At 54.0% G+C, this 69939-nt stretch overlaps 1 protein-coding gene across 3 annotated transcripts; it reads right to left on the bottom strand.

Annotated features, from left to right (window-relative positions):
* Positions 1-22079: 22079 nt before the first annotated feature.
* Positions 22080-45331, bottom strand: LOC120386620 (maestro heat-like repeat family member 5). Of its 3 annotated transcripts, none has more exons than XM_039506074.1 (17): positions 45183-45331; positions 43744-44084; positions 42934-43049; positions 41230-41379; positions 39082-39236; positions 37143-37269; positions 35893-36083; positions 35335-35472; positions 35058-35175; positions 34384-34527; positions 33821-33997; positions 27598-27753; positions 26393-26515; positions 25902-26004; positions 24993-25067; positions 24011-24164; positions 22080-22816 (listed from the first exon to the last, which is right to left on the bottom strand). In XM_039506074.1, the coding sequence occupies exons 1-16, from the start codon at positions 45197-45199 to the stop codon at positions 24052-24054; spliced, it is 2244 nt and encodes a 747-aa protein (XP_039362008.1). In that variant the 5' UTR covers positions 45200-45331; the 3' UTR covers positions 22080-22816; positions 24011-24051. The 3 variants fall into 3 exon arrangements, with proteins under 3 accessions (XP_039362008.1, XP_039362009.1, XP_039362010.1); XM_039506075.1 differs by having other exon boundaries at positions 43744-44089; positions 45183-45310; XM_039506076.1 differs by lacking the exons at positions 26393-26515; positions 27598-27753 and having other exon boundaries at positions 45183-45330.
* Positions 45332-69939: the final 24608 nt, after the last annotated feature.

Raw genomic sequence — 69939 nt, 5'->3', positions numbered from 1 at the left:
ACAAGACCGGCACCATTCCCCGGTACCGTCCGGACACACCGGCCGGACACACCGGCTGGATTGGCGGCACCGTCGCACAGCTTCTCGGCACTGCCCTGGCCTTTGAGACAACCATCCGTCTCCTCCCACGCCGACAGTGCTGCTTACCAGCAGATCGAGCCTCAAGGCCAAGAGCAAGGCCCTCCTCAATGGGCTTTCTGGACTCCGTGGGCGTACCACGAGGCTCAAGGTGCCCCGTTTGCAGCTCAGCGCTCGAGGCCCTCCGACCATCGAGATCCAGAAGCCACTGTTAGCAGGCCTCCTCCCACTGACGTGGAAGAGGCACCACTGGCATCTGAGGAACCTGAAGCTCCTCTCGCACCAGAGGCTCCTCCGCCGCTCACTGATCCACCACAGGACCCTCTGGTACCGGGCCTTTCCTCCTCCTCCTCCTCCTCCCCTGATGAGGCAGTCTCAGGAACATCCTCCTCGGGCCCTCCTCCTGTTGACCTTTGGGCACATCAGGACTTATTGAGGAGGGTAGCCCAAAATATGAACCTGCCGGTTGAGGAGGTAGCGGAAGTTGAGGACCCGGTGGTGGACATATTGACGGCGGATGCCCCCCTTCGTGTGGCCCTGCCGTTTATTCAGACTATTCAAAACAATGCAGATACCATATGGCAGTCACCGGCCTCCATCCCACCGACTGCTCAGGGAGTGGAAAGAAAGTACATGGTCCCGTCAAAGGGCTATGAGTATCTGTACGCTCACCCTGCTCCCTGATCGCTGGTAGTCCAGTCCATCAACGAGCGTGAATGGCATGGCCAGCAGGCGCCGGTGCCTAAGTCAAAGGAGGCGAGGCACATGGACCTTTTAGGCCATAAGATTTACTCGGCTGGCGGCCTTCAATTGAGGGTGGCCAACCAGCAGGCCCTTTTAAGCAGATACAGCTTTAATACATGGGTGGCTGTAGCCAAGTTCACCGAGCTTTTGCCACAGGACTCCCATCCAGAGTTCTCGGCCCTCTTGGAAGAGGGTAAGAAAGTGGCTAGAACGGCCCTCCAGGCCTCCTTGGACTCCACGGACTCGGCAGCTAGAACCTTGGCCTCTGGTATAACAATGAGGCGCATATCGTGGCTCCAAGCCTCGACTCTCCCACCTGAATTGCAACAAACAATTCAGGACCTGCCCTTCGATGGTCAAGGTCTTTTTTCGGAGAAAACTGACGCAAGGCTGCAGAGTCTCAAGGTCAACCGCATTACGATGCGCTCGTTGGGCATGCACACCCCGGTGACCCAACGTAGGTCCTTCGGGCCCCAGCAGTACCGCCCCTACAATCAGCCCAGACCGCTACCAGACACCAGGCATCGGGGCAGGGTGAACTGGCGGAGACAGTCGGGCAACCAGGGGAACCAATCCCAGCTGCCCCCGAAACCTGCTTTGGGATCGAAGCAGAACATTTGATGGGACGCCCAAGGACGGCCCACCAGTTTCGCTACCGGATCCCTCCCCACTTTTTTCCAACCGTCTCTCCCATTTCCTCCCGGCTTGGTCCCAGATAACACCCGACAGCTGGGTCCTCCACACGGTGGAAGCGGGATACCACCTCCAATTTGTTTTGCCCCCTCCCACCCACCCTACGCGTCCCTCTTCAGGGACCCCTCTCATGAGCAATTCCTCTTGCAAGAGGTCGAGACTCTCTTGAGTTTGGGTGCCATAGAGGAGGTGCCAGAAGGCATGAGGGACAGGGTTTTTTGTTCCCGCTATTTCCTAATCCCCAGGCGAAGGGAGGTCTACAACCAATCCTAGACCTGTGAGAGCTCAACAGATTTATGGTAAAGCTCAAGTTCCGCATGGTGACCCTGGGGACCATTATCCCTTCCCTGGATCCAGGAGACTGGTATGCCACCCTCGATATGAAGGACGCGTACTTCCATATCGCCATTTACCCGCCTCACCGACGCTACCTTTGCTTCGTCGTCAATCACCAGCACTACCAATTCACGGTGCTTCCCTTCGGCCTTTCTACGGCACCGAGGGTCTTCACCAAGTGCATGTCTGTGGTCGCTGCAATCCTCCACCGTCGTCGGATACATGTCTACCCGTATCTCGATGACTGGCTGGTTCGCGGGACTTCCCAACAGCAGGTGTCTCAGCACATGAGCGTGGTCACAGACCTCTTCCACAGGCTAGGCCTTATGGTCAATGCCGAAAAGTCCACATTGACTCCAACGCAGAGGATAGAATTCATCGGCGCAGTTCTGGACTCCAATCTGGCCAAAGCCTGCCTCCCTCTGCCCCGGTTCCACGCCATGGCTTCGATCATTCGAAGCTTCCAGTCCTTCCCGACAACGTCAGTGCGCACCTGCCTCAGCCTACTAGGTCACATGGACTCTTGCACTTTCGTGACCCTGTATGCAAAGCTCAGGCTTCAAAGTTTCCCAACATGGCTCGCGTCCATATACCGCCCACACAGGGACAGTATAGACACGGTGGTCACGATTCCGGGGTCAGTCCTCAACTCCCTCAACTGGTGGTTAGACCCAGCGGTAGTGTGCACCGGAGTCCCATTCCACCCTCCCCAACCCTCCATTGCGCTGACCACAGACGCCTTGGCCTTGGGGTGGGGTGCACACCTTGGCAACTTACACACTCAGGGCCTCTGGTCACCCCACGAGCTGGCCCTACATATCAACGTCAGGGAACTGCGGGCAGTCCACCTGGCGTGCCAGATGTTCCGAGCCCATCTACAAGGGCGCTGTGTGTCTGTCTTCACGGACAACACGACAACAATGTTCTATGTAAACAAGCAGGGTGGGGCACGTTCCTCCCTGCTTTGCCAAGAAGCCATTCGTCTGTGGGACTTCTGCATAGCCCACTCTATACATCTGGTAGCGTCTTTTCTCCCGGGAGTACAGAACACACTGGCAGACCGTCTCAGCAGGTCATTCCTGTCTCACAAATGGTCGATCCGTCCCAATGTCATTTGCACAGTTTTCCAGAGGTGGGGCTTTCCCCAAGTAGACCTCTTTGCCTCCAAGGAGAACAGGAAATGCCACAGGTTCTGCTCCTACCAGGGACGCTCCCCGGGCTCCCTTTCAGACGCGTTTCTCCTCCCCTGGACGAGTCATCTGTATGCTGTATGCCTTCCCACCTTTTCCCCTCATTCACAGAGTGCTGCTCAAGCTTCGGAGGGACAGAGCCAACCTTATTCTCATTGCTCCGGCATGGCCGAGACAGCACTGGTACACCCTGCTGTTCGACCTATCAGTGGCGGATCCCATTCCCCTGCCACTATGGCCGGATCTCATAATGCAGGATTTCGGCAGGCTTCACCACCCGGACCTGCAGTCCCTTCACCTCACGGCTTGGCTCCTGCGTGGTTGACCCAGGCGGAGCGGAGTTGCTCAGCTGCGGTACAGCAGATACTTCTGGGGAGTAGGAAACCTTCCACTAGGTCGACTTACCTCGCCAAGTGGAAGCGTTTCGCCCACTGGTGCGATCAGAGCGGCCTCGATCCTTACCTGGTGTCTATTCCAAACATATTGGACTACCTTTGGTCCCTCAAGGAGCAGGACCTCGCGGTCTCCTCCTTAAAGGTGCACCTGGCAGCCATTTCAGCCTTCCGACCCTCCGAGGGGGGCCGTTCTATTTTTTCTAACCAGATGGTTTCCCGGTTCTTTAAGGGGCTAGAACGGTTGTACCCACAGATCCGGCGTCCGGCCCCTACCTGGGACTTAAACCTGGTCTTAGCCAAACGTATGGGGCCCCCTTTCGAGCCTATGGCCACGTGTTCCCTTTTATACCTTTCCTGGAAGACGGCCTTCCTCGTCGCTGTCACTTCGGCGAGGCGAGTCTCTGAACTTCGCACCCTGACGGCTGACCCGCTGTATACGGTCTTCCACAAAGACAAGGTGCACCTTCGGCCACACCCCTCCTTCCTCCCCACGGTGGTGTCTGCTTTTCAGGTAAACCAGGACATCTTCCTCCCTGTTTTTTCCCCGAAACTGCACGCATCGCGCCGGGAACAACAGCTTCATACCCTGGACGTCAGTAGGGCTCTAGCTTTTTATATAGAGCGGACGAAACCCTTTTGGCGTTCGCCCCAGCTCTTTGTGGCAGTAGCGGGGCGAAGGGCATGCCAGTCTCTTCTCAGCGGATCTCGTCTTGGGTGACTTCCTGTATAAAGACACGCTACAAGTTTGCTCAGATTCAGGCTAGCCATCTCACTGCTCACTCTACAAGAGCACAGGCCTCTTCTGCCGCCTTCCTGGCCCATGTCCCCATCCAGGAAATCTGTCAGGCGGCTACCTGGTCTTCCGTTCACACCTTTGCTTCCCACTACGCATTGGTACAACAATCCAGAGATGATGCAGCCTTCGGCTCAGCAGTCTTACATTCTGCCACGTCTCGCTCCAACCCCACCACCTAGGTGATTCCCAAGCCTTACCTAACTGGAATGGATATGAGCAATCACTCGAAGAAGAAAAGACGGTTACTCACCGTTGTAACTGTTGTTCTTCGAGATGTGTTGCTCATATCCATTCCAGACCCACCCTCCTTCCCCACTGTCGGAGTAGCCGGTAAGAAGGAACTGAGGGGCGGGTGGGTCAGCAGGGGTATATATCTGGCGCTATAGCGGCGCCACTCCAGGGGGCGCCCAGCCGACCCACCTTGTGTTGCTAGGGTAAAAATCGTCCAACGAGCGTGCACGCAGCGCGCACACACCTAACTGGAATGGATATGAGCAACACATCTCGAAGAACAACAGTTACAATGGTGAGTAACCGTCTTTTTGAACTTCCAGAGTGTATTAAACTAAACTCACTTAAGCTGTTTTAATTATGAATTAGTGTCTGCACAGGGATTTAATGTGGAGTAACCAATCTACTTCAAATTCACACCTTCAGTTAATTTGGATTAACTATCCTGGGTGTCCCTGTGTAGACAAATCCAAAAAAAAGCTTAAGGAGTGGCTTGATCACAAGTTAGAAGGAGAACAAAAATATGATAATGGGCTCCTTGATCTAGCAGAAGAATGTATAACAAGATCCAGTGGCTGGAAATTGAAACTAGAATCAATCATAGAATATCAGGGTTGGAAGGGACCTCAGGATGTGGGCTGAAGCTGTGGAGGAGCAGGGCTTGACAAGAGCTGAGCACAGGGAGGCAGAGAATCACTGAGCACCCAGCAAGCTACTGCTGCTGCTGAGTTTAAGAACCAGCCTGCTAACTTCTTCAGCCAATCAGGCAGGGTGGTCCATCAAGCTGCCTAGCTGGCTTGTTAGTGTGTCAGGAATATGGCGCAGCTGAGGGCCTTACTCCTGACACCAGATTGTTAGCAGTAAAAAGCACAGACAATCACCGTTGGCACTAACCTCCAAGTGTGGCAGTGATCATGAACTACTAGTGGGAAAGATTATAATTAAGTTTAAGTCTGAGAAAACGATGGTTGCAACTGGAGCCAAATTTGATCTTGATGAATTAAAGGATAACTTTGTGAGGGGGGCATACAAAGTAGTATTTGGGGGCATTTTAGGCCATTACTCTGCAATGAAAACATCTCACTACAGAACAGATGGGAACTATTCAAGGAAGCAATACAAAATGCAGTGGAGGAAGTAACTGGAAATTGTAAGCAAATAGGGGAAGCTGGTCAAGTCAAGGAAAGAAGAATATTATAGGAAAAATGTAAACAAGTTAAGACTGCTGAGAAAGTGGAAAAAGTAAAACCATTGCACAAAGCGGTGAAGAAATCACAAAAGCTCCCCAATCCTATTATTGTCAGTGGAATTAGAGAGCAATTTCCATGTGTGGGTGTGAGCACATGCGCGCAACACATTAATGAAATGGGTTGAAATTTGACCAGATTCTGATCTCACTTAGGCCATGATTCTGCAGCAGTCAAGCATGCACTCAAGGCACCCCTCCTCAGGACTTCAGGGGAACCCAAGCACTTTCCTGACTAGAAGTGCTTTTTGGAATCAGGTCCTTTAAATCCAGTGTAGCAGGGTGCAGTCTCTGAACATTCCCCCTTGTGGTGAAGCATGTTCCTGCGAACATCTTGCCTCAGTTCCTCTCCTTTGTCTTCACCATCCCACACATCTTTCAGCACACTCAGCTGCTGAGGTGACATTAGCCTTGTACTAAGTCACATAAGAGTCAACACTCCCAGGGGATTACAGTCCAAACTAAACCAAAAATAAAATCTTCTGCTTCTGTTGGGCTGAGAAATCTGCCCCTCTTGGGGGCTGTTCTGTTTCTGTCCTTTTATACTCTCCCTGGAATCCCTCCACAGCCTGGGTCCAACTTACAGAAAAAAAGAAAAAAGCAAAATAAAAGCCCTGTTGTGCAGACAGCTTGGTTCCCCCACCCCAGATCACCACAGGGTGTGCTATGGGAGGGGTGCCTAAAGTCCTTCAGGATCTATTAGTTCAGAGCTGTGGGGATTAAATTAACCTGCTAGCTACTATGCTGAAGTCTCTTTGAAACAATGGGCTAAGATGGTATAAAAACCTCAGGTCTGTTGGAGACTGTCCTTTTCAACAGAAACTTTCTTGAAAGGCTGCTGGACGGCAGACAGAGGTACGGCTTGCTGGCTTGAACTCTGAAACGATATATTGTATAATGCCACTCTTTGCCCAGGCTGTCTTAGGAAAATAATGGTGCCTATCTTTATTGCAGCGTGATCTGCTTAGCATGGAACCAGTAACTTTAAGCTGCAGTTCACCACCAGTCCAAGGTAAAAAACATTTTAATTATAGTTGTGCTTAATACTGTTTTAAAAAACTTTAAGTCTTGCACAGTTTGTATAGGGATTTGGTGGTAATAGTAACTAACATTTTTGCTTGTTCTTTAACCTGAAGGCCCAAACACACATTGGGGGAACAGAACAAGCATGTGCCTGCAACACATGATCCCTTAGTGAAAGGGAACGTTTTTGCAACTGACTTTTAAATGCATGGGGGGGGGGGGTTATTGAAAAGTATATGGCTGCAAACTTGGTTTGGTGTGTTTCTAAAGCTGCTGATTTGTGTGTGAGAGAGGTCTGGGCAAGGCATAGGTGTAGGGTTTTTAAAAAGTATTTGGTTTGTTTCAAACTAAAAAGTTTTTTATTTACTGTGCATAATGTGATGTGTTTTTAAAAATGGGTTTGAGGCAATTGTGGGGAATCATACTAACTAACCCAAAGGCCCAAGCACACACGGCTGGAGGACAGAACAAGCAGGGGCCTTTCAAATGCATGGGTTGGGGGCGGGGGGAGGGGGGGTTACTGAAAAGTATATGGCTGCAAACTTGGAAGCTCTTGAGCTGGAATTGTATTTTCCACAGGGCAGGATGAATGGCAGATGCCATTTGCTTAAAGAAACCAGCCAGTGCTCCAGGTAAAGCTCAAACTCACCACCGCAGCTTCCCTCCGCTGGGAAGGTGACTGGTTTAAACCACCTGGGTCTGGAGCTTCTCAAGGGTGAGCTTAAGGTGTCTGTTAAGAGGAGGAGGTGGAGGAGGAGGAAGTGTCTCTTCCATTCCTGTCTAGCCCCACCTGTCTCTTGTCCTCCTTCAGCCTCTCTCCTTCCCTGCTGGGGCGATGCACAGACAAGCCCCCAGCTGGGGGTGTCCCAGAGAGGCTGGAGCCAATGGAGTGTGTGTGGGACATGGAGAGGGCTATGACTCTGGGTGGGTGGAGGGGCTGTTAGGGAATGAGTGATGGAAAACAAAGGGGAAGTGAAAGTGAGGCCCCTGTCTGAGTATTATGACCCTGTGTGGCGCTGCCATTCCCCTTCCAGAACCTCCCCGACCTCCTCTGTCATTGAACCCAGCAGCTGTAACTTGTTGTCATGGTTTATTCCCCACTTTGAACTTTAGCGTTCACAAGATGGGGACCTGCATGGACTCCTCTAAACTAAAATTCTAGTTTAGATCTGGTTTTCGCTGCCACCAGTTACATTTAAAGTGGATAACACACTGCCTGTCCCCCAAACTTCCCCTGGGGAACCCAGATTCAAACCCTTTGAATCTCACCAGAGAGAGAGAAACAGCCAGTTCCCCTCCCCACCCCTTCCCTCTCTCCAGCCTGCTCCGGAGAGAGAGATACCTTGATTCAAACTCCTTGAATCAAACAAAGAGGGATTCACTTTCCCCCCTCCCCTTCCCTTAGTCCTTGGGAAAATACCTTGATTCAAACTCCTTGAATCAAACAAAGAGGGATTCACTTTCCCCCCTCCCCTTCCCTTAGTCCTTGGGAAAATACCTTGATTCAAACTCCTTGAATCAAACAAAGAGGGATTCACTTTTCCCCCTCCCCTTCCCTTAAAATCCAAACAAGGGAAGAAATCAATCAAGTTCTAAAAAGAAAAGATTTTATTAAAGAAAGAAAAAAGTACACTATCTCTGTATTACCAGGATTGAAAAATACAGGGTCTAACTTATAAAAACTGGAGAGACTTCCCCTCCCTCCTCCTCAGCATAATCAAAGTAACAGCAAACAGGAATAAAGAATTTCTCCAGCAAACACACAATTGCAAATGTAGAAATCAAATTATAAGACTAATCCGCCTTTCTAATTAATACTCACTATTGGATAGTAGAAACTACTCCAGGAAAACTTGGAGACATGTCTGGCCTCTCTTAGATCCAAAGAGAGAACGAACAATCCAACAAAGAACACAGACAAAGGCTTCCCTCCACAGAGATTTGAAATTATCCTGTCCCTCGATTGGTCCTCTGGTCAGGTGTTCCTCAGGTTACTGAGCTTGTTAACCCTTTCCAGGTAAAAGAGACCTTAACCCTGATCTGTTTATTTATGACACCTGTCCTCATCACAGATGTGCTGCGTAGCTCTGCCTCAGCTAGCAAGTGTCCCTCTCAGACAGCAGAAGCAGATCACAGACTCACATAGCAGCGAGGGGCAGATCCCCTCTCAGTGCCGCATTCACCTGGAAGGTGCTTTGCAAAACGCAACACTTCCCGTGTAAGAGAAACACCCTCCTCTCGCACACCCCTCGCTGCCACCACCTCACTTTGCTCTCCGTGGGGCTGTTTGTCCGGTGGGATCTGGCTCTTTCTGGGAGGTCCACGGTCAGTCTTAAAAGAGCATTTGGGGAACAGGAGTTATCCCCATGGAAATCGCTTCACTTCTTTCTCAGGGCCACCTTCTTAGCCCTGGCTTTGGGGTTGGGTTTAGCCTTGCTCTCCTCTGTCTTGCTGTCTGGTGGCCCCTCGACCACCTTTTGGAGTTTGGCAGCTTTGATCTTTTGGGTTTTTTTGTTTTTCCTTTTCTTGTCCCTGCTGCAGCCACCACTTTCTTAGGACTATTCCTGCACATGGGCATGGTGGCCTTTCTGGGGATCCTGGCAGCTCTAGCCAGCTTCTTGGGGGCTATTTTCCTGCTCAGAGCCATGGGCTGGATCTTGTGCCTTGACTGGGGCCCATCTCCTGCTGGCTGACTGGGAAGGAGCCAAGGTGCTGCTGATCTCTGCTAACTCCTGAGCCCCAGCTGGATGTGGTTCTTGTTCTTCTGCACAGCATCGCTCGTGGAGAACAAGGACCTGCAAATGCACAGTCATAGTCTATCTTTGTTTAAAGAATGAAAACAAACTAGCGCCTCAGAGGACCGGAACGGATTTCAGCTGATGGACAGGTTTGCTCAGTGTTTGTATGTTTTAACAGGAAAAATGTTGAATGATTAAATTCATTTCACATCCCCGTTCAGCGGAACTCCTGAACATACAGGAGATGGATATGAAAATATAGTTCAATTGAAAAAGAGGACATGTAAGAGAACAGGTCGATTTGAACCAGAAACCTCTTGATCCGCCATCAAATGCACCACCACTGAGTTCCCTGAGGCAGCTGAGTGTTGGAGCCAGTGATCTTGAAGAGTGTGAAGGGGACACTTATTTCAAAGAGCTTCTCTTCCATTCCCAGACATGGGTGGTTTTAAAAATGGGGTTTTATTACATTTTCTATGTGCATGTAAACACCACAGCTTGCACAATCCCCACAACTGCTCAGTCTCACCAGCGCACAATAACTTTGGAGGCCCCACGCCCAGCTCTGCGGCCTTTAACCTCTTCAGCAGTTCTCCAATGCCTTAAAGCCACAGGGCACATCATGTAATTTGACCCCATTAATCCCTATATCATTAATGACTGAATTCCCAAAGAATTCCCTTCTGACCAGAAGCAGAGAGCTCCTGGGAGTGTCAGCCACCCCCTGTGCCCTGGAGCAGAGGGGCTCTGGCAGCAGGCAGGGCCCATAGTGCACAGTCACTTTGTTATATTTTGCACACGTTCTGGGTCTGCGGGAGAATTCTTGTCTCCCGTACAGCAGGCCTGGGCTTAATTCGTGGCCAGTGCAGACCGGAGTTTCATGCTTAGGTGTAGAAATTGCACAATTTAAGCTTGAAAGACAGGCCAGTCCCCTCCCCTGCCCCCACAGCATTTCACATCTTTACATCCAAACTCAATGACTTTCTGAGTGATCTGTCCTAGTTCAACCGTACGGTGCTGGGGTCCATCTAGGACTCACTGGGTAAAATTCTCTGGACTTTTATGGCAGGTCAAGTAGGGAGAGGGAAGGGTCCAGTGGAGGCGCTTAGCCCCCTCCCTGGCAGTGCTTTTAAAATGCCTGCTATACTGCCGGTGGTGGCAATGGGGACATTTTCAATCACCCAGGGTTGGGGGTTGCATGGGTTGGCAGGTGGGGCCGGGGGAGAGACCTGGCCCCAAACTTTGCTGGAGCCAGGCCCCTGGTCCAGGAATATTCCTGGTGCCCCCCACCACAGGCCCATATAACTCACCACCTATGGCCTCACCCAATAGGCCCCTGGAAGAGGACGGGGAGTCTGCTCCCCGACTTGTGGTGGCACTGGGCAAACCCCATCCCCTTTTCTGGGACTCCAACAAGGATCTGCTCTGGCAATGGCTGGGTGTGTCCTGCCCACTCAACAACTCACCGGCTCCCCTCTCAGACACTCATGGGCCAGCCAGGGAGCCAGGGACAGGAGCTAGGTCTCCAGAGACAAAATCCTGCAGTAATTCACCCACTCGGGGAGTCTTTTCATGCCATGTAGCAGGGGATCCATGGAACACACGACCATTAGCAAGGCTCCAAGCCAGGACCTTGAAAGCCGTCCTCTCCCACTGGATGAACAAGGAAGTCTAGAAACTAAAAATAAGGAGCAGGATCTTGGCCGGCTTCAGGCTCCAGCTTTCCATATTAACCAAACCACCAGTGCACACGGGTCCACAAGCTGCCGATTTCTCCTGTGGCTGCTGGATGGCCCAGTCTGGGGCGCCCCACGACAGAGAGGATGGCCTGCCCTGCTCAAAGGCCATCAGGACTCAGTGGCCAGGAGGGGCTCCTGGGGACAGGAGCTCTCTGTTGCTGCAGCAGCAGGAGACCCACAGCCTGTTAAACTCCCAAAGCTGTCAGGGAAGCTGAAGGTGTCGAAAGGGGAGAGCTTTAGCCGCCAGCTCAGCCAATCACACGGAGACTCTGAGGGGTGGGAAACTGATATTTCCCCCCAGACGGCCCAGGGATGGCTCAGGTCACCTGTGGGGATCACTCTCCGAGCAGCCTTCCTGCCCCATCGCTCTGTGAGGGCTTCCCACAATGCAGCGAGGGCTAGAGAGCAGTGGAGGGAGGGAAGCAGAGAAAAGGGAAACCAAAACTGACGAACCCCAATGTCCCCAGGGATTTCTGAGGGACAATGGCTTAAGGTGCGTGCGGGGGAAATTCTCCCACCTTAACCTAGTGTTTTCCATGCCTTGAATTTGGCCAGCACCAGGTGGGTCAGGCTGCCCAGGTACTGAACCTCTCTGAGGCTCTTACCTGCTCCACAGGGACGTCTGTCTTCTCGCTCAATTAGCCGTGGGAAAGGGGAAAACTCCAAGGAGGCTCCTCCTCGTGCTCACAGGCATGGCCCAGAATCCTCTCACCGTCCTCAGGGAGAGACCTACAGAAGGAGACTCTCTGCAGCAAAGCCACGGGGGTCTCGGAGATCACCCCAGCCCTGCAGCCTGTCCTACCTGGCCGTTGTCATGGACGCTCTGTGAGATCACCGCCTCCCAACCGCCTTTGACCAATCAGCTGAGGTGCTGCAAAAGGCTACTGTGATGTCACTGCCCTGGCCAGCCCCTTTGCATGTTTGAGCTGCTCCTGCTGTGTCACCCCCCCCCACCCCCCCTCACTCAGTGTTAGTTCTGGAGATCAAGCAGGCGACACATGAAAACATCAGAGGCTGCCCAATGTGCCCCACTTAGTTTTGCAGAGATTTGTAGAAGTTAAGGCAAGAAGAGACCTTTGGATCATCCAATCATAGAATCATAGGACTGGAAGGACCCCAAGAGGTCATCGAGTCCAGTCGCCTGCACTCAAGGCAAGACTAAGTACTATATAGATCATCTCTGACAGGTGTTTGTCTAACCTGCTCTTAAAAATCTCCAATGATGGAGATTCCACAACCTCCCTAGGCAATTTATTCCAGTGCTGAACCATCCTGACTGTTAGGAAGTTTTTCCTAATGTCCAACCTAAATCTCCCTTGCTGCAATTTAAGACCATTGCTCCTTGTCCTAGCCTCAGAGGATAAGAAGAATAATTTTTCTTCATCCTCCTTGTAACAACCTTTTAGGTACTTGAAAACTGTTATGTCCCCTCTCAGTCTTCTCTTCTCTAGAATAAACAAATCCAATTCTTTCAATCTTTCCTCATAGGTCACATTTTTTAGACTTTTTGTTGCTCTTCTCTGGACTTTCTCCAATTTGTTCTCATCTTTCCAGAAATGTGATGCCCAGAACTGGACACAATAATCCAGCTGAGGCCTAATCAGTGTGGAGTAGAGTGGAAGAATGACTTCTCGTGTCTTGATTTCAACACTCCTACTAATACATCCCAGAATGATGTTGGCTTCTTTTCAACAGCATTACACTGTTGACTGTTATTTAGCTTGTGATCCACTATGACCCTTGGATCCTTTCCGCAGTGCTCCTTCCTAGGCAGTCATTTCCCATTCTGTATGTGTGCAACCGATTGTTCCTTCCTACGTGGAGCACTTTGCATTTGTCCTTATTGAATTTTATCCTATTTACCTCAGACCATTTCTCCAGTTTGTCCAGATCATTTTGAATGTTCATCCTATCCTCCTAAGCACTGGCAACCCCTCCCAGCTTTGTGTCATCTGAAACTTTGTAAGGTTACTCTCTATGCCACCATCTAAATCAGGGATGAAGATATTGAACAGAGCCGGACCCAGAGCTGAGCATCGTTATGCCCTTCCAGCCCGACTGTGAACCACTGATAACTACTCTCTAGGAACAGTTTTCCAACCAGTTATGCACCCACCTTAGAGTAGCTCTATCTAGGTTGTATTTCCCTAGTTTGTTAATGAGAAGGTCATGTGAGACTGTATTGAAAGCCTTACTAAAGTCTAGATATAGCATATCTGCCGCTTCTCCCCATCCACAAGGTATGTTACCCAGTCAAAGAAAGTTATCGGGGGCTGGTTTGACATGATTTGTTCTTGATAAATCCATGCTGGCTATTGCTTATCACCTTATTATCTTCTAGATGTTTTCAGATGGATTCCTTAATTGTTTGCTCCATTATCTTTCCTGGTGCAGAAGTTAAGCTGACTGGTCTGTAACTGCCTGGCTTGTCCTTATTTCCCTTTTTAGAGATGGGAACTACATTTGCCCTTTTCCAGTCTGCTGGAATCTCTCCAATCTTCCATGACTTTTCAGCTATAATAACCAAAGTAAAACTAGCCCATTGGGTCTGTGAGCAGGCGAATCGCCTCCCTCGCCCAGCAGCTCCCCCAGGGGAATGACCCAATGCCTCCCCCTCACCACAGTGATAGAGGCTGAAAGTCCATTGTACAAGAGTTGGCCGGGGCTCGACCCTCTCCAAGGTGGTGGGGAGCCACACCGGCTCACTACACACAGTTGGTCGCAAGGAATTAGTCCGTCCATGGGGTCTCCCTTGGTAGCCCTTGCTGTCACTGGCAGAAATGAGGTTAGCCCGGCCCTGGCTCAGGGCAGGGCAACACCGCTAAGGGAGGAACTCAGGCCCTCAGGCAGGGCTGAGCAGTAACCATAGTATTAAGCCCAGGCCCTAGGTTAGGACAGGACAGCAAACGCTGAGTCAGGGGCTCAGGCCCTCAGGCAGGGCTGAGCAGTAACCATAGGCTCCAGCCTCCTCAGGCCAGGGAGAGGGGGAGTCTGCCATCCAGGAGTTGGGTGGCAGGGGGACGCAGGCCCTCCCACTCCACTGCGTCCCAGCCCGGGGCCCTAGCAGCAGCCAAAGATCCCTGCACACAGAGAGAGATTGCTGAGCTCCTGGCTCTCAGCCTCCTCTCTAGGGCTAGCTGAGGCCTGATTGGGGCGTGGCCCAGCTGCGGCTGCTTCCCCAATCAGCCAAGTAGCTGCTTTCCCTGCCCCAGGCCTCTCCCAGGGCTGTTTGAAGCCCTTCAGGGCAGGAGTGGGGTAAGCACCCCCCTACAGTCCCCCTCCCCAACAGGGTGCACAGCTGCTTGGAGGGGTTATTCTGGCAGACTCTGGTGATGGGAGTTGTGGGTTCTGGCAAGCCGGGTCAATGGATATTTTGGATTAAGGGATACAGAAGAATCAGGGCCCATTCCAGTTAGGGGGTCAACCTGGGATGAGATTAAGAAGGAAATGGGGGCAGTGTTAGGGGACCCAGAGGGATGGGGGGTGGGTGAGGAGCCCACCCTCCCTGGTACATGGGGAACGGAAGAAGGTTCTATGGGGACAGGATGCCTTCCAGGGAAGGGAGGCACTTCAGTTTGGTGCTGCTCCAGCAGCTTGAGGGCTGCTGAAGGCTTGTGGATTGGAGTCGGGGGCGGTTAAGGACAAAGTGGTACAACAGGGTTTGGAGTCAGAAGCAGTTAAGAGGCCTCCTTAAGAGACAGGTGCTGGGGCTTGGTCCTCGGGGAGTGGAGAAAAAAAAGTTCAAAGATAAAACTGCTGAGTTTGAAGGAGCCGCACCGGGACAGCAGGTGGGGGACGGCCCTGGGTGTCGCAGACTCTGGTGAGGGGAGGATGCAGGGGGCTCCTGCACATTGGCAGGCCCTGTCTGGAGCTGTCTCCCAACCCCAGGGCTGCACATATTCAAGAAGCCCATCTCCTGTCTTGGGGTCAACCTGATGCCCTCACCCCCAGGACTGAGTCCTTCTCCAGCCCCCTTTCCTGAAGGGCTGTGACGTGGGTCTGGAGGTTAAGAAAATCCTCCCTCTGTCCAGGTGTCCCTGACCCCAGCAGCAATCTTTCCGCCGCTTCCTTTGTGCTGCCAGGCAAGGGGAAGACACCCCCCGTCCCCAGCCAGCCAGTTCATTTCCATCTTCACACACACGCATGTTCAGCCTGAAGGCTCCTTGGATTCAAATCCTTGCCTGCTACAGAGGTAGGGGTTGAATTTTGCCTTAAAGAGATACCGTCCTTTTCCACAAGTATGTCAAAATGGATGTCCTGGTGAATCCCAACTCCCACTCCCCCTGGGGATCAGATGTGCCTGAGCCCAGCAGGGTAAAACAGGACATATGCCCGGGGGCCTGGAGGGAGAGCCCGTCTCCCACCACCCCGTGTCCCCGAGGGGTGGGCTGTGTGACTGCTTTCCTCTGAAAGGGCAGCTGCACAGTTCACTCTCTGAGGCTGAGTCCCAGGCTGGTGGCCTGGGAGAGCGTTGGGGGCAGGGGCAGCTCTAGGCACCAGCAAAGCAAGCACCTGCTTGGGGCAGCCCGTTTGCAGGGGCGGCAGGGATCCAGCCTGGGAGCTGAGAACCAACAGGGGCCCCTGGGAGCTAGTTCCTTGGTTAGCTCCCTGCCTAGAGAGCCAGCCCTGGAGCAGGGAAAGAACTACATTTCCCAGCATTCCCTTGGCCACTGCCAACTGGAAAGGAAGGGGGGGGAGACCTCATGCTGCAGCTGTGAGTGGAGAGCTGCACTGTGAAGGGGAGGGAACCATATTTTAACATTCAAAAAACAGGACACTCCATGGGGAGGGAGGGAAGCTCCACCCTGCCACCATCCACTCCCTCCGACTGCCCCCCACAGAAACCCCAACCCCCCCCGCTCCCTGTCCCCTGCCTGCCCCCTCCTGGGACCCCTGCCCCCAACTGCCCCCCAGGACCTCACCCCCATCTAAGCGCCGCTGCTCCCTGCCCCTAACTGCCCCTTCCTGGGACCCCTGCCCCCAACTGCCCCAAGGGGCCCCACCCACTATCTAAGCGCCGCTGCTCCCTGCCCCGAACTGCCCCCTCCCGGGATCCCTGCCCCTAACTGCCCCCAGGACCTCACCCCTATTTAAGCGCCACTGCTCCCTGCCCCTAACTGCCCCTCCCGGGACCCCTGCCCCTAACTGCCGCCCAGGACCTCACCCCTATCTAAGCCTCCCTTCTCCTTGTCTCCAACTGCCCCCTCCTGAGACCCCCAACTTCCCCAGAGAACCCCACCCCTACCTGTCCCCTGACAAACCCCTGGGACTCCCATGCCTATCCAACTGCTGCCTGTCCCTGGCTGCCCCCGAACCTCCGCCCCATCCGGCCCCCCTGCTCCTTGTCCCTTGACTGCCCCCAAACTCCCTACCCTTTCTCCAACCCCCCAGCCCCCGTACTGTGCCACTCCGACCAGCGTGGCTGGCGCCATGCAGTGCTAGACAGGCTCAGTGATGCGCTGCCCAAATCATAACAACCCGGTCCCTCCACACCCCACGAGGGTCACGGCCCACCCCGGGACTCCTGCCCCATCCAACCCCTGCATTCCTTGACGCCCCCCCACCCCAGGGACCCCTGCACCATCCACCCCCCTTCCCTGTATCCTGACTGCCCCCCGCCACCCCATCCAACCCCTTCTCTCATTCCTGATGCCCCCCCGACCCCTGTCCCATCCAACCACCCCTTCTCTGTCCCCTGACTGCCCCTGGAACCCCTGCCCCTGACTGCCCCCCACCGCCCCATCCAACCCCTGCTCCTTTCTGACTGCCCCCCGGGACCCTTGCCCCCATTCAATCCCCCTGTTCCCTGACCTCTGACCCCCCCAACCCCTATCCACGGCCCCTACCCCCGAACTCCGCTACCCTCTCTCCAGCACCCCCTCCCTGCCCCCTTACCGCGCTGCCGGGACGTGGCTGGTGGCGCTACAGTCCGGCCGCGGCCAGAGCCGGGAGCCCGGGGACATGGGGCCGGGACAGGAGTCGCGTGGCTGGAGCCCAAGGACGTGGCTGGAGCCGGGAGCCCGGGGACGCAGGGCAGGGGCAAGAGTCGTGCAGCCAGAGCCTGGAGATGTGGGGCCGGAGGATGTGGCGGGAGCCAGGCGGCCGGACGGAGCCAGGTAGGGCCGTGGCCAGAGCCAGAGGGCCATGGCCAGAGCCACGCAGCTGGATCCGGAGCCGGGCATCCAGGGCTGCCGCCGCGGCCGGACCTGCGCTGCCGGAGCCTGGCCGCGTGGCACCACAGCAGGAGCCGGGCCGGAGTTGGGGGGCCGTGTCCGGAGCCGGGCATCTGGATAGGTGGGGTTGTGGCTGCCGCCATGCCCAGACCCACACTACTGGAGCCGGGCTGTGTCACACCACAGCAAGAGCCGGGCGTCCAGGGACGTGGGGCCGGGCAGGGCCACGGGCAGAGCCGGGCAGCCGGGGCTGGGTAGAACCACGGCCGGGGCGCACGGCCCTCCTCGTTCCCTCTACCCCTATCTCAGCTTCGTCTTCCTGGGCCTGAGCGGGAAGCCTGCTTGCTTTTCAGCCTTCCCGCGCGAACAGCTGATTCGCGGGAAGCAGGGGGGAAGGAGAAGCAGGGCGGAGCATTCATGGGAGGAGGTGGAGGCAGAGCTGAGGTGAGCTGGGGCTGCAGCAGGGAGCACTTGTTAAATTTAAATGCCCTTTTAGAACCAGTTGTCCCACACAGGACAACCGGTTCTAAAAGGGCTTCTAAATTTAACAACCGGTTCCCGCGAACCGGCTGCAGCTCACCACTGGACACGCTGCTGCATACATGCTGCCGTGCTCCCCCATGGAGCCACAGCCCCCACCCTCAGCACCTGCCTTCCCGATTTGAGCACCTCAGAATTCAGGAGTGCTCAAGCTCAGTTTGGGCAGCTGTTACTTCAGTTCTCCCAAATCAAATATGCTGATGCACTGTGACATGCTGTAGGAAAAGTAGGATAAAATTGAGCAAGAAATGCTTCCCAGTGGTTATTAGGACTGGAATTGCTGTTTTCAATAGCCATTGCCTTTTGTTTGTTTGTTTGTTTAAAAGGAAGACAGTGATACTGCATTTGCAAATTCCCCATAGAAAGAAAGAGTGGAACAAAAGAATAATAAAGGCACCTCAACTTTTCCTCATTTATGGAGGACAGGCTTATAATATGCATCCAGATATCCTCCAATCACACAAGCTGAAAATTGTTCCACTTTACTGCAGCTCTGTAACCATATGGGAACCAATCCTGTCAGTGTTTTGTGCACATCCAAAATTCCTGCTGAATGACCCACCCTGGGAGCGAGTTACTAGTGACCCAGGGCTGGGGCGGAACGAGGGTGCAGGTGTGGGGGGGAGAGCCCAGGGCTCGGGCTGCAGGAGGGGTGGGGGGGGGGGAGAGCCCATGGCTGGGGTAGCAGGGGGTTGCGGCGAGGAGCCCAGGCTGGGACAGGGGGCAGCCAACATTTTTTTTGCTTGGGGTGGCAAAAAACTTAGAGCCGGCCCTGGTTGGGGGCAGGAAGAGATTGAGTCAGCCCCTCTGTGTGGGGCGTCAAGTGACCAGCATGAGGACGTTCCTGTGCTAACAACATGACTTCCCCAGGGTGCTCCTGGGCACACTCACCTGCTGAGAGGGTTGCTCAGGGCTTTGGTTCTCTCCCACTGGAGCTTTCCTAGACATTTTCCATCTTCTTCAAAAGGCCTTTCCCTGTTTTCCTTTCCTGGGGCCCCCTCTAAGCCACCATCCCTGGTGCTCTCTAGGGCCAGGTCTATGCTTTCTTCACCTGCACAACTCCGGCTGTGAACAATTGGAACAGCTTGTTCAGTGAGAGGTGTCTCTTCGACCCCTTTGTCTCTGAGGGCACTGGGCAGGCTGCCTTCTGCTGCGCGGCAGGAGTTCATCTCGGCACCTGCCTTTGCTGCTGGAGACATGCCACTTTCCTCTACTGCCGGGGTGTCAAAGAGACTTTCTCTGTCTCCCTTAGTAGCTTCTGGGATTTCCCCCCTTCTCCCTGGGATCTCAACGCAAAGATGCATTTTGGCTGCGGGTGACCACATCCACACCCTGAGCCACATAAAAAAATAATTCCCAATAAGCATGTCAGCGGGGAAGTCATCCACCACCCCCACTTGTCAATCACTTTGTAAACCATCATCTTCTGTGTGCACCATGGCTAAAGGGACAAAACTCCTAGATCGTCTTCTTAACCCAAGCTCTGTCCTTGCACCAGGCGACAGGTCAGGTTTTGGAAACACACTCGACTTAACCAGAGAATTTGTGTCCCTGTATCTTTCCATCCTGTTCCTACTCTGTCATGGATTTACCAGCCATAATAGGCGTCATCTCTATCTCTGCAGAGCCAACCCTCTCAAACCCTTTCAAGTAATCCTCAGGTGCCTCTGGGGTTTCTGTGCTGAGGACAGTGAATGAATGTGAACTGTCTGAGGCTTGTTTTTTCTCAGCTCAGGGCCCTGATTTCTCTGGTGTGCTGGGTAGTTCCACCGATCACACTTCCTCAGGCTCTTCCTTGACTGGAGATTTGTAATGGGAATCACTAGGAGAGGAATGATCCTGGGGAAGTCAGTGCCCAGCCTCCCAACCCTGCTCCTTTGGCTTTGTTTAATGAACAGATGAAAGATAAGAGCATTGTACTCAATACGTTCAGTGTCCATACAATCTCGGTGCACATTGGATTTGAAAGTTGTCCTTCTTCATCCACGAGTGTCCATTTGAAATCAGAGGATTCATAATGCCCCATGGGCTACTTCCCTGTGATACACAGGGTCACAAACCGTGGTGAATAGGACAGATGACTAAGTAATCACAGTGGGTTTCATCCCCGTGGGATCACCTGTAAGGATTTTTCCTTCCTTTAAAGAGGGCAGGGCCCAAACCCCATTCAGAAGACGTGGGGAATCTTACAGTAAATTCTTCCCACATGGTCCCCTTTGTAAAGCCCGTCTATCGGAGCTTCCCTTAGCACAAGCAAAAAAGGCCACACAGTGGTAACCACACAAACAAGACTTTATTTCCTATGGGGAAAAGGGCTAGGATAGGACAGAGAAGGGGCAGATTAACAAAAACTTTAACTATGGAAATGCTCCACTCTCCCAAACAGTTAGATGTTCTCTCTCTTCTCTTGCAAGGACAGTGGTGGATGGCTGCTGCTCTCTTGACATTGGACGTTAGGGATGGACTTCAATGCTGGACACAGGAACAGGTGAGTAGACCTACCTAAAACCCCTCCCTATCCCTCTTTGCGTCGTCTCTGCCTGGATGTTAGACCCTATCTACGCGGATTCAATCCGTGCGTGGGAGTGTGCTTCCCAACCCAAAATAATAGAGCACATGGCAAAAGGTCACCACATTCTTTTCCCAAGTCCAAGATGGCCACCTTATAGATAACGCAAAAGGTACATGCCTTTCTTCCCTTCTTTTACTAAAATTTGGCAGGGGCAACTAGCATTTTACAACCCAGAGACTGGATTTGACCGATCGGGGGATGTTCCGGGACAGGGTGACTCATCCAGAAGGGGGTTGTGTATCCCCTCTGAGAACTCCTCCCTCTGTCCTCTACCAATTGAAGTGGGCGTCATCCCTGTAGGACCACCCCGAGAGGGGATTTGACCAAACACGGGAGTAATGTAGCGGAGTGACCTGCCCGCAACAGGATCCCGTGGTCCCTCTAAAAAGTCCTCACACCACCCTCTACCAATTGGCGACGGTTTCACTCCCACCTTGGGCCATCACAGAAGGGAAACATGTACCAATCAGAACAGATATAGCCCGAAGGTCGAGGCCATGATTTCTGCAAAACACATCCTTGGAACGAGACGGCCTCTTCCCCGCAGTGTTGGGTTGCGACTTCCAGGACGATGCTGCCAGCCACGCAAACATGGAGCTCCGGAGATCGGCGGCTTCTGGCCTAGGCCTTCGGGCACTACCTATTCTGATCGGTACGTTTCCCTTCTGGGATGGCCTGATCGATTAGCAGAGGACGGTGGGGGGATTTCATGGAGGGGTGATGGGCCCCTCTTATGGGCAGGTCACCCCGTCACAGCACTTACCCTATCTGGTGAAATCCCCTCTCTGGTTGGTCCTAAGGGGATGAGGCCCACCCCCACTGTGGTGAGTTCTTGGAGGGGTTACATGACCCACTTCCGGATGGGTCACTCTGCCCCAGAACTTTCCCCCATTGCTCAGATCCATTCCTGAGGCAGATCGATGGAGATAAAACACTGCCAGATTGGGGGAGGAGTGGGAGGAGCTCTTAGAGGGGTCACATGCCACTCCTTGCTTCTGCTCACGTTTGCATCTTGACCCCGAAATTCTTATGTCATGGGGTCATTCTCATGGTGACAGGCGAGCGATGCCTTAGGGGTGAAGGGGCGAGGTCCCTTGGCTGAAACCAAATAACTGCCCTTAGCCTCAGTGTGGTTTGGCCTAATGGCCAGAACTCAAAATGGCCGCCCTCCCCCTCAGGGCTGTGGGGCCCAACGACCAGAGTCCGTGCGGCCGCCCTCTCCGGCGGGGCTGTGGGGCCCAGAGACCAGAGTCCGTGCGGCCGCCCTCTCCGTCGGGGCTGTGGGGCCCAGAGACCAGAGTCCGTGCGGCCGCCCTCTCCGTCGGGGCTGTGGGGCCCAGAGACCAGAGTCCGTGCGGCCGCCCTCTCCGTCGGCGCTGTGGGGCCCAGAGACCAGAGTCCGTGTGGCCGCCCTCTCCGTCGGCGCTGTGGGGCCCAGAGACCAGAGTCCGTGCGGCCGCCCTCTCCGTTGGGGCTGTGGGGCCCAGAGACCAGAGTCCATGCGGCCGCCCTCTCCGGCGGGGCTGTGGGGCCCAGAGACCAGAGTCCGTGCAGCCGCCCTCTCCGTCAGGGCTGTGGGGCCCAGAGACCAGAGTCCGTGTGGCCGCCCTCTCCGTCGGCGCTGTGGGGCCCAGAGACCAGAGTCCGTGCGGCCCCCTCTCCGGCGGGGCTGTGAGGCCCGATGACCAGAGTCCGTGCGGCCGCCCTTCGGGGCTGTGGATGGCAGCCGGGACAGGGGGACCCAGGCCCTTGTTACTCCCCCCCGGCTCCTACCCCAGGGCCTTCTCCATGGCCAATGTGTTTGGCCTTGAGTCAGTGGGGATCCAGCCAGAACATCTGACGTCACTCAGCATGACGATGGCTAGTTCTCCCAGGTTACTTCCTACGAGATGTCTCTAGGCCATGGGCTGGGGGTCTCTGGGCTCCCGGCGTGGGAATCTCCCAGAGACGCCGAGCTCCCTTGTACGTCTGCAGGCACCCGGGGATGGGGTTGGGTCTCGGCACCTCGGGGCTCTGCAGTCAGGGGCTTCAGCTGCTTCTGGACTGGAGCCTACAATGTGCCTCCTCCATTTTCGGCATCTTCCTAGACTGAGCTGAGCTGCTCCCTTTCACACTGGTGCTCCAGTTGTAGCATGTCCGGCAGGGCTGGGGAGGGGCTTGGCTTCCGCCGCCTAGACTGTGAGGTTATGTGTGACTGGTGCACCCCGGCACATCCTGCTCTGCCTCTTCTCTCTCCTCCTTCCCATGCAGCAGCTGCTTTGCCGTCTCCCAAGAGGTGTGATCAGTGGTGGGCTCGGTTGGCTCCTGTTAGCCTCTAGATGTCTGTAAGAGGAAGAAAGGGCAGGAACACAAATCAGAAGAACAAAACCTTCAAGCAGGGTAGTTTTCCACAGCACAAAACCACTGCACTTTGCTAACGCTCCTTTGTAACTTCCCTGAGAGCTGGCATTGCGTAAAGAGAGCACCCAACCCCCACAACCTCCGCTACCCTGTGGGCTGGCAATGGATAAAGGGAGTCTGGGAGACTTTCTCCTCTCTCCGCCTTGCTCTGATGACTGAGGGAATCACATGCGAGAAGCTCTGTGAATGTTGGGCTCTGTGCAGTGGGGAGAGATGTCAGACATGGAGCCCAAAGGTGGGGTTGTCCTGACTCTGCAGTAACTTCATTACAGTGAGAGAGATTTCAGAGCTCAGCTACAGGGTTCTGCCCTGTAACCGTGTGTGGGGCTGGGGCAGAAGTGGGGCAGGGATGCACTCATGAAAGGAGTAGGGCTAAGGGGGGCCCCGTGGTACAGCCACTAAAGCCCCTGTGTGCTGCGTTCCAGCCGGGCCGGCTCTGCCTGGCTGGGGTGGGGCGAGGCGGCTCCACATGCTGCCGTTCCTCTCCCTCCCGCAGCCGCAACACCACAACGAGCACCGCGGCGGGAACCTCTGTCCTGGGAGATAGCTCAGTGGTTTGAGCACTGGCCTGCTAAACCCTGGGTTGAGAGTTCAACCCTTGAGGGGGCCATTTGGGGATTTAGTCGGGAATTGGTCATGTGTTCAGCAGGGGGTTGGACTAGATACCTCCTGAGGTCCCTCCCAACCCTGCTAGTGATACTCTATGAGCTCCTGTTGGTTCTGCCCCCTACAGCTCCTGTTGGCTGTGAATCGTTAATCCCGCCCTGGCCCTACTCCTAGCTGCTCCTCACTCTGGCTCCAACCCTCTGCTCGACCACCACCACCCTGCCCACTAGGCCTCTGCTCCAGCCACTGGGCCCAACCGTCTGTGCTTTGGTGTCCAACACCAGCGATACGTAGGAGTCGTTCACTTCCAGGCTTTCCATGCGTATGGCCCTGACTTTGTCAGCTCTGGTTTTCATCTGCCATTGTGCTGCCCAGTCACATGGCTTTATTAGATCCCTTTCAACTTCTCCAAAGTCTTCTCTACGCCTCACTGACCTACATAATTTTCTGTCATCTGCCAATATCCACCTCGTTGTTCAGTCCCTGTTCCAAAGACGTTGTTGTACGTACCATAGCAGGACAAAGAGGTCTTCTGTGTCGGTCCCGGTTCCCTAGTCGAATGCGGAACCCGACACGAGATTTCTAAGCTTCTGCAGCCATTTGTAATACCTATTGAGGATGTGCCCTGTGGTCCTGTCACATGTCAAAGGCACTTCCTGAAAAGCTGAAACAAAGAGGAAACGGGTTGAAAGCCCCATGGTGCTGATGTGACTGGTGCCTAGGAAACCTCCCCTTCAGATGGCCATTGCCACATGCTATTAGCTACCCAAGAGTCTGCGGGCAAGAAACAGCAACTCAGCTACTCCCAAAATAGCCCTGGAGACCCCATTCCGTGCGTAACTTCCCCCTCCCCCAGCATACGCACGTCCACACGCTAAAACACAGGCAGGTGGGAGCAACTCTGCTTGGGATGGAACAGAAAAGTGACAGCAGCAGAGGTGTTAAATGATCCAACATTTACGCACAGATCTGCAAAGGGATTTAGACTCCTAACATCTACTGAAATCCTGTGTGGCCCTGTGCCTTCGTTCCTTAAGAGGTCACAGGGAAAGATGTTTCCAATGTGCACTCAGGGGATTTCCTATGAGCTGATAACCAAGTTCTGACTGGTTCCCTGGCCTGAAATCTCTCCATTCCAGGGAGGGCAAGTGATAAATCTTTCCCTACAGAGGGTAATTGTCATCATCATCATCGCCCTTAATAATAACAGCCCTTTTCAATTCTGTCAGCCCTTCCTTTAGAGACGTTCTGACCTCTATGAAGACAGTCTCCCCACACAGCTCTAAGGCTACGTCTATTCTAGGAGCTAGGGATGGAATTCTCCTGCTCCCGTACACACATTGTGGCACCTCGATGGAAGCTCACGTAACCATCCTTCTTTGTTAAACTCTGTCCTTAGACACAGAGGGATACATTCAAACCTGTGTTCAGGCCCTGTGCTGCACCCCTGTACTTCCCACAGAGGCACAAACACACAGAGGTATTTCCTTACCTTCATACAGGCGGGAGATTCCATCTTCAGTCACTGTTTCAGACAACAAGTCACAGTAATGGTGGATAGTATTTCCTAGACAGACAATGAATCTCATTACTTTTCAAATCCTTCGCTGAAAACTGCGAAAGATGCAGCCATTCCCCCAAGACAGCCCTTGGGAAATTAAATACATTCCTTACATCTGTTCACAAAGCACATTAGATAAAGCATCAGGAGCCTAGAAGTCACTCAGAGACTGATTTCCAAAGGAGTTTGAATTCACATCATGCTGGTTTCCCCTAGGCGCAGCCAAAGACTTGTTGTGGGCAGGGGATGTTGGTGCGGTCGATAGAGCTAAGTTGCTCCCTTCATCTTGGAAGACATGTTAATTTTTTTTTCTATCTCTCTCTATTATGTACACACACATACACCCACACACACAGAGGGCCGGCTTTAGGAAGTGCGGGGCCCAATTCAAACAGTTTCGACGGGGCCCTGGCAAGGATGACAAAAAAACAACAACAACAACAACCACATATATAAAAAAACACATGGGGCTTGTACTCAGCGGGCGGTGCGCCGAGTCTTCAGCGGCAATTCGGGGGCGGGTCCTTCACTCACTGCAGGTCTTCGGCGGCACTGAAGGACCCGCCGCCAAAGTGCTGCCGAAGACCCAGAGCGCCGCCAGGTGACTAAAAATTAAAAAGGCGCCAGTAGTCAGGGAAGAGATTCTCACTGGGCACGGGACCCTCTTAGGCGCAGGGCCCGATTCAGGGGAATTGGTGGAATTGGCCTAAATCCCCCCACCTCACACACACACACAGAGTTTTAGGATTCTGGTGCTGTCGGAGGGAACAGAGCAGCAGTCTAGAAAAGGGCTTTGAAGGAAGCAGGTCAAAAAAGCTCAAGTGAAGTTGCTCTGCTTACCAATGAACAGGGCTGCAGAATGTCTGATTGTTGTCTGTGAGCTTTCCAGGTACTCTAAGGCCTGAAACAGGAATTTGGGGATGTGGCTCTTGTTGTTCTGCATCTAGGAAGAAAGAAGGAAGAAACGCACAATATACAAATGACATGTTCTCCCCACAGCGACTAGTCCAGGGAAGCCAAAGCATAGAGCCGGGTCATGGCAACAGCCAGTATGAGCCCATGCGCCACAGCAGCACCTCTCTGGAGTTACTATTGTGTTCTCCAGAACCTCAGCTTTCATTTTCAAAGACAAACGTTTGCAGGTCTGACACTTGTGGAGAAAACTTTCAAAAATGTGAAGGGATTGTAACTCCTGCAGAAATGAACCAGCAGAGAGCCTGGAATAGAGTCCTGCCACCCGACGGAAGCGGATGGGTATTCAGGGTGTGGGGTTAGAAAGGTGTCCCTCAAGTCCCCATTCACCACTCTCAAGGCAAAGGGAATTCACCTACCAAGCACTTCCAGGCACACTTCATGAGCTGTGTGGAGCCATCCCAGGCCATGCTGCGGAACAGCATCTTCAAATGAGCCCACCTGAGAAACACTGCGCAGCGGAAGAGTGTCAGTTTGCATCTCTGCAAGAGAAGGTGAGACCAAGAAGGTTTTCACTGAGAGAGGGACAGTCTGGGGGACATGGGACCTTCCCCGTCCCTTGTTCTCCTGCTTTTCCTGCTAGTGGAGATTCCTGTCATTTGTTGTACACAGGAGTGTGCTCAGGAGAGGGAATTGGCTGGAGCGAGCCAGGGCTGTCCTGTCTTTGGATGGTTTGGGGTGGTTGACCAGGGCCCTGCGCTTTGGGGGGCCCCGCACTTCAGGGGGACGCAGGACGTGGGCCATGCTGGGGCCAGGAGCAGTACTCCCGGTCCCACTATGCTATGCCCCACCTCGCCAGCTCCCAGCGTCGTTCGGGAAATGAGGGGGTGGGGGGTTGGGGGGAGGGGAGGAATAGGGATGGGGCAGGGGGCGGAGCAGGGGTGAGAAGAGGTGGGGTGGCACTTGGGGGAAGGGATGGAGTGGGGCTGGGGCTTAGGGCAGAGTAGGGGGTGTTGTCCCAGGCCCTGCGCCCCTCTATGGACGGCCCTGGAAAGATTCATAAGAGATCTCCACAGCTCAGTCCTTAGGCGCAAAGAGACTGCATGAGAGCGTGAGTCAGCTTTGGGATCCCAAAGAGTCGGACCAAAGGGCCCCAGATCAGGCTTCCCTCCACATCCCAGCTGGCCCAACAAAAGAGGGCAACGTCCGGTGAATTCTGGGAAGCTGGGACCTGGAGAAGTTCTCTCAGGAGCTCCAGGGAAGAAGTCAGGGCAGTTGCACCCACTTTCCAGAAGGCTGTGGGCAGATATCAGCTCCCTGAACCGAAGGGCACTTACAGATCTATGCTCCCTTTTCTCTTGCTGCCTCTTGTTGTGAACCTTTGGATGCAGCAGCCCAAAGGCCTGAGGCCTGTCTTTGCAGGAGAGGGTCAGGGCTCTTTCCCAGAAGAAGGCTTTTCTTCCCAATTGTGCTGTGAGAATGGATGAGGCACTGGGCTCCAGCATGGAGTGAAGCAGGGAGGAGAAGACTCTGCTTGGGCAAGGGGCTCTGGCCATTAATGGAGTGGGGACCCCAGGAGATACTGGCTCTTTGCTCTTCAGGAAATAATGACCGTGGCACTTACCAGTGTCACATTCTCATCCCGGTCTTCAAGATGCAGCAGCAACGGGAGCAAGCAGTGGATCATTTCCTGCTGCACGATGGGTTTGTCTGGGTCCTTCACGCTGCTCACTACGTTGCCAAGCAGTAAAATGGCAGCGGAGCGCACACTGCCCCTCTCCTGGCAATGACACACAGGGAGTGGGGAAGCCCCGTGTGACGTTATTGATATAAATGGGGACCATATAGAACATGGGTTGCAACCAAGGTCCTGTAGTGGCACCAAATCCTAAGTAAAGGGGGTCATATAAGGTGTCTAAGATCAGGTTCCGGGTTGCTGGTTATAATTATGCTGTCTGTATGTCTGTATCATTTTTAGTTGAAGTTATGAATGTTGGCTCGATGCTGTCAATATTTCAAGTTTGTGCTGTGCTTCTGGGGGAAGCCTCCCAGACAAGCTGGTGTTAGCTCTGCCTAGCCTGTTTGATGGCCCATTAAGGACCATTAAGGACACAATGGACCCATGGAGAGAAGGCAGACACGCCTTGTGACTCAGCAAAGTATGCAGGGACTGGCTCATGTGACTCCAGGCTCCATGTTGCTGTGATTTTCCACAGTGAAGACAAAGGGATTCTTACACCTGGAAAAGTCTATATAAGGCCAATGCCTCATCTCCATCTTGTCTTCAATCCTGCTTCTGACCTCTGGAGGAACTTTGCTACAAACTGAAGCTCTACACCAGGGACTGAGGACCCATCCCAGCGGGGGATGCATTCCAGAGACTTAAATTGAACCTGCAGTTTACTTCATCACTGCTGCAAGCCTGAACTAAGAACTTTGCCATTACTGTATGTAATTGATTCCATTTAACCAATTCTACCTCTCATCTCTACCTTTTCCCTTTGTAAATAAACCTTTAGATTTTAGATTCTAAAGGATTGGCAACAGCGTGATTTGTGGGTAAGATCTGATGTGTATATTGACCTGGGTCTGGGGCTTGGTCCTTTGGGATTGAGAGAACCTTTTTCTTTTATTGGAGTGTTGGTTTTCATAACCAGTCATCCCCAGGACGAGTGCACTGGTGGTGATGCTGGGAGACTGGAGTGTCTAAGGAAATTGCTTGTGTGACTTGTGGTTAGCCAGTGGGGTGAGGCCAAAGTCCTTTTTGTCTGGCTGGTTTGGTTTGCCTTTGAGGTGGAAAAACCCCAGCTTAGGGCTGTAACTGCCCTGTTTAAGCAATTGGTCCTGATTTGGCACTCTCAGTTGGGTCCCGCCAGAATCGCTCCGTCACAGTGGCGTAGTCGTGCTAGGATCCACAGAACCAGGTCAATTAAGCTTTGGGTCAGAACCCCACGCTATCCAAAATTTAAATGTGGGATTGAGAGTTTGGTTGGTTAAAGATCAGTGACCATGAGACAAAAAGCAAGGAAACTGCAAGCCTTGAGAGACAGCCTGCAGTTTGATTATGAGCAAGAACTGGCAAAAATTCGAATGGAAGAGAAGCAAGTCTTGGCCCAGCTGGAGAAAGAGAGAGGCAGCTGAGAGAAAGAGAGAGGCGGATGAGAGGAAGAGAGAGGCGGCTGAGAGAAAGAGAGAGGCTGCTAAGAGAGAAGAAAAAGCTCGTAAGGGACGTCTGGAGGTGCTGGCTGCTGAGGAGGAGACTCGCAAGGTGCAGCAGGAGACTCACAAAATACAACAAGAAACTGCTAGACTCCAGCTCCAAGTCAAAAAAGCAAGGGAAGAACGGCAGAAACTGTATCCTCTTGGAAATCCAGTTTATAACTGTGTTGATATATGGGGTTACTCTGGGCAGTTTTCTATGTTTAACCAGTTTTGCTATGGCTGGGGAGATGGGAGTTCTAACCTGGGGAGAAATATCTGTTTGTCTGTGCAAGAAAGCAGTTTGTCTGGGAATGAAGTTTCTGAATGTCTGTCTGATGTCTCAGAAGTTAATCTGGAGTTAGATCAAGAGCAGGAAGATCTCATTGGTGAGGAAAATGTTTCTCAGGAGCAGATTAAAGTAGATGGTCAGGTTAAATCCCTAACTGAGGAAGGAGAGGGTAAATTTGTAATGGGTAATGGATTGTTGGCTAGTGCAGCTTGTAGAAGTAAACCTGAAATGGGTAACTGTGATTTGCTAAAAGTAGCTCAGTGTAGTGAAAAGAGCAGCAGCTTATCTGTTGGGAGAGGCAATGTGCCTGGTAGGGAAAGCTTGCGGGAGCCTCCGCAGCCTTGTGAGCTGATGGCTTTGTCTAATCAGCAGTTTGGGAAGGGAGGGATAGTGGAAGATGAGTGTCCCTGTCCCTTACCTGTTTCCTGTGTGGAGAAATGTGACAGTGAAGGGAATGTGCCTGTGTCGGTCAGGGGTATTGACTTGCCTATGAAGGAAGCTATCTCGGTCTCCAAGCAGTTGTCTGTGAACAGCCCTGTGTGCTGGGACAAGGGAAATGAGATCCCAAGCTGTGTGTCTGGTGAAGGAGAATGTGTCTCCGGCTCTTCTGTGTCGGTGGGGCAGACAGAAGGGGCCTGTCAGCCTGTGATGGTGGAGGGTGATTCAGTTGTCTCGAAGTTGGTTGTAAATACAGCTAAAGCCCAGGAAGGGAATAGTCCTGAGTTTGTGTCTGCTGGGGAGAATGGCACTGTGACTAGGTTGCATCCAGTTAGTGTCTTAGCAAAATCCCAGAGACCAGACAGTTCTGGTGCTTGTAGTTTGCCAGTTGCTAATGTGTGGTTGGAAAAGGGTGCAGCAACTCTGTCTGATCAGGGTGATACCCTAGCCAGGGCACAAGGAGAGCATGAAGGTGATTTAAGTGTGTTACCTACTGACAGTTTGACAACTGGTAGCAAGAAGGAAAAGATTCCTGAACTTGTTCATGGCCAAGGAAAGGAGACTGCTTCTGACCTGTTATCTAGAAAGTCTGTAGGTGTGCCTAAAAGGGGATTGTGTAGAAATCCGCCTGTGGGGCCTGAAGTGAGTCTAAGTGTAAGTGAGACCCAGAAAGCGGCTGTGGTTGCTCAGGGAAGTGTTCCTGTAGAGCAAGCCCTAGGTGGAGAGGGGAAGGGCAGAATTTCTAAGAGGGGTGTATTGCTGCTTAGAGAAGCTCCTAGGGAAAGGAATCCTCATGGTAGCCTGTGCAAGCAGTTTACTGCAACTGAAGGGTGTAAAAGTGATTTAATCAAGAAAGTTTCAGTTCCTAACAGCCAGAAATTTTCTGTTGTGAATGGATCCACTGACTTTCCTTTTGAGAGATCCAGTGTGGGCAGCTTTGAAAAGGTCTCAGGTGAAGTAGAAGCTGTTAAGGAAGTGGAGCAGCCCTATAACTACCTGGCTGTGTGTAGCCAGCTTGCTGGGGAGACAATGGTGGTGGGACAGGAATGTCTCCATGCTGAATCTGTAAGTGAGCAGTCTGTGCTTCAGGATCTAAGGACAGATTCAGTTACTGGCATTTCAAGGCAGAACAGTTTTATGGCTGAATGCTTGAGGAGGCAGGGGAGAGCAAGCCAGCTCTCACCCTCAGACTCTTTGGATTTATGTGGTATCTCTGTAAGACAAAGTCCAGCCGTGGAATCCATAGCAGCTAAGAAGTTAAAAGCTAGTGTCTGTGTTGATGCAAATTACTTGGCTGGCAGGGAGAAGAAAGACTTGCTAATAGCTGTTAGCACAGAGGGCCCACCCCGTCAGCCAGTGATCTCTGTTAAGCAAGAGGAATCAGGGTTTAATCCTGCAGGACAAGGAGGAAAGAGAAGACTGAATTTTGCAAAGGGAACCCACAGGTTAACCCTAAAAGGCCCAAACTCCAATGGTATTGAGCCAAGGGTGTGGCATGACAAACATGTTTGTAGATGGACACTTGCAATCAATTTGTTGTTATTGCTAATGCTAACTGTAACAATGTATAATGTGCCTAATCTTTTGGAAAATCCCTTAAACATGTTGAAAGGAATACATGAAAACACACTTTATGTTAAAGGGCCTTGCTATACTGATGTTTCACAGTTAATGCCTGTAAACAGGGTTGGAACTTTTCACAGGGGAAAATACATTCCAGACCTGATGTGCTGTATGAGAGGGGAAACTGAGGCACACTACCATATTGCTTTCATGGCTAAATGCCAAGATTCCTGTTCTATGAACAACATCAATATCTACATTGGTGTAATGTTAATTGGGTTCCAAACATTGGCCAAAGCTGGTATGGATAAAGTAGCTGTTTTCTTTAGCTCTTGGCAAGATCACATGAAACATACAGGAACCATGCTGCAAAAGCTAACCAAGTTATACCTTAAGTTTGTAAAGAGATCCATTCATGTTATTGAACATGACTTTGATAAACCATTTCGGTTATACACTGGTACGGCCTCTAGCCCAACACTAGCTGTAGTGAGACAGACCCAAGGAAAGGGGGCTCTTGGGATGCAGTCAGCGATGTTTTGTCATCCCTTCCTGCATCAATTTTGCGTTGGGGGTGTGACGTTATTGATATAAATGGGGACCATATAGAACATGGGTTGCAACCAAGGTCCTGTAGTGGCACCAAATCCTAAGTAAAGGGGGTCATATAAGGTGTCTAAGATCAGGTTCCGGGTTGCTGGTTATAATTATGCTGTCTGTATGTCTGTATCATTTTTAGTTGAAGTTATGAATGTTGGCTCGATGCTGTCAATATTTCAAGTTTGTGCTGTGCTTCTGGGGGAAGCCTCCCAGACAAGCTGGTGTTAGCTCTGCCTAGCCTGTTTGATGGCCCATTAAGGACCATTAAGGACACAATGGACCCATGGAGAGAAGGCAGACACGCCTTGTGACTCAGCAAAGTATGCAGGGACTGGCTCATGTGACTCCAGGCTCCATGTTGCTGTGATTTTCCACAGTGAAGACAAAGGGATTCTTACACCTGGAAAAGCCTATATAAGGCCAATGCCTCATCTCCATCTTGTCTTCAATCCTGCTTCTGACCTCTGGAGGAACTTTGCTACAAACTGAAGCTCTACACCAGGGACTGAGGACCCATCCCAGCGGGGGATGCATTCCAGAGACTTAAATTGAACCTGCAGTTTACTTCATCACTGCTGCAAGCCTGAACTAAGAACTTTGCCATTACTGTATGTAATTGATTCCATTTAACCAATTCTACCTCTCATCTCTACCTTTTCCCTTTGTAAATAAACCTTTAGATTTTAGATTCTAAAGGATTGGCAACAGCGTGATTTGTGGGTAAGATCTGATGTGTATATTGACCTGGGTCTGGGGCTTGGTCCTTTGGGATTGAGAGAACCTTTTTCTTTTATTGGGGTGTTGGTTTTCATAACCAGTCATCCCCAGGACGAGTGCACTGGTGGTGATGCTGGGAGACTGGAGTGTCTAAGGAAATTGCTTGTGTGACTTGTGGTTAGCCAGTGGGGTGAGGCCAAAGTCCTTTTTGTCTGGCTGGTTTGGTTTGCCTTTGAGGTGGAAAAACCCCAGCTTAGGGCTGTAACTGCCCTGTTTAAGCAATTGGTCCTGATTTGGCACTCTCAGTTGGGTCCCGCCAGAATCGCTCCGTCACACCCCGTTAAAGCCAGGCAGGATCAGAGCATAACGCGACAGAGTCATAATCCGCACGCTGCTCTGGTTCCTCCGCGTTAACTGACTTGGCTCGTGGGAGCTGTGAGGCCACCAGGCCAGCGCCATAGACATCTTGTGCAGAACAGGGCCTGAGACACTGTGCAGGGCAGTGCAGCCCCATGGTGTCCTAGACACAATTTCTGTCTGGAGAGCACAGAATCCTAGACCCCTAGAAGCTTAGGGGAGAGGGAGGGAAGGCTGCTGGAGACCGGTCCGGGGAAGGGGAGGAGCAGCTGATGGAGCCTTTCAGGGAGGTGCTGCTACAAAACACAGCAGTTCTTTTGCTCTTCAGTGCCCCTGAGAGCCGGGCCATTCCCGACCCACCTCTTTCCTGCTGAGAACCTCCACCTCTTTGGGGGCCGGTGTTCTCCAGACAGCTGGTCATCTGCCCAGTGCCAGGCCCCCTCTCCCCCACGCCAGGCGGCAGCAGGGGCTGGGAGCATGGCGCTGAGGCTGAGGTTTGCGGAGAAGAGCTCTGACAGGGAGGTGGCTGAGCAGGAGATTCCCCACCCATGGCAGGGGCACCCCTTGGAGGCTCCATGGCAGGGCTGAGGGGTGGGAGACAAGGGGATGGGGAGAGAGATACAAGGGCACCAGAGACAGGTGGAGGAGGGGAATGGGGTTCCCCTGTGTTTCCCAGCCTTACGTCATCAATGAAGGGGCGAAGGCTGACTGCAATGTCCTGGGAGATGGAGCCAAGCCCCTCCCCATCCAGGAGGTAGATGATGTCTCCAGCTTGATGCATGGCCCCCATGACACGCACTCCATCCCTGTCACAGAACATGTCCATGATCGCTGGCAGCTGGGCCCGTAACGATTGCACCTGCAGGAATGAAGAAGGCAGCTCATTACTATCCTGGATGACAGCCTGGGTCATATGCTGGCCCATCCCACTCCAACCTATGAGACACCACGGCTGGCACAGCCGCCCAACGGGGCACAAAGTCATTCTCCTGTCACTCTCTGCCAGCTGCTCACTGTAACCTTTGTCTTTGCTCACCCGCCTCCCCCACTGCATCACATCTGCAATCAGGGGTCAGCTCACGGGAGCAGGGGCCACGTCGTGCCTTGATTTGCTCAGTAATGCATCTCCAGCATTTGAGTGCTGTGTGTTAAACAACAAGGCTTGTGTGGGGATCTCGCTCTCATTGCTGAGCTATTCGATAGACATCGGCTTCCTCGGTCCCCCGGGCAATCCACGCCCCTCACCTTTTCTGGCTGGAGCACAATACTGCCAAGGCCTCGCAGACTGAGCCGACGTACAATGGGATTTTTATCTTGGGTCCATTCCATGAGCTGTGCCTGGAGCTCTGATTTTGTCAGTATCGTCTCAATGGAAAGACTCTGGAGAAACTGGAAAGAGCCAAATCAACATCGGGTTGAGGAGCAGAGGTCTTCCTGTGGGGTTTGTCCCCTGGATACTCATCTTTACCAAATGGCCACTTACTCCCATACAACGTCTCCGGTGTGTAGGGAGCCAGTTGCTGCTATTTCATTTGGTTCATTCCCAGAACTTAGACTAATGCACAAGTCACAAATAAACCCCAGGGAAAGGGGAATCTCCAGGCCCCACTGAGTGCCATGGAGCGACCCCAGGGCAGAAGAAAAGCAGAACCCCAGGAAAAGGTGAGGAGAGAAGCATGGCCTTGGGGCACCGGAGAACCATCTCCTCTTGTCACATGATCCCATCTAGGCACATCCAGCCAGGAGCGATCTCACCCTGTCTCTCCCTCCCTCTCTGTGCCATGCCCCACCACCATCCATGTGCGGAGAGGAGCTAGCTGGCTGGAAGGCTGCTGAGCTGCTGACAATGTGCCCAGAGCTTACTGGCCTGAGCTGCTCTCCAGAAAGCCCACTTGTGCCTGTCAACTAAAGAATCTCACCTCAGTGCAGAAAGTCATGGCGATATTTCTCTGCTCCTCCTCCTTCTCCCTCTGGACAATGGTGACGGCCTCTCTGAAGACGGCAGGGAGCTGAGGGTTCTCAAACTCAATCATGGCTCTGGAACATGGAGCAGAAAGTCCCTTGTGGTTATCAAGGGGGAGAGAGAGTTCCTCTCTAGTTGCTGGGCTAAGAAGGCAGCCTGGAACAGAGGAACATTTCACACGGAAATCCCAGTCCCAAGAGAGACCCACTGAAGAGGAACCTTTGGGCTCCTACCTTGCAGTCAGGCCAACACCCTGCGAATAGTAATATCGTGAAGATATCATGTCCCAACCCTGCTGAAATTGGATGCTGGCAAATTCCTTCCAGTATCCGGGCATGGAAAAAAGAGTCTTCACAGCCTCCACCGATGTGCTAAAGACAAAAAATACCAGTGTCAGGCAACGAGATCAGCCCCAATCATGGCAAAGCTGCACATGCCCTGGCACACACAGCATGGACAGCAGGAGCTAGCCTCCCCAAGGATAGATCCAGTGTGATATCATGGTGCTTCCCTGCCCAATGGGCCCTGTCGACACTGCAGTTTCATTGAGTTTGTAACCAGTTAGTGACACTGTAGCTTCTGAAGATGGTTGATGTCATCACTCAATGCGGTTGAATACTTGATTCTTTACTGTGACAGGTAACAGGACTCAAGCGGGCCTGTGGGGCCAGATCCTTAGTTGGTGTAAGTGAGCCTGGGCTAACTATAGCACCCGAACAAATGATGGCCATGAACAGCCCACATGTGATTAGCAGAACAAATCTGTTCTTCCTTTTCCTTTCAGTCATTACCTTAGGGGGTTGAGGCAGCTGGATCCCTCCTCGGGGCTGGATGTCATGCTGGCCATGTAGGTCCCTGGCAAGTGCAGAGCCATCACATACTGCACTTGCCTGATGCAGAGGATGAGCATCTGGGGATACATTTCCAGGATGGCTTCTCGGTATCCCCATAGGAAAAGGACCTCGTAAATGGTCCTCATTGCCTGGAGGGGGGAAAGAATTTCACTCCACTAGCCCAATCTGCCACCTCCCCCCATTGCCATTCGCTATTGTCCTTTTCTCGGGTCTCATTTCCTCCCCAGCCTATTACAAAAGAGGATTGGCTCCTGAGAGGGGAGGAGACATTTGGAGGGTCCTGAACCTTCACCCATTCCTGGAACGGAAGCAGGACGGAGCCCTACGGAAAGGTCAGAGGAGTCTGGATGATGTTATTCCCCATTATTTCGCTTAATGGTGCAGACTCTGTGCTTTGGGTTTCCAGCCATGACTGGACGGGCTGAAACCATCCTGAGGAGATCTGTTCTTGTAGCCCCAGTGTTTCTGGCCCAGTCAAAAGTACCGGACATCGCATGATCCCATGCTGGGAAGATTTCTAGTCACAATGTACAGAGCCAGAAACCTGGATACTTCCAAGAGACACCCGAACTGCACCTGCTCACTAAAGAGCCACCTAGAGTGGCAAACAGAGCCAGGGTACCAGCAGATAAACCGCTTCAGATCAGTAACTTTTCCTGGGTGAAGCTTTATTTACACCTCTTTGGTTTGCTAGGAGGTGGCCAGGACACACCAAGGCCTGGTCTGCATTACAGAGTTATGTCAACGCAAGGCCCCTCACCCAGCATCACCCTAACTATGGAATTTCCTTCTCATTGGCAGAACAGCCCCTTGGGGCCAAATTCATAACTCCACCTCCACAAGTGGCAGAGAGTCCAGGTCGATGCAGTGTCAGTGTAGACACAACGTCGCGTACGTCAACTGGCTTTCAGGAGCCTTCCCACAATGCCCCACCCTGACCGTACAATCGAGACGAGCGCTTCTGGTGAGGACGTGCACTGCCGACACAAGCAGCAAAGTGCAGACACACACAAGGGATGGAATTGCTGTGGCGGCTGTATGCCGAGGTAATGCAGGTCGGCTTCATTGTGTAGTGGAGCCGTGGCCTGAAGCTAAGAAGGGGTGAAGCTCCCCCCCCACACACACACAGATGCACCATCCTCCCCGCGGTGGCAGGTTCTCAAAGTGACATCTCAAATCTCACTTACAGCCAGGGACACATTGCCGCTCTTCTCCTCCTGGCGTCTCTGCTCGAGCTTGTCCAGCAGCTGCTGCAGCACCTCCCTGGGGAGCTGTGGTTCTTCCCCCAAGGCCTTCCACAGCTCAATGGCACATCTGCAGATTCAGAAAGAGAAGTCAGACCTTCCCTGCTTGGCCACCTCTTGCCCTCCCCAGGGAGAGGCTTGGAAAGCGGGCAGGAAAGGTGTCTGTGAGAGGAGACACTGATTGGTGCAGGGAGGCTGAGGCAGGGCAAGTCCCGTCAGAGAAGGTTGTATTTATTCCTTTCCCCTAATGGGTTGTTGTTCCTGAAGCTAGCACCGCTGTTTCCAGGACAGTGACCATGATCTGACCACCGAGTGACCAGCACAGTGTGACCACCAGACTGTGCAACATTCTGCTCTGTTACGCTAGGGTTAGTCCCGAGGAACTTGCCTGACCTCACTGGAGTTCCTCTGGCTATTTGGGGGTGTAACTGAGACCCAGCATTTGGCCAAGAGTCTCTTAGCAGCTGAATCCTACTGCAGTGTGGTGGACGGGGTCAGACACTGAATCAGAACATGCCCTGATAGGAGAGGGTTCAGGGGAGATTGTACTGCCCCGTGTGACAGAGCTGGAAGGAAACTAGTACTGAAATCCCCCTCCTCTCTTCTCTCCATTCTTGCTGATCTAACCGCTCCTGGTCCCCCCAGGCATCTGCCGAGGAAGACTGCAGACAGATCCAAAAGGCTTCCAGTCATTTGACTTCCAAGTTTGGTGAGGAAGGTCGGAGATGGTGGTCAAACCCTGGGGACACTGAGAACTAGGTTGGACAAACCAAGAGCAAATGGCCTGGATTTAAGGTCTTCAAGAAGCTTGACTGAAATTCTGTGCCAACGCTGCCGAGTTTCTATAGCTTCTGAGCACAGACCCTGGAAAGCACTGGGGCTGCTTCAAGGAATTCAAATCTGAAAGGTTTACAAATCAAACACTCAAATCAATATGAAAACCAACACTGTATTCCTCTGGTAACTGAACTGGGTAAGAAATTCAGTATCTTTCATGCTGCTCTTCAATTCTCTCTCCCATGTGACACAGATTTGTCTATGGGTCAGTGCAGAACCGCATTGCAGAGGATGCTGAGGAAAGCCGGAGTTTCGACCTCTGGCGAGGGTCCAGTTGGGTTTCACGGCCCCTAGGCACATGGGGACTGTGTTATAAACACCTCAGCTGGATGGCTCTGCAAAGTGATCAGCAATAACAGCAGGACTCAGATTTTACAACGTATTGAGATGAAAAGAGGCACTCACCCCTCTCAGAGCTGTTGTTGCCGGCTGTCTGCAGACTCAGGCAGGCTGCACTGCATTTACACTCTGGTCACGTGTGGATCATTTATTTATTTTGCAACAATTAGGTCTTGAACTTTCTGTCTTAAGAGATTTACCTCTGCTGTGCAGCTCCATAAGGATGAGTGTGTTTTTTCACCACTTCCTCAGCCATGGAATAACTAGGGATCTGACTGCAGGTAACAATCCTGCACTGGTCCCTAGGGGACAGACAGATGGGCCTCATGGGCCTTTTCCATCTCTGCCTTCTCTCACACAATAGGGAGCAGCCAGACCTCATGAGCCAGAGATGTGGAGTGAGCCCCAAAGTCATTTATTGGCCCTGTACTGGACGGGAGAGGAAGTGGGGTGACCCATAGCAATCAGGACAGTGCTGGAATTCTCCAGAAAACTGGCACGTCTCCATCCTGGGGAATGCAGGAGGAGGGTTGGCTTCTCAGTGGCTGGGCCTGGCATCTCCTCTTGGTGAGCATGGACAGCTCTCTGCACATCAGGAAACTCCCTCCAACTGTGTGAGCCCGACGGACCCTTCCCGGACTGTGGCCTGTCAGTAGGAGCAGGAAGAGAAATAATGGCCTGAGGTGATAACAGAGCAGCTCCCTACCTGTCCGATGACAGCGTGTGCACCACACAGCTCAGAACCACGTCCTGGGGGTGGGAACGAGCCAGCAAGGCCGTGGCCCTCAGCGCTGCTTTTCTGGCTCTGGGATGACAGACGTTGTCCAGCCAGATTAAGATACATCCCACGATGTCTCCAACCTGGAAGAATGCCAGAAAGTTGAGGGATGGATTTATCCATGAGTGGCCTTCTCCCAGGTAACCCCTCCTGGTAGCCCTGCAAGCCGCCTCTCACCTCGGATGCCCATCTTGGCTCTTCCATAATGTCAAGAAAGAGGCTTTGACAAGTCCAGGACCCCCAGCCTTCCTGAGGTCTGGTTTAGTACCTTAAAGCTCAGAAACACACACAAAATCCTTCCCCAAAACCTTACTGTGGGCACAGCCCAAACTCCCCTGCTGTCCCAGGGCCTTCCCTGCCTTAGCAAACTGCTCTCAGCCCTGCTCTCAAGGGCTTCCCTGCAGGAGCCTTTCCTCCATCTCTGCAACTTCCTGTTGATCTTTCTAGCACAATCAGTTCCTCCAGGCCCGTGCTTCTCAAGCCAGTTTCCATTGTGGGCCCCATATGTGTTGTGTGGGGCACGTCCAATACCACCTGTTTGGCCCTGAGGATGTCCCAGGTAGAGAAGCGCTGCTCCAGACCCAGCTGGTTCCACTGATGTACCCCAGAGCCCATCGCAGAGATGGCAGGCAGGGCTAGTTGGACGGGGCTAGCCAGCTCCAGGCCCCAGCCCTAAGGAGAACCTCTACACTGCGGGATTTTAAAACCTGCCGTAACCAATCTCAAAGCCGGGTCTCTAACCTCGGGCTCAGGCTATGGCACTGGGAACAGCAGTGAAGACCTGGAGACTTGGGCTGGAGCCCAGGCTCTGAAGCCCCCTCCTCCCCAGGCTTCAGAGCTCCAGTTCCAGCCCAAGCCCAGAAGAGGCTGCGTTGCCGTTTGGCCCCACAGTGCCAGCCCTGGGAGCCCACGTCCGTAGGGCCAGGCTTTCCGGCTCCTGCTGCAGAGTTTGCAGCACAGGGTGGACAGACCCGAAAGGGACAAGCCGCCCCCTAGGGCTCTTCCATGAGGAATTGGTCATTGCTCTTTCCTCTCTCGAACAAGGAGCAGGAGCTACAACCCAGGTGGCTGGATTCTGTTGCCCTGTTCTGCTAGCAGGAATTAGAGCCCTGCACGAATCAATCTGCTGAGTGAGGGGCCATTTGTTATCTTCCCCCTTGGACCTGCTGGAAACAGGGAACTCGGTCAGAGACAGGGATGACCTGCAGGAAACCCCAGGAACAGGCAGGTTTGGGGCGGAAGCTCAGGCTGAGGAGTCTGTTCGTTTATTAGTTTCTGAGTTTCCAGGAAAGCCAAAGCCCAAGAAGGGAATTAGTCTGCACTTAGGCGCCATGGGCAGGCGGTATCTGGGGAAGGGCAGGAATGTCACCTATTTCCAGGCCGAGCGATTGAAGGCAACGTTTAAAGGACTGCAGGGAATGTGAACCCTGATTCCTTTCTCGATAACCCCACCTGCGCAGGCTTGGGCAAATCAAGGAGCTCTCTGGGCTTCAGTTTCCCCAGGTGTCAAACGGGTTGTATTCCTACCTCCCAGGAGGGTGGTGGAGCTTCATTAATCAGGGGGAATAATGACTCTGAGAGCCTCCTACCCAGGGGATGTAGAAATGAAGTCTGCCAGAAACCTCCCTAGGCCAGTCTAATTCACGGGGGAGGCACTCAGATCCTATGGGGATGGGCAGCAGGATCAGAGCTAGGGAGAGACAGAGAGAAAAGTGCAAAGCCAAATTCCTCCTGATCCTTCAGCTGGAAAAACAAGGCCCCGCAGCATGTCTGAGGAAACCAGTGTGGAGGCCCATGGGCAGACTAGGTAAGTGCTGCGCTGCCAGGGCTGGGGCTATCGCTCCCCTTCAGTGGGGCTGGGCTGTCCTCAGGGACGTGTCAGAGCTCCAGCGGGCAGAGAACACGCTAAACACCGGACGCCGCGGATCCTCGCGGCCAAGCGATGAAGGGAAAGGTGCTCAGCCAACCTTCACAGCACCATGCCCGTGTGTCCCAGGAACGGTTTCCTAGGAGAGGAAATTCTCCCCTCCCCCTCTCTGCGCAGCATCCCCCTGCCCCACGGCGGGAGTCTCTTACTCTCTCCATCTTGTCTCCGTGTAAAAATACGATGGTCCTCAGCTCTTCCTCGGCGGCTTGAAATCGCTCCAGGGTGGGTGTCGTCAGACCCTTCACGGCTCTCATCAGCAGGGCTTGGAGCTGGGCTGAGGGAAGCTGCTCCCCGGGGGTCTGCAATGAGAGGGACAAAGCCTGTGGGGACTGAGTATTTCCATCGCTCAGCTGCCCTGGAACAGTCTGTCTCGGCGGGAGGCTGGCAGCGCCCAGTGAGCGTGGAGACTCCGGCTGAGCTCTTTTCTTGACAAACCTCAACAGGTGCCGAGGTTTCCTCAGTCTTTCATACGCTTCCCCCTCCCCCTGCCTGAGAAGAGATGGGAGCCTCTCAGCCGGTGCTGGGACCCCAAGGGCACCCCATTTCCTCCCTCTTTAGCCCCTCCCCCCAGGAAGCCCAGCTTTTGCTGAGAAAGCCCAGCTTTTGCTGAGAAAGCCTCATTGGCCTGAAAAGCCCATTCAAGTTGCTTGTTGAGTGCAGCCGAGGGGTCACTGGTGTGGAGGCCCATGGGCAGACTAGGTAAGTGCTGCGCTGCCAGGGCTGGGGCTATCATGTCCCTGCCCCATGTCCCATCCCACCCCGAGCGCCTGAGCAGATTGGCTCAGCAACTCTAGCAGCCCACAGTGTCTGCGAGGAAAGGACTGAGAACAGGGCCCAAGCGGAAATGCCTCTTCCTTCCTCACCCTGCAGCGTGTGGTGCTGCCACAAAACAGGCAGGAATCGCCGGCAGGACAGAAAGTAGCTTCGACTGAAGGAGCAAGTCTGCCTGGCTGAGGAGAATCCCAAACCATGGGCCTCTGGGGCCAGCCCCCCATGGGTCAGAACTCACTGGGCACAATGTTACTGCAGGGGGACTGGTTCCAGGGTCACCTAAACCCAGGGCCTGGGGTGCTGAAGGCCTTTGCCCTGGTGTCTCAGGCACCTCCTGAGTGTTACTGCAGCTGGCCTGCGTGGCTAGATTAGCCCCGTCTGTCCCGGACGCCAGCAGCTGAGGATGCAGTAGAGCACACCAGAGCGACACACTCGCATAGATACTCCAGCCCCTCGGCGTGTAACAAGCTCCCAGAATTGCAGACTGTTGTATGTGCTGCAGGGTGCTCTGCTACTAATCATAAGAGTTACGAAGGCATCTAGATGCCTGGCAGATGTTGGCAGGCGGGATCCAACCTGGGACCTCGGGAGCTTAGTGCAGGAGCCTCTCCCGCAGGAGCTAAAACCCAACTGGCTGTTAGCTAAGGCTCTAGAGCAGACTCCTTTTATCTCTGTCTCTAAGTGGTCCTGGTGCCACTAGACGGGCCAGAACACCCCACCCAGCAGGTGTGTGGGTTACCCCTACAAGTGCAGGGAGGGGCCTGGTAGGATTTTCAGCAGTGCCTGTGTCCCATGGAGAGTGCATCAGAATCAGGCACCTGAGTCAGGCACTTCTGCAAATCCCACTAAGCACCTCTGAACTTCTTGAGGTGCCTGAACCCCTTTGTCAACCTGGGCCTCATTCAAGCAACCCAGAGAAACTCGTAAAGACTGGCTGGAGTCGATCACACTTGAAGAGTGTTTCTTTTCAGCTCCCTGAGCAAGGGGCAGGTAGGTCTCCTGTCAGAGATCCCAGCTCCGGGAGATATTAATACACCCAGCAGGGGAAGCTTTCCAATAGCACAGTCACAAAGCGTCATTACCATGGTCATATGGGAGCTGCTTGGTAATGAGTGGGTGGGAGTGCGCTCTTCTTCCTGCTCTTCTGGGCTCCCTTTTTCCCACTTCCCCTGCGACTCCGACGCCTCCTTCTTCGTCCCTGGAGCAGAAAGAAACATTCGTAACATTTCCCTTTTCCATGTAGTATCCCTGGTTTACAGAGGGTGGAAGTCGGTCCCAGAGCCCCGAAGCCACTTGCCCAGGGTCAGACTGAAGGTTGTTGGCAGCTAAGCAGAGAACTCCGATCTCATGGCTCTTTGCTGGGGGCTTTTACCACACGAGGCTTCCTCGGACCTAGGGGCCAGGTTCTTTGCTGTGGTGTATTCTACTTGTCCCCTCCCCTTGCACATCTTCCCTGTCAGTGATGGGCAATTGGCCTCATTTGCATTTAACCCCCCAAGAAGTAATGGCTCAGCTCTGCTACGGTTCCCAGCTGTGACCTGCTGAGACCTCTGGAGCATTTTACTGATGAAACGGACCCGATCCAGGAGACAAGAAATTATTTCCTACAACGTCCAGCCTCTCTGTTCTCCTTACAGCCTGGATCAATGTTAGTACTCCCCACCCCACAGCGCCAGACCCCCAGAGGGGGGTGACCTGACACACTCAGCTCTCCCCACCTCAGCGATGGACCTCGGCCACCCTCACCAAGAGGATCTGGCACTAAATGGATTCCAGAGTCTGAGGTACCCATCACTGTCCCGTGAGAAGGCTCTGATGTATAAGGCTTGTAGGGTGACTGGTGTGAGTATTCCTCACATGCTCCTCGCTAACCATGTGGATTGAATCCTCACCTGTAAGGTCCATTTCGACTTTTCCTGTATCCTCCTGCACCTTCACGTCCTCTGACTCCACCTGGTTCCGGGACAAGTGCATCCACCTTCTTTGTGAGGAAATTGTTCTCTCCTCACCCCTGTCTGCCATCGAGGTGTCAGATTGGCTACAGACACAGAGTCTTTTCATGCCTGATAAGATGGACCATGAACATTTCCTTCTCGGGATCTTCTCTGGCAAGGCCTGTTCTTGCTGGCTAAAGTCAGAGCATGTCTCCATTGCTGCAGGTTGGACAAGCACTTTGTGCACACGGATCTCTCTGTGCTCCCTAGAGGCGAGTCTTTGGAAAAAGGAACGAAGCCTGGAATAGAAAGAAGGAGGAAATGGGTTTTTCTGTCATTCTCTAAAGGAAGGGAATTAGTTTGCCCAGGATTCACAGGTCCAGGAGACCGGTCTTTTGAAGCCATCTGCTCCTCTAATAGCCAGGATTGGTTCATACAACCGAGAACATAAGCAACCCAAGACCGCCCATCCTGGGTCCAACCAAAGGTTCATCTAGCCCACTACCCTATCTTCTGACTGTAGCCAGTGCCCCAGAGGGAATGAACAATACACCTACATTAGACAATCATTACATGAGACAAAAGGTTTCTATTCACAACTGGAAGGCAAGGAGTGCATTGGGGCAACTCCAGAGGAAATACTATTTATGGAGATATCAGTCTAAATTCTACACCAGTTTTGTTATCTTCTCTTTAGGTGATACCCACGGAAATTCACCCCCACTCGTCTGCTGCAAGATAAAACAGTGGAAATCTGCCTCCAGAGAAGGTGAAAGGCTGGCGCAGGAGGGAGCTGAAAGATGCCGACGTTCAAATCAAAACGGAACGTTGAGACCTGACTGTTGCAACCCTGGCCCCCACCAGTCCCTAGGAGGCGGGTGGCCGACCTGAGCCTGAGAAGGAGCCAGAATTTACCAATTAACATTGCCAAAGATCCACAGTCATATGTCAGCAGCCCTCATCCACTACTGCCCCAGGCCCCGGCATCTCCCTCCCACCGGCAGCCCCCGCAATCAGCACCTCCCCCTCCCTCCCCACTCCTCCCGCCCGCTGCAATCAGCTGTTTGGCAGTGCGCAGGAAGCTGTGGTGGGGAGGGGGGAGGATCGAGGGCATGGCAGGCTCGGGGGAAGGGGCAGGGGCCTTGGGGGAAGGGGTGGGGTGATGGCAGGAGCTGGGGCAGAGCAGGGGGTTGAGCAGTGAGCACCCCACAGCATATTGGAAAGTTAGCATCTGTAGCTCCAGCCTGGGAGTCAGCGCCTATGCAAGGAGCCACATAGTAACCTCTGAAGAGTCACATGCGGCTCCGGAGCCACAGGTTGGCCACCCCGGGCTAGGAGAAGGAGGCACCAACCTGTCATGTGCGATCTAAGGAGCAGGAACAGAATCTGGGAATTACCTTCTGTAAAAACTCATCTTCTTTCGAACACCTGTGGAAATAGCTGATTCAAGAAGTTGTTGAGAGATGGCTAGTCCGCGTCTATCAGCAGCTCCTTGGGTCACCAGCCGTTGTCAACCAAGCCAGTTGGCAGACTGAAGGCAGGGCAAGAATGCTGAAGCAGAACATTCTTTGCAGTTGGGATACGTGACATCACAATAAACTTAACCAACCAAAGGTTCATCTAGCCCACTACCCTATCTTCTGACTGTAGCCAGTGCCCCAGAGGGAATGAACAATACACCTACATTAGACAATCATTACATGAGACAAAAGGTTTCTATTCACAACTGGAAGGCAAGGAGTGCATTGGGGCAACTCCAGAGGAAATACTATTTATGGAGATATCAGTCTAAATTCTACACCAGTTTTGTTATCTTCTCTATAAATAGTATAGTATAGTAAATACTATTTACTATACTATAGTATAATACTATACCCCTGGACATGCACCCAGAGAGACACGGACACAGAAGAGTTCATAACATTAACAACACTCACCAGATATCTCTAGGAATTTTGATTTTGGGAAGGGGGATTATAGACACCAATTGCTCGGGTGCTCTGGGCATGGAGCACCCACAAGGAAAAAATTAGTGGGTGCTTAGTACCCACTGGCAGCCAAGCTCTGCCCTGCCTGCAGTGCGTCTCACCCGCCAGTGGCCCTAGTGAGCAACTCCTCCTGCTCCCTCCCAGCACTTCCTGCCTACCACAAAACAGCTCTTTCATGGAATTCAGGATGCTCCAGGAGGGTCAGGGTGGAGGGGGAGATGGTATACTTGGAGGAGGAGATGGGGAAGAGGCGGGGTGGGGGTTGTGGGAAGGGGTGGGATAGAAGTGGGGCGAGGGTGGAACAGGGTTAGGAAGAGAGGGGGCACGGGTTTAGAGAAAGGGGTTGATTTGGGGGGTGCGGCAGGGCAGACCAGGGAAAAGGTGGGGCGGTGCTTTGGGGAAGAGGTGGAGTGGGGGAGGGGCGTGGGGCAGAGCGGAGTTGAGCACCACTGGCCAGAGGGGAAGTTGGTGCCTACTGAGGGGATGGACAAAGGACTGACAGACTCATAGAAGATGAGGGTTGGAAGGGACCTCAGGAGGTATCCAGTCCAACCCCCTGCTCATGGCAGGACCAACCCCAACTAAATCATCCCCATCCTCCAACACAGACCATTTCCCTCGTTGTCTGTCTGTGCTGGGGCAGGAGCAATAACACGGCCTCCTGCTTTTGCTATTGCAGAGAGTCGGTTATGACGGTCTCCTCAAACACAGGGTGCGAAACAGGCCTCAGACCTGACTGGGTGTAAAGAAGAACTACGCAGCTAGACTGAGCCAGCTGGGAATTCAGATGTGCCCCTTTCCTGGCGGGATGGACTGACCTGTGAGGGAACTGGAACCGGAGCTACCAATGCTTAACTTGCACTCGTTCAGCATCTTTCCTCCGAGTGCCGTCACTGTAGGTTAAATACTCCAGCCCCGGGCTCCCCGCCAGCTCTGGGCCTGACAAGCTTTCCTTGTGATTGGATTCTGTACAGCAGGGATGCAGGGAACCAGCAGGCACTTCTGACTCCTTGGTGAGGTTTTGCGTGCAAGGTGTGTGTGTGTGTCTTTGTGTGTCGGAAGCAATGAGTGTGGCACTCTCAGTGAACCGACGGAGGGTGACGGTGGTCAGAGAGAGACAGTGGAAGAATAAAGGGGCAATGATGGGCATAACAATGATGATTGTGTTGTGTTTCATTCCTTAGATCTGGTTCCACTGCCCGTCCATTCAGCCTTGTAGTTTACCAAGAGTAAAACGAAATATCTGTTCAGATACAAGGGAGTGTCTGTGTCCATTCCTGTTAGCTGCACAGGGGTTTGATGTTGCTGCTTTCAATCCTCCGGCTCTGCCGGGATAAGGAACAATTCAGGCTGTCACTGAACTGAAGGAGGGAAATCATTTTCTGACAGGGAGGGACGGCGTCTCTCAAAGGTGTTTGGCAGGCAGCCTCCTTCCCAGGTCTGTCCCGACAACACCCAGTTGAAAAGGGCCCCTCCCCAGCCCTCCTCAGCCCGGTGAAAACAAGCGAGTGAGTGAGCGGGGGGAGAGCGAGTGACGGAGGGAGATGGAGTGTGCGGGCCAGGACCTTGGCGAAGGGGCGGGATGAGGGTGTTCAGTTTTGTGGGGTCAGAAAGTTGGCAACCCCAGATGCAGGGGAAACAACTCAAACACCCAACGAGGCTGGCCAGGGGCAGGACATCAGCTTTGAGGGGAGGGGTGGGTGTGGCAGTGACATCACAAAGGCCTTTTGCAGGAACTCGGCCTATTGGGCAAATGTGGTGGGGAGGGGGTGACCTCACAGAGAGACCCCAACATTAGCCGGGCAGGACAGAGGTGCAGGGCCAGGCCAGTCTCTGAGACCCCCTCCCCGGCTTTGCTGCCGCAAGTCTCCTTCGCGAGGTCTCTCCTCGAGGGCTGAGAGAGGATTAGGATTCACAGATGTGAGCATGAGGAGGAACCTCTGTGGAGTTTTCTCCTTTCCTACCACTGATTGTGCTGAAAACAAACTTCCCTTTGAGAAGGTAAGAGGCTCAGAGAGGTTTGGAACCTGTTCCGTCTGATCCACCTGGCGCAGGCAGCATTCTAGGCCCAGACAGCACTGGCTTCAGGTGGCAGAATTTGATTTCCTCCCTAGGATTTGATGGTTGGAATCCCTGGGGACATTGGGGTGTATCCTTTTTGGTTTCCCTTTTCCTCTTTCCTCCCTCCTTTCTCCTCTTCTCTTGCTTCTTTTTTCCCTTTTCCAGCTTCCCTCCCTCTACCAAGGAGGAACATGTGTGGAGTGTGGGTGGGGGAGGGGGTTGCTCTCATTGCAGAAGTCCTCACCAAGAGGTGGGGCTGGATCTGAGAGTGATCCCCTCTGATGGTGACCTGGGCCGTCCTTTGGGACATCTGGTGAGACCCCTCAGCCTCCCGCCCCTCAGAGTCTCAGTGCTGATTGGCCGAGCAGGGGGCTATCGACAGTGAGGAGACTCAGGTGCTTCTGGTCTTTTTTCAAATCAGGCAAAGAAGTCACAACCAATCCAATGTACGGGATTAATCTTGCTGCTTCTCTCCATTAATTGTCTCTTAGCAGGTCATGATTTCCTCTAATGTTCTAGGTCTTCTAAAATACTTGCTGAATAATTACTATGAACCACTGTTGGTCTGTAGCTCACTTGAGAGCACTTTCTTCTGATCAGTCAACGTATGAAATTCAAGATATGAGAGAGAGGTTGAAAGTCAGGAGCAGTATTTCCTCTAATTTGTTATGTCCATGTGCGGAATGAATTTTGTTGTGTGCACCAATACGGAGGTGAGGTGTGACACCTCACCTGTATATTGGTGCTCATTACAAAATTCATTCTGCACATGGATGGTGTGTGGCAGGGTGAGGCTGAAGGGTTAGGAGTGTGGAGGGGGACTCAGGTAGGGCAGAGGTTGGGGTGCAAGGGCTCTGTCGGGGGGTGCAGTGTGTGGGGTGGGGTTGGGGATGAGAGGCTCAGGGCTGGAGCAAAGGGTTGGGGTGCAGGGGTGTGAGGGCTCCGGCTAGGGATGCGGGCTCTGGGGTGGGGCTGGGAATAAGGGGTTTGGGGTGCATGTTGCCCCAGGGAGAGAGGACTCCCCCACAGCTCTCTCTCACCACAGCAGATCAGGGCCAGATGAGAGGGCACCTGTCTCCTGGCCACAGCAGTGCCGGTGGGGCTGGGCTGGGTCGGGCTGGGGCAGGGGGAGGGAACAGGATTTATTTTTCGTAAGTCAAAAGGGGGAAGGGAAGGAGTTATGCTTCAGTTTTTACCTTATAAACTTAAGTCCTGTCTAACCTACAGGACACTATGGGAATAAGACACCATGTCATGTGGTGACATCACAAGAGCAGAGGATGTGAGAACTACAGCAACTGAGATGGCAGGGGGGTTAGAATCAGATTGTTTCAAATGCTGCATTCGTCGGCTGACATTTAACAGCAACGCTTAGCTAACACAATGGAGAAAGGAATTCTCTGCTAAAGATTCAACCTTCCCCTTTGGCCAACTCCACCCCTTCCCTGACCGGCGTGTGCTCAGAACACCCCTCCCCCCCACACACTCACACCATCACCCCCCACACAAGCCCACAGCTGGGCACCCAGCACAAAGCAAGGGAGGGGGTTGCTTGGCTTATTTTACTTTTTACTTTGCAAAAGGTTTTTTAAAAAGCATTTTGTGCCCCTGTTCCCCATGATGGAGAAGCAGATGGTTGTGAGGCAGGGGATCTGCGAGTGGTGGAGTCGGGAACTTGGGGAGAGGCAGAGGGAGGGGAGTGTGTGAGAGGGGAAGGGGCAGTCAGGGTGAAGGGAGGCTAAAGGGGGTCAGGTCAGGCAGCTGGGTGAGGGGTTTGGGGGAAGGCTGAAGGAGGCAGTTGGATGTAGGGGGGAGACTGAAAGGGCAGCTGGGGAGGAGCCTGGGGGCAGGGAAAGCTGAGGGGACAATGAGGAAGGGACCAGGGCAGTTGTGGGAGGCAGAAGGGGGCAATTGGGGCAGTTGAGGGAGGCTGAAGGGGGCAATGGGGGAAGTTTAGGGAGGATGAAGGGGGCAATGGGGAAAGTTGGGGGAGGCTGAAGGGGGTGATGGGTTGAAGGAGGCCGGGGCAGAGAGGCAGTTGGGGGGCTGCTCATCCCCACAGGAGGGGAGGAGGAAGAGGAGCTGCCCTTCTTTCTGAAGCTGTTTCCTGTTAGAACTTGCAACTTCACTGTTCCTGAGCAGGGTCCTGTGATGAAAAGGGAACTAGAGAGATTCGTGGTCCTGCTTTCAGCAGGGGGTTAGGCTGGATGATCTCCTGAGGTCTCTTCCAACCCTCATTTTCTAGGATTCTGTGTTTCTATGGAGGACAGGTCCATCAATGGCTATTGGCCAGGGTGGGCAGGGATGGTGCCCCTAACCTCTGTCTGTCAGAAGCTAGGAATTGGGCGACAGGGGGTGGCTCACTGGATGATTCCTGTCTGTTCATTCCCTCTGGGGCACCTGGCACCGGCCGCTGTCGGCCAACAGGACACTGAGCTAGATGGAGCTTTGGTGTGACCTAGTCTGGCCGGTCTTCTCTTCTATTGCTCTTCTCACATGCTCAGTAACAGCTGCAAGTTGCTGCCCTCATGCACCATCAGAATCTGCTCCCTGCAATCAAAGGAGGGAAAATCCCCCTGAAGGGGGGAAATCGGAGGGGCGGGATGGGCAGAGGGATCTGGGGTTCAGACGGGGGCTGCCCTGCCAGGTAGGTGCAGAAGGGAAACCCCCCAGCTAGAGGGAGGCAGAGGGGATAAAAGTCCCCACAGATGGGGGGAGCCGGCAGCAGCAGTTCCACACTAGGGTGTGGTGGATGGTAGAAGGACTCGTGTTCCTCACGGGATGGTCCCTCTCAGCCCCCATTCTCCATGGCTGTGGTGTTAAAGGCCCCGAGTGGTCCAGTGCCCAGGCACCGCAGCTCTGCTCTAGCTGAAATGGTGACTGAGCTGCCAAGGGAGACGTGATTCAGAGAAATAGTTTAAACCTCCCTCCCCCCATCCCCTCATCATAAAGCAAACTGATACTTTTAGACGTGTTTACGCAGTTTCAAAGAATTCCTGGCCAGTTTCCGTCTTGGTAACATGTCTGCTTGGAGGCTCAGAGTAGCTCAAGATTTGTCTTATCTGCTGCTCTGATTGCCTGAATTGGTCTCCCTGTCCTGAGCTCCCTGGAGTTCTGCACCTTTTCTTTGTTTATTTCTAGCAATGGTATTTGGATGACAGTGTCCAGTAGTTCAGGCACCCAGCGGAGAGGCAGGAATTAGGACACACCGGGGAGCCGATCCCCCTGCCCCACTCGCTCTCATTAGTTAGCCCCAGTGAACCCCCTTCAAAGGGAGAGCTGGAGAGAGCCCCACCACGGCACAGTGCTTCGCGCACTGACCTGAAACATGGGGGACCCTGGTTCATTCCTTTCTCCTTTGTGGACAGTGGCGGGGGGAGCGGGGGTGATGCTGGCAGCCCAAGCTCATGCCTGTGGCCTCAGGCCTCCCTGAGGCACAGATCTAGCCCAAAGGCAGACTTGCCTAGGTGGCAGGATAGCCCCGAGTGCCCAAGGGGACTGTCTGTGACTCCCTGCTCAGGCTGTTCGTGTTCCTGGGGAGTTCGCTCTCGGGGGGTGGAAGCTCCCAGTCCCCATGGGGGGTGCCTTGGTGTGTAACAGTCTGCCCTGAGCTTGGTACTCACGTCCCTGAGCTACTCTCTGCAGCTGGACAGAGGGAATTGAACCTGGCTCTCCCACATGGCAGGTGGGTGCTGGGAGCAGAGGACCTATCTGTGAGAGAGGGGCAGGGCTAGGACACCTCCCCCTTGTCAGTGTCTCCCATTGGTGGGCTTGGCTGGCTCCCTGCCTGGGGAGCTGGCTGTTGTGAGTTGTGTTGTAAGGTGCCTGTGTCGCCCGTGCATTGTACAGGGAGTTCAGGCCCCTAACTCCGCTTTGTGGATCACTGGGTTGTTCCTGGGATTTTCTAGCTGCTGAAAACCAGGTCCTGTGACGCTCAGCACTGGCCCCCCTCAGTCCCGTCACGGGGTGTAGCCAGTCCGGTCTCTGCAGAGCCCAGCTGAGCAATGCCTGATTGACATGGGTGTGCACAGGACAAGAGACAGAGCACAGGCTGGAAAGTGACACATCTCAGCAAAGCCCAAACGTTCCTCCTAGGGGCACGATATTCCCTGTGGGTGCTGGGGGGACACGCTGTGATGGGATCCGCTGTGCCCCCGAACCCTCTCCAGCCTGGGCTGTCTCCCACAATGCCCTGCTAGTGATCAGCAGCAACCCCTCCAGGCGCTGTTATCCCTTTGCACAACGGCATGTGGAGCGGCTTGATTGCATGGATGCTCCCGGAGCCACTCGTGAATCCCACAGTGAGGTGCCCGCAGATCCCTCCAGCTCCCAGCACTGCGCCTCAGGAATATGCTGTGTGTTCCCCACTTCCCCAATGGAACGTGGAGCTACACCAGGAACATGGGGTCTGTGGTGTCGCGGTTTGGGTGGGTTATTGGAGGAGGGGGGAGGACTAGTCTATGGCAGAAGCCTGCGATTTGCCTTGCCTGCCCGGCTTGCGCTTTTGGCTTCACTTTTGGTTTTTGATTTTTTTCCTCCACTCTCAGCAGTTCATCCCTTCCCCACTGAACTGCCCAGTGCCTGGCTCGGAGGTGGAGGCAGGAGGAGAGAGACAAGGGTGAGATTTCAGCATCTCCAGGCCGATCCCACGGCTCCAGTAGCCCCAACAAACACTGTGGGGTTTTAATTCATAGCTGTTGTCAGTCTGGGGGAGACCCTGGTGCACCAGCGAGGGAGGGTGTCTGACGGGGTTGGTGGTCTGGCTGGGGGGCGGAGGGGCACAGCTGGGAGGTGGGGGGGTCTGGGTGGTGGGGGCTGGGGGAGGGTAGGGGAGGGATTGGTGCGGTGTGCGGCGGGTTGTTGGCAGGCGGCGAGTGGGTTGTCCGGCTGGGGACGGGGGCGGGGCGGGGGCGGGGGGCGGGAGCGGCTAGGGGGGACTTGGATCGGGGGCTTGGGTCAGTGGCCTGGCTGTGGGTGTTGGGCTGGGAGGTAGTGCAGGGCAGCACCATGGCCGCCCCCAGGGGGACACAGAATGGCTGTGGGGGTTGTGGGGCTGTGGGGAGGATGTGGGGTGGCACAGCTGGGTGGGGCAGCTGCACCCTGGCTTGGGGAGAGGAGGACAGTCGGTGGGGGATTGTGGAGTGGCAGAGCCACACTGGGCCCGAGGGTTGTGGGGGGAAGTCCCATGGGGCTGAGGGAGGGGTAGTGGGGTGACACCATATCACGGTTGTTGGTTGGGCCTGGGGCATCTCTGGTGGTGGCACCAGCAGGGAGAGGGTCTATCTGGGGCTGGTGGTGTTAGGGTTGGGCCTGGGCAAGGGGATGGCACAGCTGGGAGGTGTGGGGGCGGGGGGGGCTGTGGGGAGCAGGGGATGGCGATGGAGCTGTCGGTGAGAGGGGGGGATGGGGTGGCACGGTTGGGGACTGGGAGTGATTTGGGGGAGGCTATAGGGGAAGGGACAGTGGCAAGGCTGGGGGGCTGAGAGGTGCAGCAGCATGTCCCCCCCCCCAGGGAACACTGCAAGGTGAGGGGGTAGTGGGGTTTCACTGTGCCACAGTTTTTGGTCGACATGGGGGCGTCTCTGGTGGTGTGGTGCCCAGCGAGGGTGGGGACCCAGGCTGGCGGGGAGTTGTGTGGGGAGGGCTGGGAGTGGCACAGCTGGGAGGTGGAGGGGCTGTGGGGGCAGGGGATGGATGGGTGAATGGATGGGGCTGTGCTGTGGGAGGAGGAGATGGCAGGCAGGGGTGGCTCCAGGCCCCAGCACGCCAAGCGCGTGCTTGGGGCGGCATGCCACGGGGGGCGCTCTGCTGGTCGCCAGGAGGGTGGCAGGCGGCTCCTGCGGGAGGTCCACCGGAGCCGCGGGACCGGCGACCGGCAGAGCGCCCCCCGTGGCGTGCCGCTGTGCTTGGGGCGGCGAATTGCTTGAGCCGCCCCTGATGGCAGGGGATGGTTGGGTGGCAGGGATGGAGACTGGGAGGGGGAAGCTGTAGGGGACGGGCTGGGGGCTCAGGGCAATGGCCGGGCTTTGGCTGTTGGGGTGGGAGGCAAGATGGGAGGTTGTGTGGGGGAGGGGTTGGGGTGGCACAGCAGGGGTGGCCCAGGAGGTGTCGGGTGGAGCAAGCCTGGGGCCCAGCGCGGCAGCAGGAGTGAATTGTGGGTGCTGCCTCGCCAGCCCTCCGGGCCTCGGCTGCTGCCGCTGGGGCCCCCCGAGCCCTGGCTGCAGGCGGGGGAGGGACATTCCCACTGCGGCCCCCCCCCCCCCGAGACTCTCCCCGGGCAGCGGGCAGCTGCTGCAGCTCCCAGGGTTTGCAGGGCGGGGGGGGGGTGGGGTGGGCAGCGACATGTGGGGAGTCGGGGTGTTGGAAGGGGTTGAAGAGAGGCAGGGGCTCTGAGCCAGAGGGCATTGGGGGTGACCAGGGATGTGGGAAGGGGCAAGAATTGGGGAACAGGGATATGGGAGGGGGCAGGAACTGGGGAACAGGGATGCCGGAGGGGGCAGGAGGGGGGTGACCAGGGATGTGGAAGGGGGTAGGAGGGGGAAGGGGGATATGGGAGGGGGTAGAATGGGGAAGTACTGGGTTTACTGGTTTGTTAACCAGACCTTGCCAGTTAACCCCGCCGGCCAGCCAGCCCCCCTGGGCCGGAGGAGCCCCGGCCGAAGGGGGCTGGGGGGGCAGCCCCATGCCGGTGGGCAGGCAGGATCCCGGACCGAGCCGCGCCGGAGTGGCTCCAGCCCTGTCTGCTTTAAAAATGTTGAATCTTTATTTTAACTAGTAACAGCCCCCCACCCACCCACCCACACTTTTTTTGGTTCAGTTTTGGTTCACGCGGTAACACAAAGGCAGGGGTGAGATTCGGTTCTGGTTTATGTACGAAATCCCAGGTTGAACTGGGTCTCCGGTTCCGCTATGGGTCCAGAGGGGAAATGAGATCAGCATCGGCCTGACTGTCCCTGGGGGCTGCGGGAGCAGCGCAGGGAGGCTCGGTCGTTAGCTGCCCCCAGCAGAGGCTCTGGGCATTGCTCAGGCCGAGGAGTCGGTGTCCGTCTCTCTCTGAGCTCAGGATACTGGAGCCCTGGAGCTCGCTGGGCTTCCTGGGGCAGATGCTGCTGCTTCTGCTGGGATCTGGGGGCCTGGGCTGAGCAGGTGCTGCTGCCGAGTGGGGTCTGCGCTGGGACAGACCATCACTATGATCCCAGAGCATCTCTGCCCAGCCAAGGGGGGACTTTCTCCTGGGTCTGGAACTATCCCCCTGGGGCAGCCCTGGGCTGTGCTGGCATCAGCTCCTGAGCCAGAGGCTGCAGGTGATGAGAGAGATCCGGGGAAAGTGCTGGGGCCAGGCTGGAAAGTGACTCTGCAGCAATGGCTCCTGCTCTGCCCCTGAGTGTCTGTGCGGCACAGAGCTGCTGCCCCAGCGCCCCCAGGCTCCCCCCATTAGCAGGGGCTGTAGCTACTGGGGAGGAAACGCCCGCGGGAATGCAGGACAGTGAGCGGCTCTTCATGCCGGAGGGAGAGGGGAGAGCCTGGAAGGGGCAGCTGGAACAGTCAGTGGGGAGGGAGGTGCCGGGCACCCAGCCTTGCCCTGCAGGGCCCCTCTCCCCCCCCCCCCCCGGGGCAGACTGACTTGCCTGGGAGAGGGGAGGGGCAGGGAGAGGAAAAGCCAGGTCTTGCCTCTGCCTGGTGCCCAAACTGCTGGGGAAATGTGCTGCTGGGGGGACAGTGTCGGGGGCTCCCCCAAAGTGGCTCCTTTGATTCTGCTCTTGTCTGGCATTTGGCTCAGAAACTCTGTTCCTGGGAGAGTGTAACAGCGTCTGGCGGGTTTAGTCCCGGTGGGAGAGGTCGGGTCTGTGCTGTAATAGCGTCACTGAGGCTTCTCCCGGCCTGGCAGAGTCTAGAGTGTCTGTCTGCAGGGACAGAGCCTGGGGGGTCGGGGTGTGAAATGGACTAACACTAATTCAGAAACCTCCCGAATTTCCCTTCTCACCCTGACAGGCTGCAGAATAACGACCCCGTTTTTCTCCAGAGCGTCCCATCTTCCCAGGGGCCGGGCCAGGGAAATGGCTGTGGTGCATCCAGCTCAGGTAGGGGATTTGGGGGGAGCTGCTGGGGAGGGTTGTTGTTGAGGGGGAGGGTCAGGAAACACTCAGGGTGAGGTGGGGGGGACAGAGACTGATAAACCTGCTGGGACATGCCCAGCCTAGGGCCTGGCTTATGAACAGACCCATTGGGAGTGTGTGAACATTCCCCCATTTCTGAAGCTGGAAACACCCCCTGGGCGGGGCTGGGAAAACAGAGCAGAGCACTGGAGCCTGAACCCCCCGGGCAGAGTCTGCGATGAAATACAAAGGGGAGGGGCTGGGATTCCTGTCCCTGTTCCCTGCACTGAGCTTTGCCTCCCACCTCAGCCTGTGCCTAGCAGGTGGGTGGGAAATGGGAAGACCCTGCCCTTCTCCGCCTGCTGGGAGGGACAAGGAGCTCTCCCCTTCGCTCTGTTCCCTGCAGCCTCCTGGCCACTCTGGGCAGGGTGGGGTGGGATTCTGCTCCTCTGGCCTTCCCAGACCCGTCCTATTGTGCTTCTTCCCCCATGAATGGTGGGGCTGTGGCAGGAGCAGCAGGCACTGAGTGGGGAGCACCTGTTATTTCAGGGGCCGGTGAGCTTCGAGGAGGTGGCTGTGTATTTCCCTACGGGGCAGGGGGCTCTGCTGGACCCCGCTCAGAGAGCCCTCTACAGGGACGTCCTGCAGGAGAACTATGGGACTGTGGCCTCGCTGGGTAAGGGTTCCTGTCCCCTCAGCTATGTGAAGCCACGGGGGTCTGCATTTCTGCAGCGGGTCAGTGACATTAGAGGGGAATGGGTCGCATAGTCCGCAGCGCCAGTGTGAGAGAGGCGTTCACGTCCAACCCCCTCCAGTGGGATAGGGGAGTCATGGACCTAACGGACATGCTAATTCATCCCCGTCCCTCCAGCTGTCACAGGGGCAGGAGCAGTGTCTTAGCCCCTCTGCATTAATTCTCACTCACACACAGCATCTCTGCGCACCTCCCTTCCTGGGACTGGCTCAAGGTGTGGGGAGGCCTCTGGGGGTTCAGACACAGGCAGGGGTTTAACACCAGAGCTGTGTGTGCCTCAGCAAGTCCCCCAGAGCCCACAGACCCTGAACACGCCCAGTAACGCTGTGAGAACTTCCCGTTCCCTCCAGACATCGGCCTGTCCCACGGGGACTCAGTGACCACGTTCCCATCTGTTCACATCCCACAACTCCCCAGCAAACCCTAAACTCAAGACGCACCCTTTGTGACAAATACTGCCCCAGTCCTCAGTGCACTGTGCTCATACCTGATTTCACCCCCTGAGCAGGACTCCCCATTCCCAAACCTGCCCTGATTGCCCAGCTGGAAGCAGGGGAAGAGCCGTGGGTCTTGGCTCCAGCGTTTTTGCTGCCCCAAGCGATAGGGAAAAAATAAGCTGCGATCAGCGGCACTTCGGCGGCAGCTCTACCACCACTGCTTCATTCTTCTGCGGTAATTTGGCGGCAGGTCTTTCCTTCCGAGAGGGACTGAGGGACCCACCGCCGAATTGCCACCAAAGCTCCAGACACGCCACCCCTTTCCGTTGGCCGCCCCAAGCACCTGCTTGCTGTGCTGATGCCTGGAGCTGGCTCTGCGTCCTGGATCTCCAGGCCTCCGAGGAAATTAACATCCCAAAGAGGCACCTGCACAGGTGAGGAGTCAGTGACACTGACACAGAAACTATCTGGTAAGTGAAGGAAAAATCTGAAAATCCCCCAAATGTGCTATAAGCCCCCTTCAGTTATTGCATTGTGTTTTCCCTCTTTGCTACTCCCTTTGTGTCCTTTCTACCCTCCCAGGCACTGACTCCTGCCTGGATTCCCTCTCTCTCCCCCAGCAGGTGAGGAGACAATGAGTGAGAACGAGGAGGGGAATCCACAGCAGGAAGGTCCTGAGGAAGTGGAACTGCGGGGGAGGTTTCTGAGAAGAACTGAAGGGAACTTTTCCCAGTGCTGGGAACAGAGAAAAGCCTGGAGTCATCGGCACAGGTCAGAGAGGAAGCTGGGAAACAGCCCATGGAAGAAAGTGGATGAATCCATTGAATGTGGGAGAGGAGGCAATGGTGCCCAGGAAACCACAGCCCAGCAGACAAATCATAAAGAAAAGAAACCCTAGAAATGCTTGGAGTGTGGGAAAAGTTTCAGTCGGCAGTCTGGCTTTTCTAAAGCATGGGAGAATCCACACAGGAGAGAGACCTTATGAATGCATAAATAGTAGGAAAACCTTCAGTCAGCTCTCAGGCCTTATTTGCCACAGGAGAATCCACACAGGCGAGAGGCCATATATTGTGGGGAAAAGTTTCAGTGCACCATCAGCCCTTATTGTACATCAGAGAATCCACACAGGAGAGAAACCCTATAAATGCTCAGACTGTGGAAAAGTTTAGTCAGAGCTCTGGCCTTTTTAGCCATGGGAAAATCCACACTGGAGAGCGACCATATAAATGCTTGGATTGTAGGAAAAGTTTCAGTTAGCGCTCAAGCCTTCTTAAGCATAAGAGAATCCACACGGGAGAGAAACTCTTTAAATGTTTGGACTGTGGGAAAAGTTTCAGTGAGAGCAAGCCTTATTTAGTATGGGGGAATCCACACAGGAGAGCCACCCTATCAATGCTTTGAGTGTGGGGAAAGCTTCAGTCAGCACTCAGGCCTTATTTGCCACAGGAGAATCCACACGGGAAAGAAACTCTCTAAATACTTGGACTGTGGGAACAGTTTCAGTCAGCGCTCAAGCCTCATTAAGCATGGGAGAATCCACACAAGAGAGAAACCCCATGAATGCTTGTGTAAGCAGAGTCAGGATGAGCTCTACCCTGACATCTGGTGGTGAATTATGGCGAGTGTGGAAAAGAATTTCAGGGGCTGATCATGTTTGCATAGGCACACCCACCCCACCTAGCATGAGCCCACGGCAGCCCAAAATGGTCACGTTGACAGCTGTGGGATCCCCAATTTCTCTGTTATTGGGGCAGGAGGAATAAAGTGTTGTTACCCTGAGTATGTGAATGAGGGACTATGAAACTGTTTTATGACAGAAGGTCTCACCATCGTCTAAGTAGCACTCACTAGACAAGGGACATGGGTTCCAAAACCCAGGAAATTGATAGAGGTAGGATACAAGCATGTGTACCTGGTGGGATGGGGCCTTTTTAAGAGTCTAGAGCACCAATTGCACCTTTTTCTCTCTCCACTGTTGAATAGTAGAGCTGGGTTTGATTCTGTTAAGAATCTAGCTAGAGACTGCTGAACTCACTTCACTTTGGGCCAATTATGCACCAGCACTGGGGCTCCCCTACTAGAAGCTGAAATCAATAAATGAGCTAAACTTGCTGAACTGAGCTTACTGGGTGCTGTGTTAACTAGTGGGGGAGCCTGAAGATATATTGCAAAGTTGCAGAATGATTGGAGCAGCCCATAGAACAGCAAGCGAGCGGAGGGGAGTGGTTTGCGGGGATGGTTGGAGCGGCTCACGGGTCGGCTGGAGAAACAGAGTGGCTGGTGGAGTGGAGCTGTTTGTGGTGAAGGCTGCAGCAGAACCCCATGGAGAGGCAGGGCAGTCAGCCTTGGACCACGTAAGGAGCTCGCCTTCCCTGACAGGCCTGAGCAACCAGAGCTTGTCACTAGACCACGCACAGCCTCCCCGCGGGGAGCGTATGGACCCAAACAGGCTGGAGACACGTATCGCAGAAATCACTGGGGACTCAGGGAGCATCTTCAGCTGTGGAGGGTGACACACCCCACAGGAGCTGAATTTCTGACTCGGGGCTGAGCAGTGCAGGGTGGATGCGCAGCACAGCTGTGAGGCTGTTTGTTGCGATCGATGCACCCGAGTCGGTTTAGTGAGGGTCTAGTGAAGACCCACTAAATTGACAGCAGAGCACTCTCTGGGTGACTCTGGGACTACACCGGGAACGACAGGAGTAAGGTAAGTCTCCCATCGGCCCAGCACAGCATAGACACACAGCAGTAAGTTGACCTAAGCTACGTCGAATCCAGCTGTGTTAGTCACGTAGCTGGAGCAGCGTCACTTAGGACGACTTCCGGCAGTAGGATGGACACAGCCTGAGGCCTGAGTTTCCACTGCAGTCTGGATGCTCAAACACCAGCTTGGCAATACAAGTCACCAAGCCCAGGCCACGCAGAGACAGGCTCAGTGTGCAGTGTGGACACCCCTTCAGACAAGCTCAGGAGTGTCACATGAGGAAATCAATCCTTTCATTGGACTTCCTGGTAGAAGAGCCCAGGGATGTTGGAGCTCCCTGACCGTCAGTGACAAACACAGCGCTCCAGCAACTGAGCTCTAGGGTTCGCTGCTGAAAGAAAAGCTTCATGAGTGACAAAAGGCAAAGGGAGGTGCTGGACTTTGGCCAAGGGCAGGGAGCCCCACCCTCAAATACAGACCATTTCCCTCGTTGTCTGTCTGTGCTGGGGCAGGAGCAATAACATGGCCTCCTGCTTTTGCTATTGCAGAGATTCAGTTATGACGATCTCCTCAAACACAGGGTGCGAAACAGACCTCAGACCTGACTGGATGTAAACAAGAACTATGCCGCCAGACTGAGCCAGCTGAGAATCAGATGTGCCCCTTTCCTGGAGGGATGGACTGACCTGTGAGGGGCTGGAACCAGAGCTACCAATATTTAACTTGCACTCGTTCAGCATCTTTCCTCCGAGTGCCATCACTGTAGGTTAAATCCTCCAGCCACGGGCTCCCTGCCAGCTCTGGGCCCGACAAGCTTTCCTTGTGATTGGATTCTGTACAGCAGGGGTGCAGGGAACCAGCAGGTGCATCTGTCTCCTTGGTGAGGTTTTGCGTGCAAGGTGTGTGTGTGTGAGTCTTTGTGTGTCGGAAGCATGAGTGTGGCACTCTCACTGAACCGACAGAGGGCGATGGTGGTGGGAGAGAGACAGTGGAAGAATAAAGGGGCAGCGATGGGCATAACGATGATGATTGTGTTGTGTTTCATTCCTTAGATCTGGTGCCACTGCCCGTCCCTTTACCCTTGTAGTTTACCAAGAATAAAACTAAATATCTGTTCAGATACAAGGGAGTGTCTGTGTCCATTCCTGTTAGCTGCACAGGGGTTTGATATTGCTGCTTTCAATCCTCCGGCTCTGCCAGGATAAGGAACTGAAGGAGGGAGATGATTTTCTGACAGGGAGGGACGGCACCTCTCAAAGGTGTTTGTTTGGCAGGCAGCCTCCTTCCCAGGTCTGTCCCGACAATACCCAGTTGAAAAGGGCCCCTCCCCAGCCCTCCTCAGCCTGGTGAAAACGAGCGACTGAGTGAGCGTGGGGGAGAGCAAGTGATGGAGGGAGATCATAGAATCATAGAACCTCAGGGTTGGAAGGGACCTCAGGAGGTATCTAGTCCAACCCCCTGCTCAAAGCGGGACCAAACCCAACTAAATCATCCCAGTCAGGGCTTTGTCAAGCCTGACCTTAAAAACCTCTAAGGAAGGAGATTCCACCACCTCCCTAGGTAACCCATTCCAGTTCTTCACCACCCTACTAGTGAAAAAGGTTTTCCTCATGTCCAACCTAAACCTCCCCCTCTGCAAGTGAGCGAGTCAGGACCTCGCTGAAGGGGCGGGATGAGGGTGTTCAGTTTTGTGGGGTCAGAAAGTTGGCAACCCCAGATGCAGGGGAAACAACTCAAACACCCAACGAGGCTGGCCAGGGGCAGGACATAAGCTTTGAGGAGAGGGGTGGGTGTGGCAGTGACATCACAAAGGCCTTTTGCAGGAACTCGGCCTATTGGGCAAAGGTGGTGGGGAGGGGGTGACCTCACAGAGAGACCCCAACATCAGCCGGGCAGGACAGAGGTGCAGGGCCAGGCCAGTCTCTGAGACCTGCCCCCCCCCCCCCGGCTTTGCTGCCGCAAGTCTCCTTCGCGAGGTCTCTCCTCAAGGGCTGAGAGAGAATTAAGATTCATGGCTGTGAGCATGAGGAGGAACCTCTGTGGAGTTTTCTCCTTTCCTACCACTGATTGTGCCGAAAACAAACTTCCCTTTGAGAAGGTAAGAGGCTCAGAGAGGTTTGGAACCTGTTCCGTTTGATCCACCTGGCGCAGGCAGCATTCTAGGCCCAGACAGCACTGGCTTCAGGTGGCAGAATTTGATTTCTTCCCTAGGTTTTGATGATTGGAATCCCTGGGGACATTGGGGTGTATCCTTTTTGGTTTCCCTTTTCCTCTTTCCTCCCTCCTTTCTCCTCTTCTCTTGCTTCTTTTTTCCCTTTTCCAGCTTCCCTCCCTCTACCTAGGAGGGACGGGTCTGGAGTGCGGGCAGGGGAGGGGTATTGCTCTCATTGCGGGAGGTCCTCACCAAGAGGTGGGTCTGGGTCTGAGAGTGATCCCCTCTGATGGTGTCCTGGGCCGTCCTTTGGGACATCTGGTGAGACCCCCTCAGCCTCCTGCCCCTCAGAGTCTCAGTGCTGATTGGCTGAGCAGGGGGCTATCGACACCAAGGAGAGACAGGTCCTTTTGGTCTCTTTTCAAATCAGGCAAATAAGTCACAACCAATCCAATGTATGGAATTAATCTGGCTGCTTCTCTCCATTAATTGTCTCTTGGCAGGTCATGATTTTCAATAATGTGCTAGGTCTTCTAAAATACTTACTGAATAATTACTATGAACCACTGTTGGTCTCTAGGGCACTTTATTCTGATCACTCAATGTGTGAAATTCAAGATGTGAGAGAGAGGCTGAAAGTCAGGAGGAGTGTTTCCTCTAATTTGTTATGTCCATGTGCGGAATGAATTTTGTTTTGGGCACAAATATGGAGGCGAGGTGTGACACATCACCTGCATATTGCGCTCCTTACAAAATTCATTCTGCATATGGATGGTGTGTGGCGGGTTGAGGCTGAAGGGTTTGGAGTGTGGGAGGGGTTCAGGGGGTGAGGGGTGGGGTGCAGGGGGGGGTGAGGATCCGGCTGGGGGTGCACGCTCTGGAGTGGGGCTAGGGATGAGGGTCTCAGCATTGGAGCAGAGGGTAGGGGCGCAGTGGTGTGAGGGCTCCGGCTGGGAGTGCAGGCTCTGGGGTGGGGCTGGGGATAAGGGAGTCAGGGCTGGAGCAGAGGGTTGGGGTGCAGGGGGTGAGGGCTCTGGGGTGGGGCTGGGAATGAGGAGATTGGGGAGCAGGTTGCCCCAGGGAGAGAGGACTCCCCCCTCCAGCCCTCTCTCCCCACAGCAGCTCAGGGCCAGATGAGAGGGCACCTGTCTCCAAGCCGCAGCAGCGCCGGTGGGGCTGGGTTGGGACTGGGGGAGGGGACAGAATTTATTTTTCCAAAGTCAAAAGGAGGAAGGGACGGAGTTATGCTTCAGTTTTTACCTCATAAACTTAAGTCCTGTCTAACCTACAGGACACTATGAGAATAAGACACCATGTCATGTGGTGACATCACAAGAGCAGAGGATGTGAGAACTACAGCAACTGAGAGGCAGGGGATTTAGAGTCGGATTGTTTCAAATGCTGCATTCGTCAGCTGACATTTAACAGCAACGCTTAGCTAGCACCATGGAGAAAGGCATTCTCTGCTAAAGATTCAACCTGCCCCTTTGGCCAACTCCGCCCCTTCCCTGACCGGAGTGTGCTCAGAACAGCCCCACCTCCCCCCGCACACACACACACAAGCCCACAGCTGGGCACCCAGCACAAAGCCAGGGAGGGGGTTGCTTGGCTTGTTTTACTTTTTACTTTGCAGAAGGTTTTTTCAAAAGCATTTTCTGCTCCTGTTCCCCATGGTGAGGAAGCAGATGGTTGTGGGGAAGGGAACCTGAGAGCGGTGGAGCCGGGGCAGTGGGGGGGGGGAGTTGGGGGAGGCTGAAGAGGGCAATGGGGGGCTGGAGGTGACTGGGGCGATCGGGGGAAGGGAACAGTTTGGAGGAGGCTGAAGGAGGAGATGGGGGCAGTTGGGGGAGGCTAAAGCGGGCGATGGGGGCAGTTGGGGGAGGATGAAGGGGGCGATGGGGGAAGTTGGGGGAGGCTGAAGGGAGCAATGGGTTGAAGGAGGCCGGGGCAGAGAGGCAGTTGGGGGGCTGCTCATCCCCACAGGATGGGAGGAGGAAGAGGAGCTGCCCTTCTTTCTGAAGCTGTTTCCTGTTAGAACTTGCAACTTCTCTGTTCCTGAGCAGGGTCCTGTGATGAAAAGGGAACTAGAGAGATTCGTGGTCCTGCTTTCAGCAGGGGCTTAGGCTGGATGAGCTCCTGAGGTCTCTTCCAACCCTAATTGTCTAGGATTCTGTGTTTCTGTGGAGGACAAGTCCATCAATGGCTATTGGCCAGGGTGGGCAGGGATGGTGCCCCTAACCTCTGTCTGTCAGAAGCTGGGAATTGGGTGACGGGGTGGCTCACTGGATGATTCCTGTCTGTTCATTCCCTCTGGGGTACCTGGCACCAGCCGCTTTCGGCCGACAGGACACTGAGCTAGATGGAGCTTTGGTGTGACCCAGTCTGGCCGTTCTTCTCTTCTAATGCTCTTCTCACATGCTCAGTAACAGCTGCAAGTTGCTGCCCTCACGCGCCATCAGAATCTGCTCCCTGCAATCAAAGGCCGGAAAATCCCCCTGAAGGGGGGAAATCGGAGGGGCGGTATGGGCAGAGGGACAAAACTGGGAGAGGATCTGGGGTTCAGACGGGGGCTGCCCTGCCAGGTAGGTGCAGAAGGGAAACCCCCCAGCTAGAGGGAGGCAGAGGGGATAGAAGTCCCCACTGATGGGGTGAGCCGGCAGCAGCAGTTCCAAACTAGGGTGTGGTGGATGGTAGAAGGACTCGTGTTCCTCGCAGGATGGTCCCTCTCAGCCCCCCCTCCCCATGGCTGTGGTGTTAAAGGCCCCGCGTGGCCCAGTGCCCAGGCACCACAGCAGTGCTCTATCTAAAATGGTGACTGAGCTGCCAAGGGAGCAGGAGCAGCTCCAGGCCCCAGCACGCCAAGCGCGTGCTTGGGGAAGCAAGCCAGGGGGATCTCCGCTGGTCCCGCAGCTTCAGTGGACCCTCCACAGGCAAGCCGCTGAAGGCAGCCTGCCTGCCGTGCTTGGGGCGACAAAATCCCTAGAGCCGCCCCTGCAAGGGAGACGTGATTCAGGGAAATAGTTTAAACCACTCCCCCCCCATCATAAAACAAACTGATGATCATCAGTTCATCCCTTCCCCACTGAACTGCCCAGTGCCTGGCTCGGAGGTAGAGGCAGGAGGAGAGAGACAAGGGTGAGATTTCAGCATCTCCAGGTAGGTCCCACAGCTCCAGTTGCCCCAACAAACACTGCGGAGTTTTAATTCGTAGCTGCAGGCCAGCTTTAGGGCTATTCCACCAATTCCCCCGAATTGGGACCCACGCCTAAGAGGGCCCCGTACGCAGTAAGAATCCCTTCCCTGGCTAGAGGCGCCTTTTTAATTTTTACTCACCCGGCGGCACTCTGGGTCTTCAGGGGCATGTCGGCGGCGGGTCCTTCACCCGTTCCGAGTCTTCGGTGGCACTTTGGCGGCGGGTCCTTCAGTGCCGCCGAAGACCTGGAGTGAGTGAAGAACCCACCACCGAAGTGCCACCAAAGACTCGGAGCACCGCCCGGTGAGTACAAGCCCCACGTGTTTTTTTAACGTGTTTTTTTTTTTTAGTCATCCTTGCCGGGGCCCCATCGAAGTGTTCGAATTGGGCCCCGCACTTCCTAAAGCCGGCCCTGCATAGGTGTTGTCAGTCTGGGGGAGACCCTGGTGCACCAGCGAGGGAGGGTGTCTGACGGGGTTGGTGGTCTGGCTGGTGACACAGCTGGGAGGTGGGGGGGGTCTGTGTGGTGGGGGCTGTGGGAGGGTAGGGGAGGGATTGGTGCTGTGGGAGGAGGGTTGTTGGCAGGGGGCGATTGGGTTGTACGGAAGGGGACTGGGTCTGGGAGGGGTCTAGGGATGGGAGAGGCTATGGGGGACTTGGATCGGGGGCTTGGGTCAGTGGCCTGGCTGTGGGTGTTGGGCTGGGAGGCAGTGAGAGGCAGCAGCATGGCCGCCCCCAGGGGGACACAGCATGGCTGTGGGGCTGTGGTGGGGAGGAGATGTGCGGTGGCACAGCTGGGTGGGGCGGCTGCACCTTGGCTTGGGGCGAGTAGGACAGCCAAGAGGCCTTGCAGGCTGCACTGCGAGGGGGATCATAACCACCATGGGGGGGCAACGCTGAGGGGAAGGGCCCTTCAACTAGATCCTGAGGGTGAGTGGCCAACGCCAGAGTGAGTGCCCGACCCACAGCATCCCTGGGCCTGGGATGTGTGAGGAACAGACTGTGAACTGCCCTGACATTCCAGCCACAGCTGTTTGGGGTTCCCCCGGGGCACAGAGCAGGGTGACAGCATTTCCTTTCACCTTTCCTAGTTGGTGTAAGAAGGAGGATAGCTCAGTGGTTTGAGTGTTGGCCTGCTAAACCCAGGTTTGTGAGTTCAATCCTTAAAGAAGCCACTTAGGGATCTGGGGCAAAAATTGGTCCTACTAGTGAAGGCAGGGGGCTGGACTTGATGACCTTGCAACATCCTTTCCAGTTCTAGGAGGTTGGTATATCTCCAATTGTTACCTTTACCTTTTCTCCTTATGTTTCATGAGTTGCTGTTTCATAAACTGTGTTTGCTTTGAACTATATGCGATGATCAGTGGGTCAGGGAAGTGTCAGGAGGAGAAAGAGTACCCCGGAGTGGGGACACTCGAGCCCTGTCCTGAGTAGAATCATAGACTCATAGAATCTCAGGGTTAGAAGGGACCTCAGGAGGTATCTAGTCCAACCCCCTGCTCAAAGCAGGACCAAACCCAACTAAATCATCCCAGCCAGGGCTTTGTCAAGCCTGACCTTAAAAACCTCTAAGGAAGGAGATTCCACCACCTCCCTAGGTAACCCATTACAGTGCTTCACCACCCTACTAGTGAAAAAGCTTTTCCTAATGTCCAACCTAAACCTCCCCCTCTGCAGCTTGAGACCATTACTCCTTGTTCTGTCATCTTCTACCACCGAGAACAGTCTAGAGCCATCCTCTTTGGAACTCCCTTTCAGGTAGTTGAAAGCAGCTATCAAATCCCCCCTCACTCTTCTCTTCTGCAGACTAAACAATCCCAGTTCCCTCAGCCTCTCCTCATAAGTCATGTGCTCCAGCCCCCTAATCATTTTTGTTGCCCTCCGCTGGACTCTTTCCAATTTTTTCACGTCCCTCGATCTGCTGGCAATGCCCCTGCTTATACAGCCCAAAATGCCATTAGCCTTGGCAACAAGGTTCACACTGTTGACTCATATCCAGCTTCTTGTCCACTGTAACCCCTAGATGCTTTTCTGCACAACTGCTGTCTAGCCATTCGGTCCCTAGTCTGTATCAATGCATGGCATTATTCTGTCCTAAGTGCAGGACTCTGCACTTGTCCTTGTTGAAGCTCACTCAGATTTCTTTTGGCCCAATCCTCCAATTTGTCTAGGTCACTCTGTATCCTACCCCTACCCTCCAGTGTATGTACCACTCCTCCTAGTTTAGTGTCATCTTCAAACTTGCTGAGGGTGCAATCCACGCCATCCTCCAGATCATTAATGAAGAGATTGAACAAAACCGGCCCCAGGACTGACCCCTGGGGCACTCCGCTTGATACCACCTGCCAACTAGACATGGAGCCATTGATCACCACGTGTTGAGCCCGACAATCTAGCCAGCTTTCTAGCCACCTTATAGTCCATTCATCCAGCCCATACTTCTTTAACTTGCTGGCAAGAATACTGTGGGAGACTGTATCAAAAGCTTTGCTAAAGTCAAGGAATAACATGTCCACTGCTTTCCCCTCCTCCACAGATCTTGTCCTCCACCTGGTTCTCATAGTCACATGCTTCCACGGGCCACTTTCCGCACCCAGCAGCCTCCCCTCACAGTTCTCCAGTCCGGCTTGTAGCTGCGAGTCTTCACTTTTCCCTTCAGCCTCCTCTCTCCTTCCCCCCAGCCATCTGCTCCAATCCCCTTCAAACCTCAACCAGAGTCTCCACCTGCATCTCCAAACCTTGGATCTTCCATCAGCCTTATCAGGTGGCACTTCATACAAATGAAGCTCTTTTCAGGTACCTGTTCCAGGATAAGGTACATTCCACAGCTTCCACATCCAATCAGCTTCATTGTCGCTTCCCTTCCTGGGGTCTCTACCACTGCTGCCTCTGTAGCTGTCACAGCCTCCCACCTAAATGCCTGTCAAGGAGAAAAAGGGAAACACACACACACAAAACAAAACCAGAACACCACATACTCCCTTCCCCACACTCCCCTGACAAACTCCCACTCAAACTCCCCTGTGCCCACCTATGTTTGTGACTCCTGGACTCCTGTCCTGCTGGCTGACTCCTCGTCTGCCTTTATAGGCCCCATAATCAGGGCTCTGCTGTGATCAAAGGCTCGGCTATTCTCAAAGCACACTGCCCACTACCAGTCCCTGCAAACTAACACACACACACACACCACTCTCCTGGTGTTGGGAGGGGAACGGGAGAAAGGACAAACGAAGCAAGAGACAACGGGCAAGGAGGGAGGGAGGGAGGGAGGGATGGATGGAGGAAAAGGTGAAACAAAAAGGACAAACCCTAATGTCCCCAGTGATTCTAAGGGACAAAATCTCAGGTGCGGAATAAAATTCTGCCTCCTTAAGCTTGTGTTTTCCTTGCCTAGAATTCAACTGTCACCAGATGGATCAGACTGAACAGGTTTCAAACCTCGAGGAGGCTCTTACCTTCTAAACAGGGACATCTGTTTTCTAGTGAAATCACTAAAAGGAAGGAGAAAACTCGAAAGAGGTTCCTCCTGGCGCTCCCGTACGTGAACCCGAATTCTCTCTTAGTCCTCAAAGAGACACCTCGAGAAGACTTGCTGAAGCAAAGCCACGGGTGTCTCTCAGGTTTCTCTGGCCCCTCACCCCTGTCCTGCCTGGCTGATGTCAGCATCTCTCTGTGAGGTCACCACCTCCCCACCACCTTTGACCAATAGCCTGAGGTCCTGCAAAAGGCCTTTGTGATATCACTGCCACACCCCTCCCTTGCTGTGCTAATGTCCTGCCTCTGGCCAGGCACTTTGGAGGTTTGAGCTACTTCCTGTGGATCACCCCACTCAAGGAGTGTTCAGTCTAGGAAGCAAGCCGGCTAGACAGTAAAACATCAGACGCTGCTCCCAATGCGCCACTCAGTTTTTCAGAAATTAGTCAACTTTATGGCCAGAAGAGATCATTAGAGCATCTAATCTGACCCCCTGCATATCACAGGCCTCCTGTATGACACAATAGCTTCTTTTGGGGCAAACACATTCCAGAATTATCCGGTTCTCCATATGAACCCAACAACCAGCGCACACAGGTCCAGAAGTGGGCAATCTCTCCTATGGTCACTAGATGGCGAAGCAGCCTGGCACTTTCCCATTCATGCGATGATCCGACCTTTTGGTTAACCAATCTGGCCCTGGTCCCAATTCGATGGGATAAAGGGGGTTCCTCTCTCCTTGTGAGCGATCGTTTGAGGCAGGGGATCTTCTGCTGGTGTTATTCCTTGTGGAAAAGTACAAATTGCAAAACTGATGGGAGGGGCCTTCTGAGGTGGTAGGGAGGGGTCATGCTGTTACCTGCAATGTACACAGGCCCCGCAGCAGGGACGCACCTCGGAATGTGCATAGAAACAGGTTAAAAGTGCATCACAACAGTGAAGCCGTTGTCAAGATGCTATTCTGTGCAGAGGACTTTAAGACAGCCCCTGCTCCTGATCTGAGGCCTGAATTGATTTCAATGGGAATTAGGAACTGAAATCCCTTTAAAAAATCTGGCCCTAAGTGATTTGCTCAAGGTCGCAAAGGAAGTCTGCAGTGAAGACAGAACTTAAACTCAGAACCCTCAAGTCTTAGTCGAGTGCGATAACCTCTGGACCATCCTTAATTTCTGTGCTATTGGGCTTGCAATTTCATATGCAAGTTCCTTTTAATATTCTTGGATGAAGATTATCTGGGCCCCCTGATTTAATCATAGAATCATAGAATCATAGAATTCAAGATCAGAAGGGACCAT

This window comes from Mauremys reevesii, linkage group 19 (genome assembly GCF_016161935.1).
Source record: "Mauremys reevesii isolate NIE-2019 linkage group 19, ASM1616193v1, whole genome shotgun sequence".
Classification (NCBI taxonomy): Eukaryota; Metazoa; Chordata; order Testudines; family Geoemydidae; genus Mauremys; species Mauremys reevesii.
The sequence above is the reverse complement of the archived record's forward strand: the minus strand, read 5'-3'. Positions and strand labels throughout refer to the sequence as shown.

What these genes read in the sequence shown, in the direction of transcription:
- LOC120386620 (XM_039506074.1), bottom strand. An exon ending in TTGTGCTCCAGCCAGAAAAG is followed by an intron (nt 33,998 to 34,383) that starts GTGAGGGGCGTG and finishes TCATTCCTGCAG; the next exon opens with GTGCAATCGTTACGGGCCCA. An exon ending in GGGATGAGAATGTGACACTG is followed by an intron (nt 26,516 to 27,597) that starts GTAAGTGCCACG and finishes CTTCTCTTGCAG; the next exon opens with AGATGCAAACTGACACTCTT.